The 63,641-nt window shown below is 38.8% G+C and overlaps 1 protein-coding gene across 1 annotated transcript; it reads left to right on the forward strand.

Moving 5' to 3' along the window:
- Window positions 1-19,286: 19,286 nt before the first annotated feature.
- Window positions 19,287-39,502, forward strand: LOC119695859 (zinc finger protein 474-like). Its single transcript, XM_038125046.1, is given in 6 exon segments — window positions 19,287-19,414; window positions 28,494-28,756; window positions 28,759-28,859; window positions 28,861-29,367; window positions 35,985-36,165; window positions 39,351-39,502. Coding segments are annotated over 5 exon segments (990 nt in total). The 5' UTR covers window positions 19,287-19,414; window positions 28,494-28,707.
- The last annotated feature ends 24,139 nt before the right edge of the window (window positions 39,503-63,641 follow it).

The raw sequence follows: 63,641 nt of genomic DNA on the forward strand, positions 1-63,641 counted from the left end.
GATTATTCGTTATGTGACTACATACTTCTGACCAATCCAAATCCATGACAAACTACATGACCCTTAAGGAGATCAAATGCATGAAAATTATTAGAAAGGTATGTCTCACTTTGTCTTTCCTTTAGTAAATCTTCAGGAGTTTAGCCAGCACCAGATAAAAAAGCACCTTCTTAAACAGCTCTGGGGATGGAGAATCCACCACCTCCCTGGGCAACGTATTCCAATGTCTGACCACCTAACAGGGAAAGATTTTTTTCTGGTATCTAATCTGAAACTCCTGTGTCTCAGTTTAAGGCCATTTCTACTTATCCTCTCACTGCAGGCACCATATGGGAGACTGATCCCCACTTCACCACAACCACCTTCCAGGAGGCACAGCAAGTAACTTACCACCTCCTCCCAGATTGGCAGGCTTTACTGATCTCCCCATCACCAATTTCCATCTCAGGAAGCTGGGTATCTTGAGGACAACTGGTTTTGATATTAAAGACTGAGGCAAAGAAAGCATTAAGCACCTTTGCCTTTTCTTCATCCAATGTCATTACAGTACTCTCTGCTATCAACAGATGATGGAGACTCTCCTTAAGCCTCCTTTTGCTGCTAATGTATTTATAGAAACTTTTTTGTCATCTTTAACTACAGCTGCCAAATCAAATTCTTGTTGAGTTTTGGCCCTTCTAGTCTTTTCCTTATATACCTCAGGACATTCTTATAGTTCTCCCAAGCTACCTGACCCCCCCCTTACAGACATGGTAGAGTGTCTTTTTCCCCTAAGTGCTTAGCCTAACTTCTCTGTTTACCCAGGCCAGACTTTTTCCCCTCGTAACTTGTCTTTCCACACACTTGGACAGCCTGCTCCTGAGTATTTAACAGTTTTTTGAAAGCACACCCAGCCTTTCTGGACTTCTTCATCCTTCAGGACTCATTTTTGCTACTCTCCTGATAGCTCCAGGGCCACATATGTGTGTAAGACCCACAAATTTGATTTTTAAAATAGTAGCACCAAATTAATATTCAGGCACAGATTTTCAACATATTTTTAAAATATTTTTAACAGAATTTTCTGCTCTAGATTCATTTCTAAATATTATGATTTATTTAACTAAGATCAGGAAGCCCACTAGAGATTGAAGAGTGCAAATACTTTTCTGTTGAAAAGTGTTTAAAATGCATTTAAGAAACCATAAATGCAAAGCAATTTTAAAGAGAGCTGCTGATTAGCTAAAACCTTACAAGAGAATAGAAGCAGTATCTATTGAGAAGCAATATCTTAAATGTAGTCCAGAAGAAGGCAGACAATATATGGTCAGCTCTCTCTGACTCTTTGGAAGTATACTGCTGGAAAGTGCTGCACTAAATGGTGATAATAGCCTTCATATGAGTCACTGCTAACAAACCTTTCTGTCCAGCATAAAGGTAGGAAGTGCTGTGTTGTTCAAGGTACAGCATGTTACGTGAGTTGAAGGGAGAATTAGGGTTTAAATAACTTGCAACCATTATATGTAGAGAAGTGTTCAAGAAAGAAAGGATGTTAGCCTTGGCATGAAAGCCAAGTGATAATGTGAATGCATAACTACACCCTCATAAAGTCCCCTTTATACTTGCATCATTGATGCAAAAAAAACTATTTATAACTTATTTTCCCATCAGAATAACATGTATTTAATAATAAATTACTTATCATCTATAAGCAGACAAAGAGAATTTTGCAAGGCTGATGTGATAGTAGTATTTATATTTCACTCAGTCTTCACCTAAATTATTCAATTCAAATGAATAAGTTAGAAGAATAGTGTATTTAACTCTCAATTACATCTTGAAATGTCCCCAGCCCAAATTAAATTCAAGAATTTTTATAGAGTTGAAACCAGACAAAATTCTATATAAAGCTTTAAGTACATCTGTAAATGGTACTAAGATTTTTTTCTGAAGCTGCATTCAATCTGATGGTCTGTGATTTCACATTAAGATGATTCTATGCTCCTGGCTCAATGACTCTATGCTCTTGGCTCAAAATACAAATTTGCTCTGAACTATTTGTCAGAACTATGGGGGCATAATGCATTGCATATTTTATGTTTTTCCATCACTTCTTTTTCCTGTGGCTACTCTTCACAATGACACACTCCAAGTGTGCATCTCTGTTAAGCCATTCTGTCAGCCTGTATCAACTTTGTCCCAGCTAAATTGACATGATTCTTCCTTTTTTTTTTTTTTTTGTACTACTGTGGTTCTCACAATTTGACAAGGAAGGGTGCCACAGCTGGTGGCTCTGCCATTCCAGACTTTTAGTCACTATGAACCACTTCCAAAATACAAACATAAGTAGTATTTACTTCAGTTGACTTACTAATTTAACAGGAAGAGAATATTATTCCCAAACATCATTGCAATTTAGAGTCAAAGCAAAGCTGAACTATTATTTGTGAAGCAAAACACACTGTTTCAGCAAGATGTAAGGGATGAGTTGCTAGATCTACAAGGATGAGATGGGGAAATACTCCAGCAAGCAGCATGGAGCAAGAAATGTTGGGACACACAATCTTGCACATGGCTGTCATTCTTAATCTCATTTTAGGACAGGACATGGTGCTGTATGTGTATTTCCTTGAATAAGGGAAAAACAGGTAAACCAGACAAAACCAGAAAAACCAGAAAAAATGAAATGCTGAGTTTTTATTAAAGTAGGTGTCACTTTACATCTAAAGAAAGTTAATAAATCATAGTTTCCCCAGCCTACTCCTAGAGGAGAACTGATAGGTTATGGCTGAGGGACTGCCTGAATGCACCAAGGCCATTTTAAAACCAGAAGCCTGGCACAAGTGGGGTCCCCCAAGGATCAATACTGGGCCCAATGTTCTATTTAATAGCTCTGTAAGTCACTGATAAAATGGCACCAGCAACCTGAAAAAGTTTGCTGATGACTCTAAACTGAGTGGGGACATGGACACTTTGGAAGAAAGAGCCACCCCTCAGGAACCATAGAATCACAGAACATGCTGAGTTGGAAGGGCCCCATCAGGACTATTGAAGTCTAACTCTTGGGCCTGCATAGGACACCCCAAGAGTCACAACATGCGCCTAACAGCATTGTCCATATTCTCCTTGATCTCTGTCAGGCTGGTGACCACTTCCCTGGGGAGCCTGTTCCAGTAACCAGCCGCTCTGTGGGTGAAGAATCTAAACCTCCCCTGACACAACTTCAGGCCATTCCCTCAGGTCCTGCCACTGTCACCACAGAGAAGAGATCAGTGCCTGCCCCTCCTCTTCCCCTCACCAGGAAGCCGCAGAACTGCAGTGAGGTCTCACCTCAGTCTCCTCTTCTCCAGTGTGACCTCAGCCACTCCTCACACAGCTTCCCCTCAGGGCCCTTCACCATCCTCATGTTGGACACTCTCTAACAGTTCAACGTCTTTTTTGCATTGTGGTGCCCAAAACTGCCCTCAGCACTCCAGATCTGTACAGGCTGGAAGAATGGGGTAACAAGAATCTTATGGAGTCCAACAGAGACAAGTGGAAGGTTTGGCATCTGGAGAAACATAATCCATGAATGCAGCGGGGGCTGGGATCTACCTGGCTAAGGAGCTGCTCTGTGGAAAGGGACCTGGATGTTCTTGAGCAACAAGCTCAGTGAACAGTCCTGCTATGACAGAGAAAGCCAGTGGGGTGCCAGGCTGCACCAACAAGGACACCACCAGCAGAGACAGAGGAGTCATTGTCTCACTCTAATCAGCACTTGTCAAGCTACACCTGGGACACTGTTTTGGCCTCTGCCACACAAAACAAAAGACACAGATAGGCTGGAGAGAGTCCAGAGAAGAGACACAAAGAGCAAGGAAGCCTGCCAGATGGGAAAAGACTTAGGGAAGACCTAATCAGTGTGTTCTAGTATTTAAAGTCTGGCTGCAAAGAAAATTGAGACTCCCTTTCCACAACGAATCACATGGAAAACATGAGGGGCAATCGGTACAAGTTGCTCCTGTGGATAGTCTGTTTAGACAGCAGAGGAAAGTCTTTCACAATAAGAGCAATGTGCCATTGGGTTAATCTCCCCAGGAAAGTAATGAATTCCCCAGCACGACTCGGGAATTTGGCTGAACATGGTGCTGGGTTATCTTGTCTACACTGTCCTTTTGCCAGGAAAGCTGGGCCAGATGGTCCTTGAGCTCCCCTTCCAATCTTATATGATTATTCCATACAATAGACAGTAATTCAATTATTAAATAAAACTACTACTTAGCAATTTAATTATTTGTATATATATTATTTCTATGTTATGGTTTCAGCAAGAGTTGAAGGCACAAAAATCCTGAGGAATCATCACTGTATTTTAATAAAGAAATTGTTTTGATTGTAAACATTCTGGCAAAACAGGCAAATAGCAACTCTATTGCTATGAAATTTAAAAGTTGACAGCCTTATAAACTGTCTTGTCCTACTCCAGAAGAATTCACAGTAGCATCCTCTCAATGCTTAGTCAATCTGTCCCTATGCTGATCTACAGGCACTCTGTAAAACTGAATTAGAATAGTTTGCACTTGATTCATTGCATCTCCCCTTTGTGCCAATAAGTACTAAAAATGGGAGAGTCTTTATTTTATATATACATTGAGTGACGCCAAATGGGTCAAATCATGGGTCAGCAGGAAACTATCAGACAAATTTCTTTAGGACAGAACCATTCTTGAAACATATTGGCTACACATATCCTCTTTTTCTCTTTCAAAAATATATTTTTCTCATTTCCTCTTGTTGGTATTTTCTGCTCTTCTCCTGCGTTGAGAAATATTGAGTTCTGAAAAGGCAAGAAAAAAGGAGATTAGGAAAAATAAATATCTCCTAGAGTCAAATACATGAGAACTGGAAACCCCTTCCTCTGAAAACATTAAAGTGCTTCAAAAAGGCATTTAAATGTGAAAGTATTTCCTTGTTTACTTCATCATACTTGAGGATCCAGTGTAGCCACAATGTGTGCACATTGAATATGTGATTTTTAACTTTCAGAAGTTTCCCAGTTGCAGATTTTTCTGTTTTCTTGCCCATATGATACACTGCATTTTACTGGTCATAATTTGGGTAAAGGGTGTTTAGTATTGCAGGGCTGATACAGGAAGGATTACTGACACTAAGAGTTCAGAATTTGTTTTAAAATCTGTGGTGTCTGTAGTCACCTTCAGAATTCCTTTCTTTAAAGTATTTCTTATAGGTGTAATATTAAACAGATGCCAATTTTTCTGTAATGTGTTGTAGCAGCTTGGATCAAATACGCTTTAACCACCACTGTCCTCAACAGATTGCTTTTTTCATCCAAGATCTGACACCACAAATCAATTTCCATTCCTAAAATGCTGTTATTGCTCCATTAATCCTTTTTATTTTAACTCTATGCCCCTCCCAGCTTTGGTAGTCCAGCAGAAAAATGGAGGGATCTTGTATGATACAGATTTACCGGCTAAGTTACAGACAGGTGAAAATTTTTTAAGCCTAGTTCAGTCTGCAACTACGCATGGTGATTTTTGGGTTTTTTTTCCATAGATAACTGCATCTATGGCTGTTTGAAATTCCTCATAATGTCTGGAGCGTACATATTTTTAAGTTCCCCTTCCTCATGTTAAAGTTCTTTCTCTTCATACTCTCACTCCCTATTTTCCTTTTATCATCCCTCTCTTTTTTACATAAGCACACAGGCAGACAACTGGCTGACAATATTTATTCAGATTATTAAATTGCTGTAGGTACAGTACTTCCTTTCTGTTTAATCTTTCCCCCTGGTTCAACCTATGAGTTTTCATAACATTTTCTGGAAGCTGAGAGAGGGAGGCAGAGAAATGACATTTGCTGGGAGAAAAAGAATGCAAACCTTCAACACTAATACCACATTCCAGTCACAAATTTTTGTCACTTTGCCTTACATAATGTCACAGCACAGAGTGATATGACAAAACAAGTATTATGGCAGGCACTCCTTTGTACAGTTAGGAAATACTATATTGGCACTATGTCCAAGCAAGGTTTGGGAGCAGTCCCTGCAAGAGGAGATATGGGGCTGCCCCCATGGGCCACAGCTGCTCAAGCCAGCTCCACAGGATCTGCCACAGGACACAGCTGAGCCCTTCAGCCATGGGCTGGTGTGTCAGGGAACACTTATTTTAAAAGGGCAAAATGAGAAGGAGAGAACAAAAAGAGTGAGAAGCAGCACAGGGAAAAACCAAGGTCAGACAAAGAGAAGGAGATCCTCCACAGCAGATCAGATATTCCCTGAAGACCATGAAAAACCCATGTTGCAACAGGTTTATCCTGAAGAATTGGAGTCCATGAAGAGTACCCACACAGGAGCATGGGAACAGTGTGAGGAGGAAGGAGCATAGACTGCTGTGTATTTACTGCAGCCTCTGCTGTGCAACTTGGCGGGGGGAATAGAGGAGTCAGGAGTGAAGGAGTCAGTGTGGGCCTTGGAATGGAGGGTAGGAGAGCTGTTCCACTGACTTTCTTTGTATCTCACCATCTGAATCTATTTTAATTGAAAATTTAAAAAAAATATTTTGCCCAAGTGTGTTTTCCCTATGACAGCAACTGGTAAGCAATCTTCTATCTTTATCTCAGCCAATAAACTTTCTCAACTTACTTTTTCTCCCATTCTTCTGGAGAGGGGTGGTGAGCATCTGGGTGGGAGTTCAGCTGCTAGCCAGAGCTAACCCACCACAATGCATTACTGTGTTGTGATGGCATGCAAAGGTCACAGTTGTCATTAGACAAGGAATGACCCTTGACTGTAAAGATTATGCAGGAAGACCACCCTGGAGCAAGACCCAGAATTCCTGTGCCACAAGCTTATGAATCAGCTACACAGTCACCAGTTTCTCTGATGCTGTAAAATGTCACTGGGGGAAAATGAAGCCTTGACATAAAGAAAACACTCACGCGTAATTGGTACCTCATATAACAAGTAATTACTAATGTACATTCATGCTTTCAAAAAAGTGGACTCCATGGGCTTTCTGTGGTGAGACACTGTAGTCAGGATACCTCTGGCAGCTGTGAGCACTCATCAGTTTAAAAACCAATACTGGAAAAATCCTTTTCTTAAATTTTCTCTAGTCAATAGCAGAACATTGCAAGAAAATTTGACTCCACTGAGATCATGATAATGGAAGTGAAGGCTGGATTTGAAGAATATTTCAGGGTTATGCAGTAACTCAAAACTCCTCTGTATTGTCAACTAATTTTCAGTTATCTTCATGTCCTTAAAAAAAAAGAAAAAAAAAACCCAGAGATGCTGAAACTTATCCATAAACAGTGGCATTCTTCCCTGCCCATTCTGCCTCTCAGCTTGTCCTCAGGAACAGGCTTTCCTTTCCTTAACATCAAATGGAACTCAACACAGCTTTAACTGAATCTTCGCAAAGCACCAAAGAAAGGAGAATGGCTCATATTGGGTTTGTTTCCTTGGATTTAATGTTTTTAATTAAAAGAAAACAAAACTCAAAAGTTTATGCTTAAAGCTTCATTCTACGCATATTCTGGTGCGTGCCCTCAACAGCTGGGAATGAAAAGAGTTTTGTCTTAGGAGGCACTAGGTAGGCAGCTTGTGTTGCTATTTGTTTGGGAATGGTTTTGCACTCAGGAAATCTGTCCATCAACTTTAGTAACGATCTGTGTTTAATCTGCTGAAAAAGAAAACAAGCTCAGATATCGTATGCTTCTCATCTTTATGACAGGTGTATCAGCATGAGAAGTTTATTTTCTTTTTCCAGTCAGTATTTATTGTTCCAGAGATATCCTTGCTGTGTACTAATGCCCTATTTTCATGTGAGGTTGCAAGTTCATTACACTGGGATGTTTTTCTTAACTTTCACTGTGATAGTAAAAACACCTACATCTCAGCTTAAACGTGCAAATCATTATCTGTCTGAATGGTGGCAAGAAGTTTTGCTCTAATATTTCACAATAAAAAAGATAAAAAATGCACAATGAAATATATGTAAAATCGTTTTGTTTATCCAGCTGGACCAGGCCTTTGTTAGAAATTGTTTGAAGTGGATGGATACTGATGTAATTTTGGAAAATGCATTAAACAGGGGAAAAATGTTTTTCTTTTATTATAAGTCAATACCAGGAGGGAAGGAAATACAGTAAAATTTGCCGCAAGCAGTCTCTCAGGGGAACAACAAAAATTGACTGCTTAATGGACATGGCCTTTTAATACATTCAGAAAAGAATTTATTGAATATTTTAGGGATATGCAAAGGGTGTTTGTAGACAAAGACATCTGATAAAGTTTGTATTTCATGTAGATTAATATGTCATTTTATTAAGGGGAATGTTTAGTCATAAAAGAAGTCTTTCTCTCATCAATTTTTCTCAATTCTCTCTCATCAATTTTTCTCTCATCAATCTTTCTCAATAATCAACAGTTTGATTTAGTAACTGTTCTGTAACAAAAAAATCTCGCATAGAGTAATGTGCTGAAATATATGATTTCCCATCTGATTACTTACAATTTTCTAAATATGTTTGTTATTGAACCTTCAGTACTTGTCTCTTGAGTACTCTTCACAGTGAGACTGCTTGAAGGGACTACAAGGGTAGTACTCAGCTCATATTTTGAACAGACGACTGTTTTCCAAAACAGGAAAATGTTTTGTTAAGCAATGCTGAGGTCAGACACAAAATGACGGTGGCTTCTGACTGACTGGCTTTATGTGGTTGAGGAAATCTGGACCCTATTCTTGATGAGAAGATGAAATGATAACCTACAAAAAACTTTTCCTGGAGGAGTATTGCCAGGAACTATCACGCCACACTCTTTAGGATAAATGACTCAAAGACATGGAGAGTAATCACTCTTTTGATCCTTTTATAATGTGGAATAATGTTTGTATTGGTGACACTCCCTGTAGTCCCTGTAGGACGCTAGGGTCCCCTATGATGCCTGTAAAGATTACACTTCCAGAGAACCTCATCAAAGGGACATCAGATTTCATAGATCTGGTCAGGCAGACTATTGCACAGGAGGTTACTCCTTATTGACAGCCATTCAATATTTTACTAATGGCATCATATTACTGCTATCCACAAGTTTCAAGTGATAAACAGGTCCCTGCATATCCTGGTCATACCAGAGAGAAGACATGCCCTTTCAAGTTCACAGTTTGGGTGTGACTAAAGACAAAAGGTGCAAGTGGAGAACTCTTGTCAGAGAGAGATATTGCTCTTAAAACCCCACCTATCCAAGTGTGTGAGAATCACTGCTTTTACTGAAAAGTTAAATAAGTTCTGATCCCAGGACTCTGCTGAATCTGGCCTGTTGGCTTACTGTATGCTGGCAAAAAGCTGAAGCAAAAACGAGAAAGAAACATTTGCCTTTGGTTTCATTTATGCCCAGTGAATCTGGGACTATTCTTATACCTCCCTACTGGCCAGCAAGGAGTGCTTGTCCACTCAGAAGATGAGCAAGGAGAGTTCAGCACTGACATTGTGCTAGAGTCAAATCCCACAGTTTCAAACTATGGATGGAACTCATCACACTGAGATAACAAAAATGGCACTTGAGCAAGAAGCTATTTTCAAATTCTTGCCTCCAGCAAAAAGCAATGATGATGGGTTTTGTGCAGTTTATTCTACAGGGAGATCATGGGCTCAACATTTAATAAATGCAATGCTTAATTGTGAGGCTTAGACAGCTGCTTTTTATCAGAGGGTACATGAAAGGAGGAAAAAGGCAGACATTTAATGAGAGATGGTTTGGAATGGGGGAAGTAAGAGATAGCAAGTGGCAGGGAGTTACAGTCCTGTGTTGCTTTAGACACGAATGCAGCATGTTTGTTACACTGTTTTTTTATTTCAAACTAGTTTTCATTCCACTTTTCTGTTTCTGACCATGCAGCTATATGATTACATATAGGGAAGCCAGACTGAAAAGTCAGAAATCAATCGTGAAAAGATTTTGAAAGCTGGACGTAATACAAAACTGAAATGAGAAAGGAACTCCTAGGAAACAGCATGAAACCCATAGTGCCATTCATTAGGTGCCTCCAGTGGAGTGCAACAGTTTGTCTTATGGAGGATATAGCCTATGACTTTTAACTTCATAATTTGCCTTTAAGGATCAGATAAAAAAAATGTCAATGACCTTGGCAACATGACCCGAGTGTCTTAGTTTCACTAGGATGAACTGTTCTTGGAAAAAATTCTCCCCTGTCTGAGTCACAACCAGGTTTTTCCTTCTGGAGTAGGAATGTGTGCTGTTCTTCCCCTGCTCCCTTCCCAGCTAGTAACGCAGGCAAATTCCAGCTCACTAGTCTGGCATTTCAATTTCTGTAGGGTCTTCTCATGTTATGCCAGTGTAGAAGCTTTCACATTTTTTGTAACATTCTTTTGAAACAGAACTCCTCCAAAGCACCTTGCTAGAGTCCAGTGACTGAACTTTAAACAGGATGGTGTTTGGTCTTTGTTCACAAAATGTGCAAAAGTAAATTTCATTCTCTGTGGCATATTAGAGAGGCCTGTGAGCAGTGATTGCAAAAGGTACTACATTTAGGCTTAAGAATACAGTGGCAGGGATATTCATGTGAGAAACAAGGTGGTGGACACTATACCAATTAAACATTAATTATATTGTGTAAAAAAGGTATTTTTACCTTCCTTTGAACAAAAGAAGCAAAAATGTATGCATTCTTTAGATCAACTGCATTTAGTGATTTTTTTTTTTTTTTTGTTTCTTTTTTTCTGTCACTCTTTCCACAAGCATATAGACTGCCCATCCAGGAAACAAATCATGCAAGTAGTTCACATGTTTTTAAGAGTGAATTTTAAGAGTTTAAAGCTTTCTGCAGTTAAGGTTTTTAATAGTGAGCACCAATGACAGCGCTTTTCATCATTACTAAAGTGTCCAGAGCACTCAGTGATATGCAGGATGCAGATCTGATACCTCCCTCGTGTCATGGAAGTTATGGTTTGAACATCCTGAAACGAAGAAGAGCTACCTGCTCAGCCAACCAGGAAATATTGAGATGGCTGGGCTCTCAAACCTCCTGGCTGGACGCTGTCTTGTCACAGAAGCTGGTCATGTTCACCTCCAAACTGCAGAGTCCTTCTCTCCCAGTATCTGTCAATGTATTTTGAGAGCAGCAGGTTAAGTCCTTGTGCAAGGACACCGATGTGACAAGTAGGTTCAATCCTTTTCCTGCATCAATTTTTACTGGGGTTTCCGGCCTCTTAGTCTGACCTTCAGTAACACCATTTTCTCTAAAACAAAGAAACCATTCTCTGGCATAAGCCTATTTTGCATTGCACTATTTTGAAAGAGTTTTTAATGGCAGTAGTCCAGCCAAAAAATAATTATGGTGAATTCTCCATTATCTGATGGAAAGAAACAAACACAGCAGAAAAAACATGCAAGATGCAAGTACCAGGAACAGTCATGGAACCAGTTCTCACAAGACTGGCCAGACCTAGGAGTATCCCGTCACTGTACTCCACCTGATACTCCAAACTGGAGGAGGAGCACACTCATTCATGCACAGCATCTGACCTTAACTGATCTCTAAGTGCACCACATTTCAACAGAGCTAACAAGCTTTCTATGAATCCAGAGTGTTCTGCAGCACAGTAGGAGCCAGATGATGCCTGATACAGTATGAATACAAGTGCATAAGATCTGCTGGCCATTGGATGCAGTTTCAGAGGGTTCCACAGTTCTGGTTTGGTGTGTGCTGCGCAGAGACAACAAATCTGGCTCTCTGATGAGATAAAGCCCAGTCCAAGCTTACCCTACACTCTGCATAAACTGCATTTTTCCTAAAGATAATAACCCAAGGAGACTAGATAAGTTCTTGCAGAGCCAGCATTGTCTTGTCTTCTGACACAATTAATCAATGGTACAGATCCATTACTGACCAATAGTCAAGTGGAAAATATATGGAGAAATATGTTATGCTTGTGCCACTTTATTTCTTGATGTTTGCTGTCTTGCCACCTGGAAGGTGGATATCAAAGTCAAATAGCACTGTGTTGTCCATGAAACACAATGCTATTGCTCTCTTATTACCTATAGCAACATCCTTAAGTATCTTGAACGCAAATCTGCAAGAGTCAGCTACTGGCAATATCTGCAAAGACAATGAGGGGAGGGGAAAAAGAAAAAACAATTATGAAAGGATGATGCAAGTAATGTAGCTTTAGTCTATATCCAAAATTGCCAAACTTAAACACTGTTTTTAGCAAAGATCTCACATTTTATTAATAGACTCAAAACTTTTAATCATGGTATTGGACTTATAATTGATGCCAAGTAAATAACAACATAAGTCCCATTCTGACCGCTAAAAAAATACTGAAGTTAAAAATTCAAATGTGTCATAGCATTTTTACAGTTGACACTTTTTACAAAGTGGTTGTTAATATTTTTGCTCTTTGTAACACAGGCAACCTCAAGATGGCCCTCAGTGAGGTCTGAGCAGCTACACTTCAAGTTTCTTCTGTAACACAGTTTAAAAAAAGCAAATTCAGCATTTGCCATTAAAAAAAAAAAAAAAAACACAAAAAACAAAAACAAAACTATGGAGACAGGATTTTCAAAAATTTCAGCTGTATTTCCAATCATTGTAGAGTAAACCTTGCTAAATTATTTGGCCATGCAATGTTCATTAAAAATAACCTCATATGCCCTCTTTAATCTGATTGACAGCATTCAAATCACAGAGCACAGTGAAATTTAAGTGAAATAGCTGAGCAAACAGCTCATATTCTCAGTTTTCAGAAAACAGGATTGAGAATAATCTTGATTTTTTTCCTAATTATTTCCTTAAAAATATGTTTCATGTATATACAATATCTTCCTTTTATTTTCTGAATCAGGTAATAAAATTTCACTCTTCTAAAGGCTCATGAAAGCTCCTGCTAATTCTGGTAACACTAAAAAGTCCTGTTAATATACAGAAGCAGAGCATAGGAGTCTGCTGTAGAACTAAGGATGAAAAGAACTACAAGAAATGTAGTGCCCATAGAGCTTGTGAACAATTCAATAAAAGACATCTATAAATTTCTGTATGGTGTGTCTTGATAATACCACAGGTACCCTTAGCCAAATATAGAAAAAAAAGCAGAGCAAACAAACAAAATACCCAAACTGCCTACAAAATTAAGTGAAATACTGCTCTAAATCCTTTATTTTCTTGTTATTAATATTTCTGTTTTTGTCTCCCTCCTGCAGCTCTTGGCAAACACTGAACTTAAACTATTTGGAAAAGCAGTTTGTTCTTCCCACCTCATCTGTGCCTCTTCTTAACCCCTGAAATCATTAAGCATTGTGGTCCTTGCTGAAATCCTGTTTACCAGTGTAGCTTTGTTACATGGGTATTTTCAAGTATTCAAAGGAACTTTTTGTTCCTACAGGGTGAAGTCTCTTCATGTCATGCTGCAGCCAAGTTAGCCAAGGTGCTGATAGCCCCCTGCAGTGAAAGAACATGAGGAGAGTGAAAATTGGGGGAAACACAGCAGTCTTTTCAATTGTCAACATTTATTTAAATGTAATAATGAAATTTGGCTGTTCCTTGGGCCATGTGGCGTTTGCCCATTCTGCAGGGTGGGGCTGGAATTACTGCTGGTATGAATTTGTTTGGCCTCTTATTTTCATAACCCTTCCGAGCCACACAAGGGGAAAACAAGAGACTACATAAGTACATTTGAGGGCTAAATGTTTGTCTGGCATGCTTGCATCACACAGGACTTGGAAGGGCTGAGGAAATCCTCTGAGCTTAGGGAATGTGAGGTGAGCTGCATAGTTTGATGTGCAGACAGACAGCTGAATAGATACAGAAAGAGAAAATACTCAAGAAGGTACCAAAAGGGTTCAATATGTAGGGATCAATGTCAGAGGAGAAAATGGGTGAAAGATGTTGTCTTCCTTTATAATGATGTTAAATCCAGTAAATAGCAAGAAGATTAATGGGGTGTCCCCTCCTACAGGAAAGGGATACGCCCCTGCATTTCACCCAGCTCTCTGATTATCAAAAGCATTTTGTGGATCTTGCTTGTGAGGGATTTTTAAGGAAGAACTGGAAATCAGTCCTTTCTGCTGACACTATCTCTGGCTTATTTATTTTTAATGCTGTTAATGGAGAGAAAAAGACAGAGGACAGGGAACCACTAGCAGCTTTTCTGCATGGAGATCCATTTTGGTGGGGCTACTGTGATGAAATAAGAAGAAAAAAGGCTGGTAGATTAAAAAATAAAAATCTTTAGCATGTAAAGGCAAGAAGAAATGGTAGGAGTTTAAGTCACAGAGGGCTCAAATCCCTGTTGGGGCCACTTAGGAAGAATTACTTGAATCATAGATTTTAGAGCCAGAAGGGATCAACAGATTGTTAGTTTGACCTACTGTGTAACATGGCCATAGTATTTAATCCAACTAATTCTGGAGCTAGCCTAAAGCCTGTCTTTCCTGAGGTCACGTGGACTTGTTATGGAGATTTGAGGGGTAGAAGAACTCAATGTATCTTAACAGTTTCTCCTCTGGTAGTTTACTCCTCCTTGTTTAAAATAGGTTGATATTATATTTAACTTTGTACAGTTCAGCCTCTTTTTTCTTTCTTTTTGTTGTTGTTGCTTTCTGTTGTTGTTGTTTTCTGCTTTGTTGGAAGCCTTCATTACCTATAATGTTCTTGATGTGAAAGATGCCTATGAAATGAAAAGTGTATGCTAGGTACAAAAGAGATGTGGAAAAAAAAGGCATCCAGGCAGCAGTAATATGAGTTACTGGAATGGGGAACACCTGTTGCAAGAAAATTGTCTCATCCTGAAGTCTACTGTGTGTATGTCCCCTGCAGCTGACACACTGCTGTTCCAATCTGCATCTACGTATTGATGGTCGGGTCACAAGATTGCTGATGGTTAGACACTGTGATAGCAGTGTAAAGGGGGCTGCACTGAGACAAGGTGATTCTGGCTCTTGGGACAGATTTGGCAATGGTGGCTGCCTATGTGGGAAGTAATAAGAAAGGAAAGAGTGTGAAATGGCAGACTATGTGAGGCTGCAATGAGTCAGCCACTCCGAGGGGGCTGGAAGAAATGTATAGTCTGTATAAAGGAGCCCTGGGATGCCCTGAGCTGGAGGCAAGGAGTTCGAGTTTCTGCAAATCCAATTTCTCTGATATTCTTGGCAGTCAGGGGAGGAAACTCACAGCAGAGAGCTCTGGTGTGTGCGGAGTGATGACTCTCGAGCTGCCTTCTGGGAAGGCAGGCCAATAAATGTGGCTACCATGTCCTGCAACTACAGTCCTGAAGAGGGAGCATAAACTAATAGCAGGGTCCAGAGCAATATAATATGCATCCTTTGTGATAGGCTGAGAAATGTAAGACTAATGGCTACAGCACTGCACAACCATTGACAGGAAAAATTCACATATAGATATCTTTAATAACCAATGATTTGGTTATTGAATCAAACCTTCTTGCCAAGAGAGAGAAATTCAATGCACTAATTAAAATTGTTCTTTCTGGAAGATTTTTTTGAGAAGTTCATAATTTTATAATCTTTATGCTGCTACTTATTTTTCCATTACTTCTTCTAAATACTGGGTTTGTTCTTTTTCTGTCCAAATACAAGGGTCCTTCCTCCCTCACACTGCATTTTGGAGTTTCAAAATTCTTTCTCAGAATTTCTCTTCCTCTTGTTAAAGACCCTAATTCAGAGGATCTGACACTTGTCCCACCAGTCTTTGTTACTGACAAGTATTATCAAAGGTATTGTAGGAGTATAATTCTGAGATAAACACAGTTCTGGAGCAAAAAGCACTAGGTATTTTCAGGTGGTCACATGGGGAAATGTCATTAACACTGTGTAATTTGTTCGGAGTAGTCCAGCCTTGGAATGTGTGGCAGTATTTCTCTTCATGAAAAATTATTGTTGCTTCAGCTGCGGCCATATCCATCTTCCTGGGAAAACTTCCAGCTTCAAAGGGAAATCTGGTTGTACACGTTTGAACTGTGCTTTTAGCTGCAACATAATCTTTTCTGTCTTCTGGTTGTCCACTGGAAACGGTAATGAAAACAAGGCACGCGTTCCTTTCAGCCTCCGTGTAACCCTTCTCTTCTTCAGGAAAGAAAAGTTACTGAACACAGAGGGTAATTAATTTACTGACATTCTTTCAGATGCTTTGAAGATATGCTCTGAGGGAGGGTCTGCATGCTAACCTGTCAAGTAAAGCAAAAGGGTGGCACATAACAAGGCAATGGCAAAAACTAAATACATTGGTCTGCTAAGTAATGTCTTCACAACAACTAAATCATATTAAACATAGACTGATTTCATGAGCTGAAAAGTCAAATTCTTAAATCTTCTGTTACCAAAACATGTTGTCATAGGAAAATCTTCAGTGGATCTAATATTACTTTACACACAAGAGAAAAGAAATACTGGTAATGGGAAAGACATATAACAAACATTTCCAAACGTTCAGAAAAGCAATCCTGAAAGTAAAATAATATATAATAAAATGGACTTCCCTCATTTGTTTTCTCTCCATGAGCAAATGAGCTATAATAAACAGTAAAAATAAAGAAGTCCTAGCAATTGATGACCTCTCACCTTTACCCCATCCAAGCTACTTTTAAACGCATTTTTCATACTCTTGGTTTATTTATTGTTCTCTGCTGCTTCCAAGTTGACCTTCAGATAGGATCCCACCCAGAGTTTTGGAGGAAGCAAAATAGGGCAGCAGAAGCAAAGGAGTAATTAGTTGGAATGATGGTTACAAAAATATGTGCAAAGTAATAATATCACGGTTGTTCCTGTCTTGCTCGGATACAAATATTTTTATTGATGTTTGTCTCAGGACCTCTGGGAAACTATCAGACACATTGATATCCTATGATAAGTTTCCCATGGCTTCTCTATGACCCTTCCTATTGTTCCAGGGTGCCCTAATTGCACATGTACATGAAATGTAAATTACATCATATAATAAAACTGTTTCTAGAGAGTATCTTGCTCACCGTGTGATAGGGTCTGGCTTGAACAAGAGTCACAGTGGAAAGCAATTCATTTCTTCTGGTCTTCTTTCTGTGGTAAAAGTAATTCCTGGTTTTTGTTTGCATTCTATCTAGTCAGCAAAAGTTGATAATGGAGTACGGAAAAGAGGCAAACCAGAAGACATTAAATGCAATTTTGTACCATTTAATTTAAAATAACAGAGAGATCTGTACCAGTTAGCTGCAGTAAAGCACATGTATGGCATATATAATATAGCAAATATTTTTCAGGATGGTCCATTTTTGCTTTTTCAAATACCTAAACATTTCCACACACACAAACATACATACATACATACATACATACATAATACACCAATTAGGAATTCAGCGGGAAATTTCTCATCCATTTTTAATATATTGTTGGTACAAATTTATATGAAAAATTACCAAGTTTTATATACATAGTAACTTTTAAAAAATCCATCTATTTTATTTACAGTACTTGTAACAGAAAATGTATTCCATCAACTTGATGACAACTTTGTTAAGGATTTGGGGTGGGCTTTTAAATTGGAATAGTAATATTGTTTAGTTTGTTCCTCATTTCTAATAATCTGAAAACACTTTTATTATTTAAACAAACAAACAAAAGAAAGTAAGATATTAGGGTCTTTTTCCTAACTCTTGTACTGCAATTACTTCTCTTGCTATTTTCAACCCTTTGAGTTGACATCTGAGACAGCTCATGTGGAAACAACAGTCCTACCTGTCTACCATCTAAAATCATACTATGCAGAAAAATATTTTTTATTTTCTGAAGACACATAGGTCAGTGCAGGTGTTTACAACATGGAAATATACTTTTATTATCTATTTATAAACTTTCTGTTAGATCGGTGAGTCAAAGGGTAACTCTAATCTTAGCACTTCCTAGATTTTGAATTTGTTACTGCACTATTATTCTTTCATACTTGTTTATCTGTCACATACAACAATCACAGTTTTGTAACCTCAAATAACTTGAAACTAACAGTCTTGGGTGATAGAATCAGTGATGAAGGTGAAATAATTTTTTCTTGTATTTTTATGGCATCAAAGCATTCTGCAAACACTGCTAAAAAGAGGGTCTGTGTTTTAATTCTGCCAAAAGGTGGGAGTTCTGTACCATACTGACCATAAATTTGGTGCAATACAAATTGTATTTAACTCCTAAGGGAAAGTGCAGGTTAAATGTAATTTGCTTTTAATCCAGGTGCTACTCATTTGATGAACAGCATTTGTCATTCACAGCATAAAGCTGAATCAACTGTTGGGCTTCCTGGCGCTGCAGTGTCAAAAGGCCTTGAGTGCTATCACTTTCCTTCTTTGCACACAGACGTTTTGCAATGCAAATGTTCTAATCAGACAACCTGATTTTACTTCTCCGAAAGCTTTTTGTAAATATAACTTTGGGTCTCAGGCCTGGGAATTCACCTGGTTGAAGGATGTGATGTTGTAAAAGCCTGTTTGACAGGTTCGCTTCATGTCCACCTTACCAGCACACCAGGCACACCAAAAATTTCAAACAGGTGCTAGAATTTGTCTGCAGTAGATCTCTGTTGCTTAGCAGAACACTTGCTCTTGGCATGACCCTATACAAATGATGCCTGTAGAGCATTTGAAGTTTTCACTAAGTGACAACTGAAGTTTGTTATGCAGAAAGGAGCAGCATGAAAGCAGCCCTGCTGGCTTGCTCTTGGCACTGCCACCAGAGAACACTTGCCATGGGAATATTTGAACCAGTGGTGTTTTCTTGTAGCAATTATTTATCATTGTTTCTGTAAGAATTAACTTCCAAGGAAAATATGAAGCTCGCAAAAGTTAAATTTGGAAAAGTGTTGAAAACAGTCTGGCCGAAAAGTATGAAATTTTGAATGAGAAAAGTGCCTACGTGGGAAATGGATTTAGGACTCCTCATGCTTATCCTTCTCTGCTGCACAATGATACCATTTGTCCCTTCTCGCCCAGACAAGAGGGGAAAGGGATTGAGAGAGGGGTCCCTGTGCAAGGATGCAGAGCCTGAGCGGTGTCACTCCCCACGGAACATTGCCCGGTGCTCAGCTGCTCGGGCGCTCCCCTCAGCAGCACCCCCCGCCATGAACAGACACCTTCCGCCCCTCACCCGAGGGGCTCAAGCGCCCGGCGGGCCGGGGGCGGAGCTGTCTGTGCGGTGACTGACATCCGCGGTCGCCAATCGGCGGCCGCGCCGGCGGCAGGGGTTTGCATGCGGTGCGGCGTTGCCGCGGTAACGGCGGCGCGCGCGGTGCGGCGGCAGGGCGGGCGGTGCGGCCTGGCCGCGCGCGCGTGAGCGCCTTCCCGCCTGCCCTGCTTCCATCCCCGCGGGGCAGCAGCACAGACACCCTGCCCTAGGGACCATGAGGGAATTTTGATCCTAGCGGAGGTAATAGATGTTTAGGAGGACATGAAAAATTAGGTGCCATCCACGGTCCCGGGAGCCTTCGATCTGAATAAGCCTGTGAACTCTTTTTTTTTCGGGCAGGGCGGTGGGAGATCGGTTGGGTGAGGAGGAACCATGCTTTTCCTTCTCTCCCGAAGTCCAGGCCACTCTTCTGCCTGGCCAACAGGCACGGGGTCCTCTGAACTCACAACCCAGTTTTGCTGGTTTTCATCTGATTTCCCTGTGAAGATGGTACTGACAGGACGCCTGGCCTGAGCCTCAGTCAGCCAGGATTTAAATAATCCAGTCCCATGTCCTTTCCTCATCCAACTAAAACAGTGCTTTCCCTGAGTACCAGATGGTCAGATTCCTGCAGAGGTCAGGGGCCCAGCTGTAAGTAAGCAGAAAGGTCAATCAACAAAGATTTGTGTGACTTTGTACCCTTAGACCAGCTAGCTGGTAATACATTCACGTGTATTGGTACTTACTGTGAGGATAATGAATTTGTTCTCTGGAATTTTTTTTCTGCAGAGGTTTGCCTGGCCTGGATAAAGTGGTGCGTGAACATTTACCAGGTCAGATCTTCTGACTTTTTGGTTCCCCACTCTTCATTTATATGGTGTGTGTTTTAAGGGGCAGGACACTACAATTGCAGTACTCATGGCCAGCAATGTGGACTTTGAAAGGCAGAAATGTTACTCTGTAAAAGGCAGCCCTACCTGGCACATAATTCCTAATTGCCCTATATAACAAATTATCTCAGTTCTGTTCCTGGAAAATATGTGGTACATAACAATAATGAAAAGGTTTACTAGAAAACCATTTTGTTTTGCTTTGTTTTGTTTTGTTTGGAAAGCACAACAGAAACAGAAAACTTTGCTCTCCAAGTGGTTTATCTTAAAGCTTATTGCAAAAATTATTCCTAAGGTGCTATAACTGAACTGATCACTCAAGTTACAAACTTATACCATTTCCTTCATTACAAATTCATATAGTCTTCTAAAATTTACTTTTCCATCTACTTAACTCTGCAGGACATTGATCTCTAATAGAATGCACTGGCTTATAAACACGTGAAATTATGGCTACACAGTAGAGAGCTCAGTCATATCTCTTTTTAAGCCACATTATCTGGGGATATTTCAGGCTTGTATTCCGTAGGTATTTTTGTTGGCACATGGAATTTAATCCTGTTCACTAAAGAATTATAAGACAAAAAACAGGATAGTATGGATCAATGCTTGAAATACAAAGTGAGAAAAAGATGCTCATTAAACATGACAAGTTACATAATCATCATGACCCAGGGGTACCAGGTAAAACTTGATGACCTTTATCCATCATGTCCTCTCACACCAGTTGTAAATCACTGTTGATTTAATCTGGAGGAGAAAAACCGTGATGTAGAAAATGTAGAAAAATGATGCTTTTAAGACTTTTTATAAGCAAGATGCTTCAGAATGAGTGTTACAGTGCTGTTAAAGCTCTTGATGGACATGATGAATGTTTTGACAGCCCTCCTCACACACTGTCTTCCATAACAGATTTAGTAGGCAGCCCTTTCTTTTTTGTGTCACTACATTATGAGCATTCTGCAAAGAATTAGGATGTGCTGCATTATTCATGTGACAATGAGTGTTTAATAATGTCTTGTTAGGTTTTCCAGAGTTTTTCTTTTCTAGACATTTTCCACTTAAGATAATTTCATATGCTGCTTTAGATTCCCTTAGCTTCTCTTCTGCTATTGTGGCTCTCTGCTCATTTAGTTTTCATATTCTAGTAGCTGGCCTGTCTTGCTGAGTTTAGTATTTTTCATTGTCTATCTGAGTATCCTGTTCATAACAAAAGTACCAAAAACCTTAGTCATGGAATCATTCATCAGCAGAAACACTTTTTTTCCTATTCAGAAAAATCAGTCTATTAAGATTGATTTACACTGTCAAAGAAAAGAACATTTACCACTAGATTAGATTACTTTATCCTGTATAATGTAACCGTATTACTGCAGATTATTGGGAAAAGTGTCTTTCCATCACTGCCTCACTTTACACTTCCAGGGAGAGGCTCTCAACACACGTGCAGTGTCATCCTTCTTTTGATTTCCACTGATTTGTGTCAGTTTGTACAAGCTGACATTCTTGGCTTCTATTCTTTTTGTTTCAGACTCGTAACTGAATATGTGTTTACCCATCCACCATTTTTTTCTCCCTAAGGATGACCCTACTATTTTGAAATAATTGCATAGTCATCATCCAGATCCCTGAGGAAAAAAACTCCTGATTCTGTGCATATGAGTTCCAGAAATGGAAATACCAAACAAAGATAATTGAGCTAGAAAGTAGAGGTAGCTCACTTTGAGCTGTGTAAGCATATTTCAGTGTCCACTTTCTCTCGTACTTCTGTGCTGTGGGCAGGGTTAACATACCCTAACATCTATTCATTGTTTGATGCAGATCTCTTATCTAGGATTTGCAGGGTAAATATCACAGATGTATGTTAGTAACTGGAGATGATTCAGAATGTGATATATAAGTATCTGCATTGTCACCCACACTGGGAATATATCTGCTGATTTTTGAACAAGAATAAGGCAGTAATATTATTTCTTTACAATATGACATGAGTGTATTAAATAATGGTGAGTAAAACAAAGGTAATCTTTACCCTCATGAGTTGTAATGTAAAATACAACTAAGTAAAATACAAAAACCAAGAACACTGTAGAGCCTAAAGGATATCTGAGATGTGAGAGAATGGTGTTACTGAATTATGAATTTTAAAAAAATTTTGAATGTTAAAAGTCTGAAAAGTTACTTTTTCACTAAAAAAAATTCATTTTTTTTCCCATGTATTTTAACTAGTAGCAGTCAGAATTTCTTCACATAGTTTTAGGATCTCATTCAAATCAAAGGAATTATTTCTTAGATCTGTCAGAGGACATAATAACATGAAAGAACTACTGGGTCTCTAGAAGCAGTCTCTAGCTTTCTCTGGTAACAGTCACAAACTTACATAGAACTAATTAAGTAAAGTAGAACTAATTACTGCATAATTGTATATAGGGTCTTCTTAAATGCCAGGTATACACTGGCTGTTGTTGATGCCAGGGACTTTTTGATTGACCCATGAAGTTTCAGATAGAAAGATAATCAAATCCAAAGAAGGACCTGATCATTTCATTGATCAGAGGAAAAGTGTGAAAAGCATTGACTAGGTTGATTGTCTCATTACAAAGAACACCTTTAATAGTTCTGTATAAGAGCTGTGTAGAAACCTCTGGGATATGTATTTTCCTTATCTTATACTGTAATGGGCCTTTGCACACACAAGCAGACACAGGCTCAGAGACACCCATGATTTCTCTGTGTGTAAGTCCTACAGCATACATCTTTGAGGAAACTTCCAGTTTTTTCTAACCAAGACTTTAAACAGTGGGAAAAATGTTCACTAGAAGATTTCCAGACAGTTTTAGCCTGTTTGCAAATATCAGAACACAATGGTTTTTTAACTTGGCCTGTTTGGTTTTGAGTATTCTTGTTCTTCTCCTGTCTGGCTGCCTCCACTTTAAACAAAGGCATAACCACCACCATCTGGGCTGCAGATCGCATGGGAGAAAAGGTGTATGTCCACCTGATCCTCTGCGAGAACAAGCTGCACACTTGGATGTTTCTGAGTGTGCATTGCTCCTGAGACATTTAAGCCAGGCTACTGTGATATTAGGTGCTACAAAGTCTTGAAGCTGACGGAAGTGAGGTATATGCCAATATTTGTATGTTTGGAGCTTGCAGGTGGTTTCTTGAGAGAGGAGGATGTATAAAGACATGGATCATGCTCAGCTGGGAAAAGATGAAGCATATTGACATAGTAAACTTTGGATTTTCTACATCTCAGTGGTATTTATTTCCATAAAATAATAGATTATTCTCTTCACATGACTGAAGGAAATTATTAGTCTCTAGGACTAACCAAAGGAGATTCCTTCAGCCAGAAACTGTGGAGAGAATGTAGTGCTGAACTGGAAAAATGTGAGGTTTTTAATATGTGGTTAATTTGCTAAAAATATTGTTGGAAACATAAAAATGTTTTTTCCTTTTATCTTGCAGTGAAAAACAGATCCAACAGTAAGATATTACAAATTGTCCAATATTTTTGTCCAGCTTATGTTTGAGTACTTTGTCTTAACGGATTTCTAAAATGATTTATAATTGAGCAATATAAAACATTAACACAAGAAAAAATAAAGCTTGAGATGCGGGTTTAATTTCGTTTGCTTTCCCTTAAAGAATAATGGGAAGCCTGATAGAAAACATTTTATTTGGAAAGAGCCTGAAGCAATGCTTTCTGGCACTCAACAGAGGGTGTCAGTTTGGTCCTGCCTGACACCTCTTTTATATGTAAATATAAAGAGAACCCATGAAAGTAGAGTAAAAAGACTTACTTTTATATTGACTGTAAAGTTAGGGATCAGCCTTAGAAAATCCTGTGACTGGACTGATTCAGTATTGGGGTGCTAGAAAATCTAAATTTATATTTCTTATTTTTCAGACTTGCTGTGTTATGCTTGGCAGATCACTTATTTCATCTCTCTGTATCTTATATCCTCTTATACTGAGTTCTGTTCTTTGTCTGTTTACAGAGTCCTGCCCAAACTGAAAAACAGGGATCTCTGGGTGCCCTTGTACAAGAAGCTTTTGCTCATTGCTTCTCATTTAAAGCTATTTGAGACATTTCCAATTTATATAACAGTAAATTTAGGTATTACAAGTAAAATCTTTTCTTTTAGGATGCTTGTGAATTTATTCCAATGTACATAAATCCCCCTTATTAAATGACCCACATAACAACATGGTGTCACAAACAGAAAGCTCATGGCTCCAAGCACTGCGTGGTGGACAGGCAGAATAAGTATACAACATTAAGTGTGGTATTGAAGAAAGGGAAAACTCAGAGTGAAGTGGTGTTTTACATAAACAAGGGTACAAACAACCAGGAGTTCTTGAATCCAAGATAATGGATGAAGCAGTTCCTTTCTGCAAGCTAAAATTAGTCTATTCTTTTTTTTCACACTGACAATCTGTCTGTAGCTGAGCCTCTGCCCGGCTTTTGTGTTTGCCACCATTTTGGACCCATATGTTTTCTTCTTCATTTATGTGTCTGTGAAGCCTTTCATCCTCTCCCTCAAGCAGATCATAACTCTGTTATGGGAGTCCTGATTTTTGTAAGCATTCTACAATTATAGATGACCTCTCCAAAGAGCCTTGTGGATTTAAGCCACTGTCACCTGAAGCAAGTACTCCCTATACATCCTTCTCAAGCCTTTATCAAGCACTTAAAAAAAATAGCAAAGTAGTTGGTTTCCACTGCTTACTTTGCTTGTTTATGGTCTTCCTGGAAATTGTCTCTGCTTTTAGATGGAGTCAAACATGTCTTAAGAGGTTCTTGGGGTATTTTTGACATGTAAGCTTGAAAGCTCTGTGTTTATTTGGTGCAAGGATTTATCTTTCTGTGCTAGCAGTTTAGAACAGTGACACTAAACCAGCCATATAGGTTAAATAGTTTACAGTCTGATAGAGCTACACATGGAAAGGCTGTGGTACCAGTCAGCATCCATAAACTGTACAAAAACAGATTCCCCAAATTCTTACAGCTGTTCCTGTATTTTGTCCGTTGAATAAGCATGGTTATGTCCTGGTAGTAGGAAGCTTCATGCCATGTGTTCTTCCATAAGGTAAACTGTGTTTTTGTTATAGCTGGGAGGTCTCTGTGTGAAATTCTAGCTAAGTCAAAAGCAATAGTGTTGCGGATTCATTGGAAACAGCCAGTTTAATCCCGCAGCTAACACAAGTATGTTTTTTTCAATTCAGTCAAGGAATCCAGGCTTATAAAATGACTTTATAATGGTTTTTGAGGAATTGTTTACATGAGAAAATCAAGAGAGATGAGAAACAGAGAGGGTCACTCTTCAGAAATGGGCTGCATACAGGAAATAGGAAACGTATGTGTCAACTTTGCTTCCAAGTTCCAACACTGACATGAAACAAGACATAATGAAGGCCGTTTCAGGGAAAAAGTTTCCACTTCTATAGGTTGAATCACACAGGGCAGTGAAGAGAAGGCAGCATAAGTGAAGCATTGTTAATAATGCTGTTGTTGCAATTTTTGGTGTGGTTAATAATGCTATGGTTGCTGTTGTTGCAATAATGTTATTGTTGCAATTGATTAGGTGAAGTTTAAAAACTGTTCCCACTTCAGGACAAGGAAATAATAGATGTATTGAGCTGTTTGTGCTCTTGTCATTCTGTTCTATTTTGGTTTGACTGAAGCTCTTATCCTGATTCTAAACTAGCCATAGTATTTAATTTGCTTTTAATTACATTGAATTTCTCTGCTAGTTGACAGTGACCTGTCATTGCAATTCATGAAATTGTTTTTAAGTGTTGTCCTCATTGGAATTGCAGAGGAGAGAAATGTTTTCCCATAGCTATACGCAATGATCAACTGTACCTTCCTGCTTTATTAAAACATATTGCAATGTTTTAAAAAGAAAAACATAAGAAAGTTTTATGTTTTGAATTGTTAAATCCCAGTCCTGATTTAGTTCCACATCTTTACCACTGAGCTTGAGAGAAGATTTGAACTCTCATATGCCTTTTCATTTCACACTGAATTTATAGGAAGTTTCCAAATAATAACAGTGAACTTGGCAGGAATAAATGTAGACCAAATGGTGTAATCCCCACAAGGAAGCATAATTCTCTTATGAAGTATTTACAATAGCAAGCTTGGAAATCCAACAATAGGTTATATTGTTAATAGATTGTTTATAGCATCTTTTATTGACTGATTCATTCCTAATGGCAACAGATTTAGTCACCTAACATTCTTCATATGGCAGGCAAGTCAGTGTTCACTGTTGTTTAAGAATCCTCTCAGGTACGAGAAAGTTTCTTTTTGACATAAATCAATGAATAGGACATAAATAGGACCTTGCAAAGTTCAGAAGTTCCCTGAAATGTTACTGAACTTTCTGATGCTCCCTTCCTGTGACCTGCCAATAACCCTTATCTCCCCTGCCTTCATGACCCTTTAATGTTTCCCTGGCTCTCCATTCCCTTCATCCTCCTAAAGAGCTTGGCTGTTTCCCAACTTGGATTCATCCAACAGGCCACCCTCCTTGGAAACTCTCCCAGTCTTTCAAACGGTCTTGCAGTACAGTAGCCTAAATACTAGTTTGCGCATTTAAATTTCACATACTGCTGGACCTGTTGGTTTGATATCTGAACTAAAAATTCCAGTGCTATAGTTTTGTGTAACCATCAACGTATATTATGTGCATCTGATACGCCTGATAGCTTCAGACATGGGAGAATACTACAGCCACGCACTTTATCCTGTTTTTCAGCTGACTGCAGTTATCTAATGCAGTTTTGGATGAGGTGTTAACTTAGAATGTGCCAAGTATAATAGTCCTCAAAAATTTTATTTTTAACAGCTAGCTACAACATACTTGCTCTCAGGTTTGTTCCAGCACAAATCACAGACTGGCTCCGATGGTCTTCACATTTTCCAGTTTGCCTACAAATACCTACAAGCTTCACAGGAGTTTTCTGTAAAATAAGAAAGTATCTCACATGTCCCAGAAATATGCAGCTTTGTGAGTATTTAAGCAAGCAGTGTCAGTGCAGTGATCTGAACATCTCTGTGTGCTTGGCAAAAGGATGACTACTCACATGAACATGGTGACAACTTATTTTTTCACTGTTGCCCCTAGAATTCCTTGTTATGTTACTTAAGATACCCCCTGGAATATTTGTAAGAGACTAGAATGAGCTCAATTGCTTCTTTGTGACACAGACAAAGTTTAAGTTAGTCATATCAAAAGTAATGACAAAACTATTGCAGTTTGGTATAGTAAAAGTCAGCCCGTGGGTTTAAAGGTGGGACAGATGAGGGTGAAAGGGCTGTTGAGTAGGAGCAAAATCTTGAATGGTAATATGGCAAAAAAGTGATGAAAACATCCAGGTTGGATGGTTGCAGCAGAGGAAGTGAACCAAGACACCAAGACAGCCAGTGTGGATATGTTTGTGTGTTATGAGTCCCCCACAAGTTTGGAAGGATTGAGATAAAGTCTGGAATATTCAGTAAGGGCAAGATTACTTTAGCCAGATATTTCTTCTATTACAGGTAAAGTAGACTGTCCTTGGCAGTTACCTATGTATGTGGCTGTTTGGTTTTTTTTATTTTTCCATGTAATTAAAACAGTAGCCTCTGCCGTACATGTGTACGGTCTGAATTATGTTTTCCAATCCTTGGAGGACCAGCCCAAAATACTGTAAGAAATGAGCATTTAAAGGATAAAGCACAAATTTATTTGTTTACAGGGGTAGACTGGACATTGAAAAACTGAAATGTAGCTGGAGACTAAACAAATGTAGTGCCCTTTCTCTCTCATCCAGCACATACTTCAGCCCTCAAAGCACCTCAGTAAGCCTTATTAAGAAACCTGCTCCATTTCATTAATAACACTCTTGTACTGAGAGAATCAAGACTGGTCAGAAAAGTTTGAGACACCACAAGTGCTGAATTAAGAGGCCTAATAATCTCCTTCAACCTATAGATTGACTGGGAACACTTACCTTTCTTACTGTCCCTTTGTAGATTGGACATTGACATCTCTCAACTGAGGGACTTTTTCTTATGTCTCTGGAGACAGGGAAATGATGTTTAAGTATCAACTTTGAAGGCTTATAAATTGAAGACTGCCACAAATACCAGTTCTGTCAGTAACTGAAAATAAAGCATATTGGTTATACACCAAACCTCTTGCATGTCATCAGTTTCAGTTTGTGCAAACCCATCTTATTTCATGTCCTTCATGATTTTACAATCCTCTGGGACCAGAATTTCAGATTTACATTGTTCAGCTGACCACTGTGGATAAGAATATATTTGATGTTATTTATCTGCTATTTAAAAATAAAATAGATTAGTAAGGTTAATTGTGCCTTGTGATAAACCAGTGGTTGGTAACCTTAACTAGAGAGAACACATTTATTAATTTATACTAATTTCATTTTTTCAGGGTCGTGTAAGAACAAAAGGAAAAAGGAAAACACAGAAAAACCCCCTTCTCTACTGAAGCAGCCATAAGGTTCAGTGTTCCAGCTTTGAAGTCCCTAATATATTTTGGCTCATGAAAATGGATTAAGAAGATGTAGAATCATTCTGAATAACAGACTTTCCTAAGCTCTTTATGTGTAGGAGAGAGAGAAGTTTCCTGAAATGTGATACTCTTCATGGAAACAAATGTCAAGAAAAACAATGTGAACAAAACTTGTAGTACTCTGAAGAAGCCCCTATTATTATCTCTAACACCTTGCCTTTAGAGCAAGTTTCACAGTCCTATATGCCAGATCTCCCCAGAATTTTTCCCAAAGTAGTACATCTAGGAAGCTGGATACCAGAAAAGGTGACCAGGCACTGCAATAATATCACAACAGTCAAATTCTTCAGACATGTCTCAAACACCCTTACCAAGAAGACCTCCCTTCAAGGTATGCTATATCTGTGGCAGAGAATTTGGGTCACAGTCTATTGCTATACATGAACCTAAGTGCCTAGAGAAGTGGCGTATTGAGAACAATCAGCTACCAAAGCACCTTAGAAGGCCAGAGCCGAGGAAACCGGAGGTCCTTACTGGTTCTGGTTCCTATACACTTACAGATGAAAATGAAGCAGCTTATTATAGTGCTCAAGCCCAGCTGGTGCCCTGTAGAAAATGTGGCCGAACCTTTTTTCCTGACCGTCTCCCTGTGCACGAAAGGTGTTGCAAAGGAGGGGGCACTACCGCTAGTAAATCTGGTAAAGCACCAAGATCTGGACCTGGCTCAGCAAGTGGTGATCCATCTAAGGTCCATCAAGGAACGAGCAGGGCTGCACCACCTGTGTCAGACCAGGTAAATTGCTAAGCATGTGCTATATGAAAGGGTGTGCATGTATCTTGGTGCTTGGTACTGCAGGGGAGATTGGCTTGCCATCAAATTTAAAATTACTTTTCTTCAGCAGGACCTTTTAGCTGCATGCAAAATTTTCTCTGCTAAATAGAGGATAAAGAAAAGAGAAATATGGGAAGGGAATAAGGGAAACTACTTATTCCTATTTATTTTGATTTTCCTTTTGAATGGAAGTAGTTGGCTTCTCTGTTGAGAGTTTAAGAGTTACACCCCCAAGAGGGACCATTGCTTGATTTAGTTCCCTGGGAGATTCTATTGAGCAGATTAGGCAAGGTTTGGATGTCATATGTTTTACGAGATGTTAGGTATTTTTCTTTAGTTAACATGAAATGCAATGTTTCATTGTCCTGCAAGCATCCAGCACTTCAAAACACGATTTTCATCTTTTACTGTTATTCTTAACCTTGGCATGCAGCATGAGTTTACTGAGGACTGCATGTTCAAAGGCAGCAGTTCTGGGTATAACAACAACAAAATAAATAAGACTGCAAATTTTTTTCCACTGAATTTGATTCAGGATCCAAGAATAAAGAAGCTGATTCACATTATCCAAAAGTTACACAGAGTTTTGGAAAATTGGATATGTTTTTCTGCATTTGTTTCTGCACAAGCTGTCTTTGGCCAGGAGTTTTGCAAGATCATTGTCTAAATTTAGGCCCAGTGTCCAAATTAAATGGCTTTTTTTTTTTTTTTTTAATGTGAGCTGGAATCCTGATTGCCTACATTACTTTCGAAAATGGGATTTAGGTCGCTCAGTCGCCGAAGGAATGCAATGCTATGCAGAGCATTTCTTGAGATGCTTTAGAAGGCAAAGTGTGTAACACGTTAGTTTACCAGCTGCTGAGTAAAATTAAGATAATAGCATTACCCTAGCTCACATGAGACAAAAGACTTCATGAGACCCTTTTTTATTATGCTATATGAGGCCACTAATTGATATATTTTGGCAAATGTATTTATTATGCTATATGATACTACTGATTGATGTATTTTGGAAAATTGATATATATTTGGCAAATTTGATTTTACCAGCATATTTTATATTATCCACAAGCAGTTCAAAGTGCTGCACAGCTACATTTATAGTTGTAGGAAAAGTGATGCTGTTTATGTGATGCACATAGTGCTCTTTCCCAAAGAGCTGTCACTGCTCTAAAGGTGATTGTTCAATGAAAGGCATGGGTGTGAAGCAGAGAGTTTAATCTATCACACATAATTGTGTAGATTATAAAAGAGAGAGTGAGGAAATTTTCTATAATTATGATCCATATAGAGTGTGGCTTGGCACTGTGACTGACAGTGACTGTAAAAAATGTTACCCTCTTGCACAACCTATCTGCTCCCTTTGTGGATTCACTCACATCTGCTGACTTGTTGAACAACAACATTATTTCCACTTTTTAATTCTGTGAGCTCCGCAGAGCCAAAATGAAAGCTGTTCAAATCTGTTCTTCCTTCTGTGTGAACAACAGGTTTGCTCATTTACTTCCAAGCAGTTACTGTTCATCAGTTGCAGCAGAACGAATGAGGCTGTGCAGCTTGCAGCTTCTAATTGTCTTTGATGGACTTTATTATTAACAATGACTTTCAGGAAGAGATGATGGATTTTACGTCTCTGAGGTCTATTCTTTAGTACAGAATTATGCATTAAAGGCTGAGATGGGATGGGAAGATTGAAAGAAATATCCTGTGATCCAAGGGGTTCTTCAGGACTTGCACACAGCTTATAAGAAGCTGTCAAAGGAAGCCACTTTCCTGTAGATTTAATTTTTTTGTGAGAGAATCTTCATTTCCGGTTGAACATTTTGAAAGGTCCACACATTGAAGGGTGTGGAAAAGCATTAAGCTTATGGAATAACTGCAGATTAATTATGAACAGGGACAAGGTCTGTGTCTCCACTAAAGTCTTCCTCTTTTTCCAGCATATGGTTTTCATTTTGCTCACCTTACCAGCTACTCAGCTGCTTATTAATACTGTTAAAAAATAGTGCTTTATTAGTGGTGGATTGAAATGGCTACTGTTCTGGTCCTGGTTGGAAAGCATTTGGGGCAGTCCCTGTCTCATCTATTTACTCACTGTGACAGTGAATTATTTAAATACTTGCTTAAAGTCCTGATTCAGCAGAACGTCAGAGGAAAGCAATAACTGAAAAAAAAACACCCAGCCCGTATGTATTTAAGAGAATTAGAGCCACATAAATAAATTTATGCAATGAAAGATGCCCTAAATGAAAAACTTGGATTTTCCTCACTTTCAAAATTAAGTTCTGACTGATTTAGTGGTATACCATGTAAAGTGCATTTTAACTTTACAACTACAAGCACTTCTCCCTGTATGCCTCTGCCTGGATGCCCTGGAGTTCTCTCCCCTTCAGCAAGTGTGGCATCAACTGGGCCAGTATAATTACTGACAAACTCTTTCTCAGTTCTGCATTAAATGTCTTTAGAGGTGGAAACTGAACAGCCTCTGTAAGCTATCTCTTCCAGTACCTGTCCTCACTCTTAGAATCAATGAACAGATCTGAGTTAATCATGTCTGGCTGTGTAGAGTAATACCCTATGCTTAGAGACTCTCAAGGGTCACATCAGCTCAGGAATTCTGCTTTGGATTCTGCTGTGATAACCCAAACAATGGAAGTGGTGTCTGCAGCTACTGAAACTCAGACTTGCACTAAAACAGAGTCTGTGTTCTATTGTTTCATAGACAAAAATATGTGATATGTGTAAGTGAGCACCAATAACTTGCTGTGCGTATATGAGTTATGGGGTTTTTGACAATAGATAATGCTGATCTTAAAAGCCTATTAGATGGTGCTGCCATCTGCTGTTTTCTTCTTATCTGGTTAGCTACCTAAAAAGATTTCACTGATCTTCCTTTGCTGAATTGTAATGCATTTTAACACAGTGTAAGTCTTGAAAATCTGTGTAGCAAGAGCTTTGATGTTGTATTTTGCTCTAGCATAAAGCCATGTAGCATCTTGGTAAAGGAAAGACTTCTTCAGGTGCAGTATAATTCTAATGAAGGTGGAAAGTCAATGATGAGCTTTTTTTTGCCTCATTGCAGTGGTTTTGAATACTTTCCTAGGAGAATACTCACAAATAAATTTGCAAATATAGAAAGTTAGATGAGAATGGACAGCAAATGGATGGTTTGAATGAAACTTACAGAGTATTATCATTGGGAATGACTGAGTGTCCTTCCTTTGCTTGTACGTGGATGCACTATTCATTGTACTGATGTACTCAATTTAAAAAGAAAGCACATCAGAGCAAAATGGGATATTGCATGCTTTCAGTGGAGTAATATTTTTAATGTATGCATAATCTTGCAGAATTACCTTGCTGTTCAAGGCATATGATCCTAACATGAGTGCTGTTGTAGGCTGTGAAGAGCAGCTTTGGATAGTCAAGAGAACCATACTATACCTTGTCTGCCATCCTTATGCAAAATGCTTTTTACTTGGCTGAGAGGAATGTGTGGAAAGGGTTGCTTTCATAAATAGAATGCTGCTGCTAAGTGCTTGCACCATTCTTTTCCTGAGCCTCTAATCCATGGGCAATTCAAGTCTATGACAAGAGCTCCATCCTAGACTAGAGCAGGATGCCCCCCCTCTTCCCATCAAAATAAATGGATAATTAAACAAATAAGAAGGGAAGAGGTGTGTGCAGTCCTGGATGATAAATATTTATGTAGGGAAGTTTGGGGTTCAGTCTTATTGTGTGTACTTAAGAAGAAATAAAAAGCTTTGTGAAGTATGGAAGGATTTGACCTCATGTAACACCATAACAGCAGCCTGGGGCTAACCTTAAGTAATGTCAGGTCTATTGAAAATACATAGTTGCATAGCCATCTGAACTAAATAACTTCATTCATAGTCACGCAGACATACTTAGCAGTCTTGCAGTAAAAAAAAAATACTGAGACACCAGAGGAAAGCCTAACTACACTGTTAGGTATTTGTAGGTATTTTTATAATAACACATACCCTCAGGAACAGACCTTCCCTACAACCCTTTTTGAAAGTTAAAAACAAAGCAGTGAACAGACAGCCTAGCCACTGGCCTGTGAGTAGTTTGGGTTGGAAAATTGTGGTGTTTCCAGAAATAGTTTAGTTTCAAACTGCAGGCCTCCAGATGTTACATTTGGGATAGACACACTGAAAACAAAAAGAAATGAAGGGTAAATATCATCAGCTGTAGAAGTTCCAAGTAAAGCTTATCATATCTTGGATTCCACAGTTAAAAAAAGAAAAATCAGTTACTACCAATTGTTAGGCTAATCTCTTTCAGGTTTTAAACATGTGTGCAGAGAAAAAATTTTGTGTATAATTATATGTATGGTGATAGGTCAATCTCTGTATTTTTCTGGAATAAAAATAATTCTATCCTAAGAGTCATCTGATTTCTTTTAATTAATTCTGCTTTCACCTGTTGTTTCTTACCATTTTTAATTGTGGAAATTGCAAAAGACAGACATTTCTACTTGAAAAGATTTCTGCATTTGCACTAGGATTTTTTTTCTTATTCTGTTACCATATGAAGAGTCCCTACAATCTGAATATAAGTCAAATTGCTCTTTCCTAGTTTTTGGCCGATAAGTAACCATTTAAATGAATGGCAAGAACCCAGCTAATGAGAACTTGTGGGGAAAGTGTGTTCCCAGTGATTTTACACCTAGCATTTTTTAAGAAACCATTCCTAAAATGGTATAACCATACTCACAGCAGGCATGCAGACTTAAAAGAGTTCTCTGAGCTCAAGAGTTTAGATTGTAGTATCCTTATCTAAAACTCTCCAGAGCCTACAAATAAACGCATAGTGTCTTCAGAAGACTATGTATTTGGACCCAGAGTCTTACTTTAAAATCAGAAAAGTTCTAGCTCACAACTTGAAGTAAAGAAGTAAGTGAAATTTGATAATGAAAAGTTATAAGATGTTTTTAAAATAGCTGTTGCTGTATTCATCTAAAAATAGGAGAAGGCTGTATTTTCATATATATTAGAAAATATGCTTATATAAAATACTGTGTTATCAAAGATTGCAAGGAAATTCCATTTGTAAGTCAAGAGGATGAAAATGTCCTTGGAGAGCCCGTCTTTGGATGTTATGTTTCAAGACACTGTGAGAACTTTCCAGATGAAATCCAACTTTTCCCAGAAAAAATACACTTTATAGAGTAGTATTTCTTTCATGTAAGTGAGATTACATGTGTGATACAGGAAGGAAATCTCATGCAAATTGTTCACTAATGACATTTTCAGACTGTAACATAAATACAAGAAGAGCTGCCCAGAATTTTGTGAACACATTGATGGGCTGACAGAAAGAGTCATAAATACGGGAACAGGTTATGCTTTGTCTTACACAGCAGCAGAGGAAAAAATGAAACCCCCACCACTCATGTTTGAGTGAGAAAGGTTTCCTGTATTTGGTCTGGCATGGCTGTCCGTCTAACTTGAGGAGGGCAGGGAATGGCTCATCTCTTACTGGTACTCTGCAGTCAGAAGTGTAGGAAGTGCTGGCAGTTGTGAGACCCATCTGTGTGCCTCAAAGTTCTTCTCTACAGCATGTTTTTGTCCTACTTCCTGAGCATGGCTGGTACTGACACCACGCCTAGCCCAAGACGCGCCTAAGGACACAGCTGAGTCCATAATCTGCAATACCACAGTAATTATACATTTTTCAGCCTTAGATTATGTATTTGTGAGGTTTGGGGTTGAGGAATCTTTTTCTTCTGTTGTTGAGCTGTTTTCCTCTGAGAACAAAAGCAGATCTTCAGTGTGGAAACAATGACTTGCTTAGAGTCCAGTTCTGCCCTTGCTGCAGTCACTGGCAAAGTTCACTCTAAGGCATTTGGGATAAACAAACAGCAGTTCCTATTTTGCCCCTCATCCTGAAATATCCTGGCTTGGTTTTAATCTTTGAAGGCCAAGAATTCCGCCAGATAACTGATCTGTGTTGAAAGTGAGGTAAAGAACCACAGTCATCTCTTGGGAGAGCTGCCCTCACTGTCCAGCTTAAGAGAGATACTAAGGCTGGACACAGCACTTTGAGTTGTGTTCTGGTAGAAGATGGAGTCTTTCTGTTATTGTACTAGACATCAAGAGTTCAGCTGAGGAAACTTTTGTTGCTGCTTTCCATTTTATGTCTGCTTGGTAAGTAAAAAATGGCTTCAAACCATTTACGGTAGATGCTGCATTGCAACCTGATGAAGCAGAGGTGTTGTTTCTGCATGTAAAGACTTAGCCTTCTCATGAACTTGAAGGTATGAAAATAAAAGAGATGAAACTTAACACAGCTAAGTATAGATTAGTCACACACATCAGTCAGCCCAGCATCTGTAGAAGAAACCTGCCTGTTCCAGGTGCCCACTTAATGAGGCAGTATCTCTTACAAGCCTCAGGACTGATTCCAAACAAAACCAGAGTGAAAAAAACTGTTACACAAATTTCACAGATAGCACCTTCCTTATCTAGATGATTGCTTTCATACAAAGTCATTCTGATTCAAAATCAATATTGAATACAATATTTCTTTTTCTTCACGGTTGTTATTTGCAGGCAAAAGTGATAAGACGGCCACCAACAGTGATTTGCTACATATGTGGCCGTGAGTATGGAACAAAATCTATTAGTATACATGAGCCCCAATGCCTGAAAAAATGGCACCAGGAGAATGACAACCTCCCCAAGCACTTGAAAAGGCCAGAACCCAAAAAACCAGAAGTCAGAACTGTGCAAGGTAAGCGACAGACCAAATTAAGAGAGATGAGCAAAAAAATATGAGGAATTTAAAAAAATATTTTAAAGCAATAGGTAAACAGTTTGCACGTACTTTGTTCTCCAGTTTACTGACAAGATCTTGTTTTAAGCTTAATAATAAAGTCTTGAAAGTAAAAGTAGTCATTATCCATGGAACATGGCTCCTGGGACATTCCCCTCTATGTGCCAATGTGTCCTGAATCAAAACACAAATAGATTAGCAACCTGCTTCACAGCTACACTACTACTTTTTGACTTATTTTAACACAGGCATGTCTTAAAACAAGCAAAAACATCCAAGAATAATGTGTAGACATGACACAGAATCATTAAAATAAAATACCTTCCAGGCAACATCGGTGTAGATACTTCAGCTAGATTCTTCTACAGTCAACAGCCCATATTGATCCCTTTTTATTTACAAGTCTGAGAAGCTTTCATTGTGAGACACTGTAATATAAACACAGTGGAGAAAAATATATATGTAGTACAAAGTAAACAACTAATTTTTGCCAATTTTATGTGTTTGTGCTGTGGGTTCTGTTTTCTACAATTCCACTTCTTCAAATGAACACAAATGATCCCCACCATCCCCAGAGATGGGCTGTCATATGTATCTGAGGGTCTCTATATTCACTCCAGGATCTAAAGTAATTCTTATCCATGCTTTGCCTGGAAGCTGTTCCCAGGACATCCCATTCCCACATAAAGTAATTTCACCTTTCTTGCTGGATGCTTTCCCCGGCCCTGCCAGCTGGTCTGAGCTACTTTGGGCCAAGTTTGGACCACTTCCTCACAGGCATTTAATTCACACACACTTTTTTTTGTATTCCCCACAATTTCCCTCAGCTTCCCATAATGTCTGGAAAAGTAGACAAAGTCTCCTACAACTCACTTGTGAAAGAGTCATACACTAGATCAGTTTACAGCCGTACAAAGAAATATGTCCTCAGAAGACATGCAGAAGAGAGCAGGATCACTGAGAACACTAACCAGATGTTCAAAATAATAATCAAAGTTGAAGTAATATAAAATCCGAACTTGGTTAACAGATGCCAAGTGGCATAGTTGAATCTGCAGTAAAATATGTGTTCAAAAGACATCTTCATTGTATTTGCCTTTTTAGATGTTAAGCACTTTTTAATTATTACACATTGTGTGGTAAAACAAATGGAGAAAATGAGAATTCCATGTGAAAGAGGGGGATGCAAAAAGGCAAATCAGGTTATTTTGAAATACACTATTCTTATTTTGAAGGAGTGAAAGCAGAAAGACAACCACTCTTTGAGAAAACAATCTAGCAGAAGGCTCCCAGATATGAATCAGAAAGTTGTCTCATTTACTCAATGAGTCATATTACAGGCGCCTCCAATCTCCTGTAAGGTGTTGTGTGCCCATGGTTCCTCTGGGGATACTGACCTGCTTCCAGCATCTGTCCCTAAATGCCTGCTGATGCAAGCCTGATCAGTTCTGTAGCTTGAGCTAAAATTGTTGTTCCCCCTGCTGCTGCCTCATATTCCTGGCCTTGAGAAAATAATCTCAGTGTTGTTCTTTTTCCATAAGACTTACTCTTGATCATGTGGTAAATGCTATAACTGACCTTTAGACCACATGCATGTACTGCATGTCTCACAGTTTCTCAGCTCAGGGGGGAGGGATTACCCCTGTTGTTGAATGAAACAGACAATGTTCAAAAAAAGCTCAGAAATATTAACTACTTACATAAAACTTTTTATAACTTACATAAATCTTTTTCTAAAAACTCAAGTGTCATGGGAAGACAACCACTGCCCTCATTACACAGTGTTTTGTTTGTGGAATGCCTAACACATGCCTGCAAGGAGAAAGTCATCTCTCTTTCTCCCTCTCCTTTTTTTTTTTTTTTTTTTTTTTTAATATTCCATAAACTTTCCAAAGTACAGAAAATACACATTCATTTCCTGCAAGCAAAGGGGATATTTGTCTCAGCCAAGAAAAGAAACACTACTTGGTTGCTCTTCTAACAAAAAGAACATTAGGAACAGGCATATTAAGAGATCTAAGGCTTATTGTGGTTATGTGAACCATTGGATATGAATCATATTAAAATTGTATGGGCCTTTAATGAAGAGCTCTATCATGTGCCAATGACAGAAACCATGGAATATTTTTAAATGCAAAAATCCTTTTCTTTCAAAAATTGTCTGCTGCTAACAGTTCAAAGAAAAAAAACAGATTTTAAATTTTTTTTCTATATTGTCATACCAAATAAGAAGGGTGAAGCAAATATGACTTCAATTTGAGCCATGTGGATTTTTTTCTGCATGCACTTCAAATGAAAATCCTTAAGATCTAAATCCAGGTATTAAGCAACCTGCCTGGCCTTTTTGCAAATCAGTTTGAAACAACACTGTGTGAAAATCCATTTCCAAAGGGAAGTCCATTGCAAGATGAAAGTAAACAAGTTTTTTTTTACCCAAATTAAATCTTGAAAACACATCTAAGTTTTCAGAATGCTCCTGAGTTTTCAGAGCAGTCATTCTTCCCGCAGTGGAAAATAACTGAGGGTAAGGCTGGATTAGTGTTTAGATGACAATAGATGCATCACTGCAATGACTTCACAGGAAGTTGTGGCTTTAAAGTACTGTAGTTTTTGTCTGTAAGGTTTTAGGCTTATCTAGGATTTCCTCCACTCTAGAGTATAACTAACATAGATTCTAACATGAAGGAAATTGGGCCCCTTTTCCAGAGCTGTACAAAGAGCATATTCTCAAGAATGATATGCTCCCACCCATAGCCATGGTCAGATAACACATGCTTGTTAAACAGAGCTTGAACCAAAGCCAAAAAGTGAATTTGGTGATAATAATAGGTATGCAAAGATGTTAATAATTAACTGAGAATGCAGATCATAACACACAGCATGATGTTTTCTCTGTACTCTCATACAATACAAAATTATTCAGTTTGAAGTTAATTTAATTCAACCCTTGGGACAAAAACCAGTCTTTTTTATATACTTTTTACTCTTTTGCTTCTTTCTTTTCTTTTTCATTTGCAAAAGCAATATGGTTTGGTTAAACTGAAAGGCTCAGTCAACAGGTATTTCCTGAAAATATTTTCCATAAAGAGTTGAATATGGGTCTCCAGAATGAAAGCTGATACTCTCTTTTTCTAATTTTCCAGCCAAAGGTTTCTATGATCTTGATGCTTTAAATGAGGCTGCCTGGACCAGCGCCCAAGCCCAGCTAGTTCCATGTGATATTTGTGGGCGTACTTTTCTTCCAGACAGACTGATCGTCCACCAGAGGTCCTGTAAACCGAAACCTGCAAAGTGAAGTGGATGTAACACACATGTATACAAATGCATGTCTGCTCACACATACACGAACAGACACACATTTATCCTAAGCTAAATCAAGTGTGTGTGTGTCTGTGTGAGTGTGTGTGTATGTGCACGAATACACACACATGCACCCATGCCTTTCAGACAAACCACAAGAGAAATAAAATTCATCTGGAGAGACACAGTCACCAAAACTTTATTGTGTAATGATATCATGTGCTCCAAAAGTCTCCAGGGCAAAAATCAGCAGTTGCTACTAAAGTGTAAAGTCAAATACAGAAAATTGCTTCATTGAAAACAAAATTTTGCTTCTCCTCTTTCAAAATCTCTCTGGTTGGTGTAAAGACCTTTAACCAAACTTGACTAACCAGAGAAACCAAGTAGGTCCTTTAAGTTTGTTCATTTTTGTTTGGGTTTTCCAGTTTTATGGGGTTTTTTGTTTGGAGCACTCCAGTGTTCACATCCATGTGTAACTGCATCTCGTGAAGCTCTTGACTGCTACAAGTGAAACCTTCCCATGTAAAGGGATCCAGTCCTGTGGTAGAAGCAGATACAGGCTGTTTTTAAAAAAACACCCAGAAGTGCCCTCTTTTTGTTTAAGAATGATGCTGATTTACCATGTGATTTATCCTCAGCTCAGTAAACTCATCATGTCAAAAAATTTGTAAGTCAGGGGAGCACATCTTCGAACTTTGTAAAAGAAAACCTTTTTAATGTCAAGACAAAATGAGCATTATGTGCCAGATGGCTGGCACGGAATACCACCCTGCCCTCTGTACCAAATGTGGCCATAACAGAGCGCCAGTGCTGGCTAGAAGACTGGGTATTATACAAGAAAGCCATGGGGAAGGTGTTTGAAGGTGCTATTTTGAAAAATGCTGTTACCTTATGTAGAGAAATGAGTGCCAAAACACATCAGTATAGGAATAGGCTAAACACATGAAGGAAGCAATACTCCCTTTTACAAGGTACAGCAGAGAGCAATTATTATTTTACTTACCCTGGAGCATTTTATTAAGTGGTGAGGTTATTCAAAAGGTATGACAAAATCCAGTACAAGTTGTGAACTAGCAATCTAGGCTTCCTGATACCATGAAAGAAACTGTACCTCATGTATGGGCTTAAGGCCTAGAGTTGTCTGTTATGTATTATGTGATTGATGTGACTTTTCTCAGAGCATTCACACTTACTATTGTACTTAAAAATCAGAGGAAGCGAGTGCTTTCAAATACACTAAAATGAAATATGGGTACCAACAACTTTTCCAAGCGATCAAGCTGTGTCATTTGTGGAGCAAGTGAAACAAGAAGCAATATCTTTGTTCTGTTATTAGAGAAACAGAGCTCCTGGCTCCAGCTCTGGCGGGCTGTTAATTCAGACTGGAGAAGTACCAGCATTCTTTGACGAAAATAATTTCCAAAGCAATCAATGGTACCTCAGCAGTCCTTTCATCTTTGGAATGAGGATTGTATAGTCTGAAGATAGATATCTTCAGGAGTCAAAGGTTCAGTTTCTGTTCTACAGAACAAAGCTGTGTAAACCCTGCAGATCTGTTCTTAGTGTCTCCAGCATAAGAGGTGCTGTCGGAGCTGGACCAGTGCCACCTTTTGGCTGGGAGAAGGCATGTGGCCTGAGGACAGAAGAACAGGGGCACTAGTTTGTGATTGCTAGACTGGCTCCTAGGAGCTGTTGGCTGGCAATATACACTGCGAGCCCCTGAGGCTGTTCTAAGTTACACCAAGTGCTGGCCCACTGACAAGTGGTTTGGTAATTGGAGGATTATGGCTATCATACAATCTCACTTTTGTGTCCCCTCTTCCTCTTCTTGGAATACTCTCTTTTCTTAGACACGATAAGCATTTCTTGGTTACATCTGCCTCATTGGGTCATCAAGATTCACTACATCCACTTCAAGAGCAAAAACATATTTTAAAGAAATTAAGCCTTTGCAGAATCACTGCAATGTCTGGCATTAAAAATTCACCTCTGCCTCTTGGTGGAATTCATATATTGGAGCCCCTGTGTCATTCTGAAAGTTGGACTTAGTGTCTTGATGATTTTAAATCTGTCAGAGATTTCACCCAGAACACGTTTTTTGTGTTTCATTGTCAGCTCTACACTTGTATATTTTTTCATTTCTGGAATTTTTTCCCAAAATGCAGTAAAATCTGTCTGATGAGCTGAATGTTTATGAACAATAAAAAAGTACCAATATTAAGTGTACATTGTGTCTTATCCATAAATACTATTGTAGGGGAACTCCTGAAGCCATAAGCCTAGTGTACATTTTCCACATTGTATTTTAAAAAGAGAAATGAAGACCTGTCAAATTAAGAGCTGTCTTCACTAGCTGGCGATTGCTGCTGAGTTCTGAATTCAGTGTGGGATTTGAGAAATGGTGAACCTTACCACTCATGGAGTAAAGTCAGCATTGTGCTGTGAGACCAGAGCATGCAGAAGCTCAGCTGGAGCCAACAGCCCTCCAAAAGATCTCAAGGGTTGTAGCATTCCCTTCCCTCCACAACTTCATGGGAACGGTGATTTACAAAATATGTAGAAATATAAAAATCACTGACATAGGAGTGCATATTGTTCTGTTTCAGACTGTCACTCACATCCCAAGGTTACTCTGTCACAAGCTTTTCTGCTGAGCTCACCAGTGCTGGTGTGTTTGCCAACAATGATAGTGACGTCAAAGCAGGCTTTGTTTACTGGGAGAAGGACCGAGAGTGCCTTCATGGCTTGCTCTCAACAGAGTTAAAATGAGATCTTATGAGCATTACAATTATTGCTTGGCATGTATAATTTTGACTTTTTTTGCAGGAGAGGAAAAGGAAATGAGAAATTGAGCTACTTTGCTTCCTTTGTTTCCGTACTTTAGTGATTTGTCATTTAATCTTATCTCATCCACTGTTGGCTCAATGTTATTTCCAGCTGAATCCCATGTTTCCTACTGCCACAGCACATTTAAAGAGCTGAAAAATGTATTCTGGTCCTTCAAAACCAGTGACATTTCATCTAGTTTCCCACAATTGTGCTGATAGCAGCTAAAAATATTCCTGGACAAAATATACAGAAAGTCAGGACATGGACTGACAAGCAAAGTTTAATCACATTAAACAAATGAGCATGCACTTTCCGATCATAAATAAAAGCCATGACTTACATTTTAGTTCAGCCATTTGAACCTACCAATTTCAAATTAAAAAAAGAGTCATTTTATAAAAGCAAATCAGAAGATCATGGTCAAGCTAGAAGCCTTTAACTGCAGACTTGAAAAATTGGGCATTAATGAAAGAATCCATAACTGTAGTTAAGTATTATATGTAAAGTGTTATAATTTCTTGAGTTGGGAATGTCACAGTCACCATACAAACTTCAAAAGGTCCTTCATCTTTAAGGGCAGTAGTTAAAAATATCTGATAGGCTTGAACAAGACAGTTTCATGGACCTTATTTCTTAAAGACTACTAGGAGTGAATAGAACGCAACTTGAGGAACAAAAACATTTGTAAATGTAATGTCAGTTTCTTATTAAAGATAGTGAGTACTTACATGGATCTGTGAATTCTCTTTGCAGGCCATAGACCTAGAAAGCATATAGCACCATGTAGAAATGATGTTTTCAGTACTGACTACTGACAATTTGAATGCTTAGGCTTTATTCCAGGATTTGCGAACACGATTTTTGATCCTGTGCTCACTGAAACAAATGCTACATTTATTGTACTGTACGTATGTATATACCGTACTGTATGAGTACAGGATAATCAGATGCTGACACATGTATATGTCTTAATCCAATTAGATAGTGTGTTTTTTTATGATGGCACACAAGCTTTCAAAGCTTATGTTTGCTTAACAATAGAATTTCGTAGTTGAGAATTTCGGGTTTATTACCCAGTTCACGGAGCTGGTCCATGAAGAAGGAACTCTAGGTGGTCTTTTGTCTGAATTAGTATTTTCTTTGAGGGTCCTGATTAGTTTTGCTTCACTGTCAGTGGGAATAAGGCTTCTGAATTCTGTATTTCTGAAGTGTGTCAACCACAGTGGGTACCAATGAGTTTGCTGTATCTGGAGACATGCCACCCCCAGCAACATGGTAGGACTGTGCAAAAGCAGGATTCAACAGGGGTGTGAAGTCCACCGAAAAAACAAAACCTGCAAGCCTGGAAAACCCTCCAAGAAGTTGCCTGAGGGACTGTCTAAATTCTTGTGAGCTGTTACTGTTTATTCCTTGGTCAATAACATAACTGACATACACAGTATTGTTGACTGTGGAGCATGCAAGAATGAGGTACTCCTCCTAAATATATATTTCTTAAAAAAATTTCTGTAATTTTCAGTTGAAGAAAAAAATGTATATTCTTCATGGAGTTGAGAAGAAAGAGTTGACAACAGAGCAGGAAATTGTATCTGACAAGAGAAACTTCAGGAGACCAGACTCTTTAACTTCTCAAAAAACCCATTAAGTGCCTCCCTGATAGGCTGTACAAGACAGAATAAAGAGACTTCTTTCCAGAAGAAAACAAGTGAACAATTTCCAAGCAGGAATTTGTTGCTAGTCAAACTCAGAAGTAAGAAACCCAGAACTTTCAAGCAGTTTACTGAGATTTTTAGTAGATTGTCTGTGGCAGGATTTTTACATACAAAATTTAAAAAGAAAAAGTTATGCATAGGTATAATATGAACAAATTTAGGCCAGCCTGCAGAACACTGGACTCCAAGATTTTCCCAGATGATCCTGGAATATAATAATTGACATATATTTTTCAGGACAGAAAACAGTTTGTAGAAGTCTAAGAAAACTATTACAAGTAAGTAGTTGTGGAGACCCAAGGACCACTTAGTAAATTCATCCCTCAGCCTTGGAAAGGTTGCAGTAAGTAATACATCCCAAGGTTTGGGTGAGAGAAGCCTCTTTCCCACAGGCCTTTAAAGTGTTCATATGTTAATTCTCTCCTAGTTGTGTTGTCCCATTGGCCCGTTGGCTCTGACCACCCCTGTTCAGCCCCCATTTCTGTTCATGTAGATCCTCCAGAATGTTCTCCCTTCCCTGAATCCCCATTGGTCCTGTTTTACTGCACTGCTCTGCCCTGTCAATCCCCAGTGGCTTTCCCAGTCCCTAACCCCGCCTTTGCACCATTTTGCCCTACTCCCATTGGGCCCTAACTCTCTGGACTGCCCCTCTTTCCCCATATATAATCTGGGACCCTGAAGCCATCCTGGTTCTTGTCCCTGCAGTATACTGGAAGCTGCATCCTGTTTTTCAATAAACCAGCAGTTGGATTTTCAAACAAGAACCTGTCCCAACACCATCCTTCATCAGCCTTCTAGTGGTTTTGTGCTCCAGGCACAAAACACGTGGTCTGCCTGGGGACCTGTTTGTAGCATGTTGCTATGACTAGTGGTATCTCTGGGGTAGGTATTCAAGAATTCTGTTTCTTCATAAAAAGAAGAAACAGAAAGATGCATATATTTTAAAAATAGTGTTATCTCTCTAAGAACGTGGGCCTACCCCCGTGAAACATGTAAATGACAAAGCTTCTTAAGGTAAAAGTTTTTGAATTGGGTTAGAATTTGGAAGCTGAATCAGACTGCCAGGTCAGATTGTGATAAGGAGGTATTTAGAGCAGCACTGAGAGATCTCTGGACAAAAAATTTTTGAGATACAGTCTCAAATGGAAGATAAGCTGCCGGTCTTGTCAGAAGGAGGAGATTGATTTCAAAACAATTAGGTGCTTTGCCTTCCTTGCTTTCTCTGGCACCTTAAAGGGGAAAAAAGACTTATCTAAGTTAGCTCATCGGACTTGTAAATCTAAATAGTTAGGAAACTGGCTGTTTCGGGTTAGTTTCACAATTTATTGTGGCAATACATCCAATTCAAAACAAGTCATACTTGCTGCTGTCTATTTATAACAGGTTTAAAGGCTGGAAAGATGTAAAATAAGGGCTCTGCCAGCTTGTGATAAAAGCTTGTGATACAAGATACAGCTTGTGATAAAAGATTTCCAAGACCTCTTTCTCCAGTCTGGTCCCTCTTTGTAACAAACGCTGGTTTGTTAACCGCCATAGCTTTCCTTGTAGTTGTTTTCCTTCCTGTGTTCTCTGCTGTACCATTTAGACTTATTTGATGCATTCAGACAGAGATAGCTTCTTTGAATACCCCTTGAAGAATAGTTAAACTTCTCAGTGTATTGCCATGAGGCTGCAAAATGTGTGCAGTGTGGAAGAAGCCAGAGTCAGAAACAGGGATTTCATTATACACGCTGTGTTACACGGCCATAATCCGGATAATTCAAATAATACAGCAGAGCTACATAGAGGGTTTTTAATCCCTTAATATGAGATATTTACATTTCATCACGCAGAAGATAAGATGTAGAAGGAGTATGCGTCTTGAAAAACACAGTTGTGGCTACGAGAGTAAAGAGGCTTAGTCTGTTCAGCTTCTCAGAGGCAAGACAGAGAGATTGTTTGATCTATCATGCGTGCCATATTTCAGCTCTGAATTTTCATAAACCAAATACAAGGGTAGAAGTGAGCACTCATAGAATTTCACTTTTGCATACTTAACAATGACATGCCCAGGATCCCAAGAATGTTTTACAAACTTCATCTTATGTAGGTAACATAGCAGACTAGATACCAGATTCCTCATTGATGTGGCACTAAAAATATGTGGTACAACTTCCAGAATATCAGCTTTAGCAAAATTTAGACTTCTGAAAAGATAAGGGAGCACACCTGTGTCATCTTGTCTTGGCTCTTTTGAAAAAATCTGTGGAAAATATCAGCAGGTTCTCTAGTGTTTCCCATTCAGTTTGGTCTGTGAAGCTGACCTGAATGCCCGAGGGAATAGAGAGCTGTCAGAAATGTGACTATGGTAAGAAGTGGTCTGGACAGGCAGTTTATTTTCAGTGGAAGTAAGAGGCCTTTCTCCTTCTCCTGAGCATCTGTGGTCAGGCACATGTGCCTCCATATCTCAAGAGATTCAGCTGTGTTTAACTAGAGAACTATACTAGTATTTGGAAGCTGGAATGAGCTGTTGGCTTGTACAAAAGCTTATGTCATGTTAGGTAGGATCTGAAGAAGGTGTGTGGGCTTGATGATGAATACAGGACACGTATAATGTCAGGCAGCATAGTATTTCTGAGACTGAAGAACAAAGAGAGCTTCTATCCAGTAGAGTTCCAGTAGGTGCTATGAATGTCTTGAGGATTTTTTGTTAGAACTAAGCAAAAATTTCTGGAGTCTTATCACATCTGTAGTTTGCTTTTTTTTCCTGAATGTGATCCTCTCAAGTATTAGTAGTCTGCTATTCTAAGGGAAAATTTGTCTATGGAGAAGGGGAGTTGGTTAACTTAAGTCCCAAGGTCCTTATTGAGTGACTACAGACTAACTTCCTAGTGCTTCCTAGGGGGCACCCTAAATGTCAGTGTGTTCTAGCCAAGCCTAGGAGTTTCACAGCACTCCAGAAAAAATCAGGGAGGACAACTCTGACCCTTGCAGTTCCAGCAATCCAGCCTGAAATAAATGGAAAGATAAACTCAATTATTTGAAGTCAAAGTTTAATAAAACACAGCCCTTTTTCTGTTTTTTTTTTTTCTCTTTCTTGAGAGTGTCCTTAATCCAGTTTATAGCCTCCATCTGTCTCTATTATCCACAGTTTGAGTCTGCATGTTTTTCATGCCCAAAACCTATTTACAACACTCTCTTTGTAGATGGTTGTTTAACTTGTGACTTAATTGGCTCACTTACGTGGTAGACTTTTGTATTTTCTTTTCAAATTTATTTTCATAATGTATTTTCATTCATTTAAATAAAACTCTGTACAGTAAAATTACACGGATATAGGTAGTTAGTTTCAAACAGCCATATGAATTAGCTATTCTTTTGTCATCCAAAAGCTGCAGTATCATCCTAGTAAAATGAACCAGCCCTTGCAGAACCATGTAGAGATATATTTTATGGATAAAATCAACATGAAGGTATGTCAAAGAATCACTCCTATCATAAGTGAAAATGGTTATGAAAACCCAGCTTAGCTGGTATTGGGAGTGTCAGTCTCCAATGCAAGCAAGATGTTTGTCGTGAATAAAGAGCAGGAAAAGGATACCAGCTGTTGAGAGCAGAGTTACTGTACATACCCAGTGCTTTTCCACATTGTGGTAATACAGATGTTTCTGATCTGTTCTGCTTGGGTCAGTGAAGAGGTTTTTGCCTTTTTGGGAGGACAAGCTGCAACTGAAGCTGTCCAACCACGCTGCCATGCTACAATCTACAGCACTGCACTTAAACATCCAGCTAAGTTCAACTCACCAGGTTCTGACCTTGAAAGCATTCTAACCTTGATGATCCAAATAGACATTATATTTGCAGACAGATTTTGCAGCATGCGTGATGTCCTTTGCTCTGAGCTGCACATGCCTGAACTGCCTTAAAAAAACCCCAGCTATTTCAGCTCATGTTGTATTTCTCAGAGTGCATCACCTAAAGTCTAAGAGAAATAGAAGGTTAGAATCCTTTGATGGATGCCAAACATACATGTGAAGCACATTTTTCAATTACATATTTTCCAAGAAAAACTTGATTAAACAGCCATAAATCCTCTGACCCAGAAGTGGAAAGAATAAAGCAAATACACAGGTGAAAACCAAGCATTTTTATGGTTGGGTCTTTCGCTAGTTTTAGGAAGTTGTTTGTCCCTGTTCAATTGCATTGTGGTCAAGGGACCAGAATCTGTTTAGGAGTAAAAGTAAAGGGCCAAACCACAACTTTAACTTTGATTTTGAGTTTTTAGAAGTATTTTCCCAGCTCATTTTTTTTATTTCATCTGAAGAATTTTTAGATTCAAAAATCCCCCAAATATTTTGTATTCTTAGATTCAGTTTCACTTGTTTCCTAAGATCTGTTTTTGTGGAAGAAAGAACATAATTTTCACAGAACATATGACACTTAAATTGCAAAGTCTCACATGCAGGAATTTTCTACTAGTTCCTATTCTCATGATTTTTCTAAATCTAAAGAGAGAGAAAGGGTTTAGGAAGCACTATGCTTGCTGCAAGCTTGTCACCAATTTGGGCCATCACTCACATCTACACCAATAATGCTGCATCATCTTGTAGATGAACTGCATTGCATAAAACAGGGCTAAATGATGGCTGCACTGACACAGCTGACTACAGCTGGAAACTGATACAGTCTCACAGTAGCCGACATGGCACTCTACAGTATTTGTACAACAACAGAAGTGACTAAAACAGCATAGAAGAGATAAAAATTATTCTATTTAAAAGGGTTCAAATACTTATTGTTACCCTGTCTTTGTAGAAGATACCACACTGTAGCAAAACAGGCCCCCTATTCAGTATGTCAAATATATTTTTGTCCTGTCTTCTAAACAGATACTTTTGCATGCAGTGAAGTGGACCAAACGTGGACCTTAAAAATGGATTTACTTGTATTTTAACAAAAACCAGTTTTTATAGTTAGTTTTCTGAAGAGGGGTTTGAGGATTAGTGAGAAGTAGTCTGTTGGAACCGAAAGCAGATTAACACTGATAAGGTTTTTTTTTTTAATTTTCTTTTCTATGACTCTCTTTGTTCATTCAACTTTAAATTATTGGCAACCCCTTATCTGCAAGAGGCACTTGAGAAACAGTGTGCTTGCTGAACTGTCTTGTGTGCTTGTGAAGCAAAGAAGCCCAGCAGGTGGCAATATAAGCACTTCTCCTAATTTGATATCGTTGAACTCTTGTAATCCAATAGCATTATGATTTACTCTTTCATAGTCTGACTTGCATGGAAAATAAGCCTCAACACTGAAGGTGATTCTATTAACTAAAATAATGCGAATTCCATGTGTGAGAGTCTGGCATTCTTTCCATCTCTGCATTCTTCTTTTGTCTTTGGAATTTTCCAAGTGCTATTGCATTCATCTCAGATTGAACAGTGTCTTGTAGCTGTGACCAGATTACATCTAGAAACACACCTCAGACATTTTCTTTATTTCTGTATGTTGAAATAATGAGCTCTGACCAGAAATTTCTCCTAAAGTGCTGTTCTAAGCAAGTTTTACATGTGAGTCAACATAAAGTAAATATTCTCATATGGTTAAGGTTTCAAAAGGTTTGCTGTATCTGCAATTAATCAGCTTCCCTCAAAACTATGACCTCCTTCTGCAGTATGACTTCAAAATCATGTCTCCTGGTGGCTAACACTGATTTCCAGCTCTTTTTGTACATAAATGTACTGTTTAAAGAGGAGTGAAATTACTTGAAATTGGACTAGAATGTTTTACTTCTAAGAAAGACTCAAACAAAGAGTTTATGTGAAAAGGCATGTGAAGGGCACAAAGGATATATTGAAACATGTTTATAGCCATATTGAAAGATGTTTATAGCCATAAACTACTCTCATGAAGTGTCCTGATTATCTGTATAGGCATATTGAGAAAGTGAGTTTTAGTGGACCTCAAGTTCTCTTCCACTCTTCTGGGTACTGAAGTAACTGGAGAGTTCCCCAGGGTGAAACTAAGAACCAAGAGTGCTGGAGAGCCACTAGGAACTCCACACAGACTGCTAAGGCATCTGACAGCCTCTAAGAAGAGCAGTACTTTGCACTAGCACTGCACCTTCTCTTCAGGGCTCCCCAAGTACTTTAAAACCAGCCATTAGTTCAGGCTTAGAGCCATTGCCAGGCAAGGCTCATTACCACCACTCTACAGCTGATGAAACTGATTGCTGGAGTGCAACGTTACAGCTCAGTCCTGTTTTCCTCTGCCCACTCTAACCTCCAAGAAATGGTTAACTCTAACCTGACTCAATGGTTTGCTAGGAGCTAACCTTGAAGTTTGCTGGAAGCCTGATCTTCTGAACTACAGCAGACAATGTAGAAGCTAAAATTATTTAATATTGCAAATCAGTTCTAGAGTAAGTCAGATGCAGATAGACCAATATGACTGTGTAAAATCTTTGGCCTTTTCTGTAATGCTGATGAGAAACAGGTCTTTGCAAATGCATTCTCTGATAGGGATTTTGAGAACAGAACTGGTTGCTTCTGCTCATAGTAGTACTTTTGCTTGAGAAATCTGTTGAGCAACCTGCTCAATTCCAGGTCTTTTATTCCTCAATAATATTTATCTAATACCTGCTACTCACACTCGTGTCACATGTCTGGAGTGAAAGATGCACGCACTACAGACCAGCAATGTATGAAGGAGAAGACAGTTCACTCCCAGCATTCCTCCTGACTCCCAGAGGCCCCTGATCAAGAAGAAATCCTTCAATAATTTCTCAAAGCACCATGTGCCAGGATCCATATGCTGTATGAGAACAATTCACAGGATGCTATAAACACACTCATCTGACATGCTGCACAGTATTTTCTTAACATTTAGGAACTTAGCTTTCTGGTGTACTATTTGTACTTTTGGCTCTAATTGTGGTTTTGGTTTTGTTTCCTATTTTGCTCTTTTGTTTTCAAAAAGGAATAAAATTAATAAATTTTTAAAAGGAAAAAAGAAGGACATAAACCCCACAAAATGTGCTTTCTCAGGCCCAGTCACAGTCCTAGTCACACCAGGCTGTACCTCGAGAGGACTCATGATTTTCAAGTTAAGATTTGTTCCCAGAGGCAACACTGGGAACCTTAGCAGTTTGCTTCTGCTGGCTGTGACAAGAGCTGAAGCACTGTCAGTTAGGGAAATGAGGACCATTTCCTTTCTAAGTCAGACTGTCTGACAGACTCTCATGAGAAGAGACCACAGTCTGACAAGCAAGTCTCTGCGCTGTGTCACAGAGCACTGTGGTCTGTGACTCCCTGGCCTTGGGGCCCAGCCTTCAGACACAGACCCATGTGGAAAAAAAGCACCAGGACTGTGGCACACCATCACCATCTGGGTTTGATGAAAACAACTCAGAAACAAGGCCACCTGTAAGGCGCTGGGCACTGGCACCACCCTTTCCCCAGCTGTTCAACATTACATGGAGCCCTGTTCCTGGGAAGATGCATCTTGGTTGATGTGCTTCAGCCTGGGGAAAGACACCTGGGAGGTGATTGGGAGAAGGAGCACATTTGGGAGTTGCTGGGTGGAACATGGGAACTGTCAGCAGCTTCCAGCTCTTCCCCACATCACTCCTCCCTGCTGTGTACCACCCGCAGGCTTTACAGAGGAGCTCATTGGCTTAGTGGTAGCTCCCCATTCCCAAAATTGCCCCACTGTGTTGCTGCTTGGCTGCCCCCCTCACTGAGCAATGCACATGGTGACAGAAGTGATTTCCGTTGCGTGCAGGTCTCCCTGACAGCCCTGCAAGGTGTCCACAGCCTGCTGCAGACCTGGTACACGTGGGAGATTCACAGTGACAGTCACAAAGGATTGGATGAAGTTTTCTAAGAGATCTAGATTCCTAAGTTTTGAAATATATTGAAGGATTATAATGGTCCTTAGGTTACTTTTCCTGAGAAGGGGAAGTACACATCATGCTCATCAGTGCAGTGTCAAGAAGGCTCAAGTCTCTGCCCATTTGTTTAAAAACCTGGGTGTCAAAAATAAAAGACATACTAGTCATGAAGGGGAAAAGGTGAGCCTTTTGGATTCTAGCATTTTATTTTCTTCAAGCCCTTCTGCTTCATCTCTTTTTTCCCCTCCCTCCTATTTTCATTTATTGTCTATATATCTGACCGTGTCCATATTATCCTGCTTTAAGTTTCAGCAGATACACTTTAAGTGTTGCCAAATCTTGGTGGGTAGAATTTCATTGTGTATGTCTGCATAGGCCACAGACTCAGAATTTCTGTGGATCAGAAACTTGGTAGAATATCATATTTTGGAGAGAAAAAAAAAGGAAAGAAACTGAAGCCTGAACTTTGGTATTGTTTATATCAAAGAATGCAGTGAAATTGTTTTTGATTTCTGTGCATGTAATTGAGGTCAGACTTTGGCTGAAGCCATGTATTTTGTCAAAGGCAGAAGACCACGGTCACCTTTGGGATATTGATTAATTACAACCACCAGGCTGTCTTTCCGGTGCAGGTGGTGCATTGTTATATCATGTGGTTTTTTCCTCCCTGAGTATCTAACTTACTAGATCTGCAGACTTCCCAGTCTTTATGTAGTGTTTTGTTACAAGGAAGAAATTAATGGTCAAAATCAGCAATGAGCCAAAGAAGTCAAATCCAGACTGGATCATTGTAAGAGCTGTGGCTGGGCTGGAAGGTGTGGTTTTAAGGTTTCATATAATTACTATGGAAAAGTAATGGATTGGGGGAAGGTGTTAGGCATCTGCCAATGCCTGCAGGTGCTCAGCACCCACTTAGGTAGGGCCCAGTGTGAGTACACACCAGTGTAAAAAGAAATTGGACTATTCCCCACACATGCTTGTAGGATTACAGAGAACAGCAGGAATAGCATTTACAGAATCCTCCTGAGCTTGAATTCACCTCATACTTTTTCAGTACATAAACTACTGTAAATATCTCATGTGACATACTGCAGCTTGATGCAAGCCAGTACAAAATTGCATTTAAAGAAGTACCTCCTCTTTTAGCAACTGGCTAGAATCAAAGATGACCCAATTTCCACTGTTTCTTACATGCACCAGATATTTGCTTCCACAAGGTCTCAGTTGCTCCTAGAAACACAGCACATTTTCTGCAGCAGTGACAAAGAGAAAAGGTTTGCATTGTACCGAACAGTACAGATTTTTATCCTGGTAATACAATTCACCTAAATACCTGCAGGAAACCCCAAGCTGAGTATTATTTTAAAGGGTGGTGAAAAGTTACATTTAAAAGACAGCCTTCCTAATTTCCACCCCATTTCCGTACTGAAGAGAGGAGAGGAAGATGGGGTTCCTGTGGTGTATTAGAACAAGGTAGGGCCAGTGAAAGTCCCCACAGATGCTGCTTCCAAGAACATAGACTCAGATTTCTTAAATTGCGGAGCATTTACAAAGAGAATCCCTGAACCTGGCTGTGAAGAAGAACATGGTAGATCCTGGATGGTTATCTACATTGAAGAAGTAACTGCTAGATGGTATGTTAGCAGTGATTCCCAACAATCCTTCTGTATTCCCTTCCTCTGTAGTATCTCAGAATGCCAGGAGGAGCAGCTGCAGCTCTTGGAGGTGGAGTTGTTAACCAACTCCACTTCTGAGATCCATCCCAGTTTTCAACAGCAACAATGGCCAGCCTCTGTCTCCATGCCAAAGTCTCCTTTAGGGGGATGATGTTTCCCTTGCTCACCTGGCGTCTGAAGAACAAACACCATCCTTGATCTGCTGCTCATCCTTGATCTGCTGATCAACCTCAGTTTCAGCTGGGTTTCTTTCCTCACCAGGCTCTATCAGGAACAATCCCCAACAGTGACTCTCCATGCGTCCTTGTGATGGCCCAGCATGGGAATAGAGCCTTTAGGTCAGGCTGAGAGGTGGGCAGAAAAGAAAGGGCTATAAAATCTGAAAGTGATTTCAGAAAATGAATCCTTTTTCTCCAGAAGAATTAACTATACGTGACTTAATCAGTACAAAATACATTTGAGAACAAAACCTATCATCTAATGTGGAGAGGAATACTTCTAACTCAACTCATCAGAAGAATTCCTGAAGAAAATCACAGCTACCAATATAATGGGCAATGTCAGGGTTTTACAAGTGATAACCAGTTAAATATTTTACAAAGGATCAACTGAGAGACCAGATATTAAGAATCCAAATTATGGGTTAGCTTTTGCCAAACTTGTCTTATCTTTGTTTATATCACAAGCTCTGAATTCCAATCTCTGTACATATAAATTGTTCTAGGAGCAATAATAAAAAAGTGCAAGTACTGTGCATCACTAATGTAATAAATTCCTGACAGGTATATGGAAAAATTAACATGAAATACTTTGAAATTCATGCAAGTATGCCTGTTCTCTATCGCAGGCCTGAAAAATATTTAAAATTTTTAGTTGTCCAAATTCTTTTAAAATATTTATTTTTATTAGGAAATAAATATTTAAAGAGAAAACCACCCAACTTCCAGACTTTATTGTTATATCTCTGCAAACAAGCCAATATACAGTAGTAGTGTGCCTCTGTGTGTTTGTGGAAAAAAATTAGGCAAAGAACAGGAAGAACCAGAAGTGATCTAAGGGGATGAAATATGTATGGAAGGCTTTTTTTATCTCAGCATGTCCAAGGCTGTTTGTTGTACAGCTAATTTATTGTATTTTCACAAAGTGTGAAATTTGTTCACAATTCTGGGTGCAACGCAAACGTGTCATTGTTTAAAAGTTGATGTGGAGTAGCAGGAAACATCACAGGGAGAGATTTTATCAAAAAACTGGTTGGGTGAACCTGGCAAGTTGAAAGGTATCAGTAGCCAAAAGATTATCATTCCCTGGTGGTTTCATTTTTACAATACCAGTTCCATTTTATTTTTGCTCTGTTGGAACATGAGCTGTATGCGGTTGCTTATGGGAGATACTCTGCTTTAAAAACAAGGACAAAATCTTGTGACAAGCAGCAAAACACTATTTGCTGATGTCTGGAGCACTCCAGAGGGTCTGATCTCAGCTCTTTCATCAGTGCGCCATGCACAGCCATGGAGTGCTTCAGTTTCCAAGTGGGATACTGCTACTTAGCTTTCCCAGTGATGTTGTTTCTCTGTCTCAGGCATGCACTTCACTGAGGGGATTGCAGAAGTTCAGTTTACAGTGCTGGTGTTTTTAGTCACAAAGCATAACAAACTAAAGACTTAACTGCTTTCTTGTGCCACTGAAATGACCTTTTCCTTTCTTTAGGGCCTTGAATTTTATCTTTGTGTCTGCTGTGCCTTTGTGTAAATTTGGGTAATGTCTTTGTAGCAAGAAGCCCCTCAAGCTAAAATCCTGAGCCTGGAAGCCAAAACCAAAAAATTGCCATTGATTTTGATGGAGGCAAAAGATTCTGGGACATTTACCTGACACAGTTCTTTAAGTGAGTTAAGTAAATTACTTGATTTTCCTCTGAATGGTAGAATTGTCTGTCTTTTTATCAGGGAAGTAGCCATTATTTTCTTCTGTGGCATGGAGTTGCAAAACAGTCTTGGCTCATTACACACACACAAAAAGTTATGATGTGTTAGCAATAAATGCTTAAGTGAAGCAACTCTAGATTTTCAAAACAAAAGCCATAATCTGGGTGGCTTTGAAAATTCTGCTTTTTCCTGTAGATCCAAATTTCTTACCATATCTTTTCAACCTTTTAAAAAATTGCTGTAGTTATCTGACCTCTAAAAGACAGTTTATTTAGATTGATGGATGGCTTGCTGTATTTTTTTTAATCTAAGCATATAATAATAAAAAGTGAATAATTCATTCATTTGAGCCATGATTTCAAATTTTAACAGCATAAATTCGCCTATACTTTTCAAATAAAATCAAATTAAATCAAATTTCATGCTCTCTTCTTTATTAGAAAATTATAAGTAAGTTCCACTAATTATTCTCTGGCCTTTTATGCAAGAGGTTTTTTAGTACCTTAGATCATTCTTTATTTCTTCTCTTCATTCCCTAATGTATTTAATGTACATTAGTTTTCTCTCCTTCATGGCAGAGGAATAAAACAACTGGTGATGCTGCACAGTTATAATCCTTAAAGTGCTTTGTAGGAAAATACAAAAAGAAGAGTCACTGATGTGTGAAACAAATGTAAAATACCGGTCTGTATAAAAATTGTTTCGTGGCACAATAAGATGCTTCAAAAAGAACATCCTTAAAAGGCAAAACAAGAAAAGAGGTGGTGAAAGATTATCTCATCATTCTCCTAATGCACCAGTGCCCTGCATAACTCATGCCAGCCTTTAAAATGGAGCTCTGATTTTATGCTTTTTATTGGATTTTTTTAATATTCCTAATTTGCCAGTGCATATAGGAACTGCATTCATTAAAGGTTCGGAAATGATGTTTTTTCTTGTTTTCTTTTTATGCTTATCCAGTGTTTACACTGTCTTGGAATGTTTCTCCAAAGAATACTTGTTTCCAGAGGATAATGGCACTAGGCCCTTCTCTCGGTGAAGTAGGCAAAGTAAACAACATCATTTTTCAAGGAAGCAGCATCAACAAAAATAAAAATACAAAAACATAATGTGGAAAGTATCTGATTTCACTGTTAAGTCCTCCTGACTAAATGTTCCTTCCAATTTGAATTTGTGCCCACTGAGACCTCAGTTCTGCAGTCCTCTGCATGTGTTCCCACACCAACCCAGCAGCAAACATCACCACAGCAGAAGTTACAACATCCTTCTTCTCTATATGTGGTATTGTTCACCAACACTGAAGTGTCACATTTTAAACACTTAATTTACAGTGTATGAATAAAATGTTTTGTAATTGCGACTAATGTCTCCATGTTGAAAACTTTCAGTAAGAATGTTATGGAAAATAATTCACAGAAATAAATTAAGGGATTTTTCACCTACACTTTGAAAGCAGTTCCAATACTGCTAGATGAGAATTTACATTATTGCTGTGACCTTCATTAAGCTACAAAACACAGGCAGCTACCTTTACCCCAGCTTTTTTTTTGTGTGAACAGAATCTGGCTTACTGCATAAGACAGTAAAACCTGACCTGCAGTATCAAAGTACTGACACAAAATACCTCTAGAACTGCTATAGCTTATTAAAAAATTCTACTAGTTCAAAATAATAGTCAAGACTTGATCATCACACCCTGTATGAGCCTAAAATAAATACAGCTAAAAAGTGGACAAATACATATTGAGTTTTCTTGCAGTAAAGCAAGCTAAAAAACACACCTTCATACCTGGCATTTAATATTTCAGAGTCTGTTTCATGCTTAAAACTAAATCAGGGCATGCCAAAACTCACACTTGTCGGAAACAATGTACTTTCATTTTGGAATACTTTTCAAAAATAATAAAACAGGAAAAAATATGACAGGCTGGGCAGGCTGACAGCAGCCCATAACTGAATGGCAATTCAGTTATGAGAAAATACACCAAGACTGGCCAGATTCAGTCATATTGCTTGCCTTTGGGGATGTTAACAGCTCCCTTTAGTGTATTCCAGCCACCATGCAACCAAATATCTGGGAATGCTGGAAATGGTCTTGTGAACTGTTTTGTTTTAAAGTCTTCCACTTTGTATAATGAACAAAATAGTTCTTAGAAGGCACAAGTTTTCCTCCCAAGAGAATGTCAAAGGCATTCATTGATGCAGAGAGCATCTGCATCCTCCTCCGCAAAAAAAAAACCCCAAACATTTCATGCAACATGAATAATCTCTCTTAGAAGTAGAGGAGCTTTCTTGTTTGTCTAATCCTTTCTGAAGTGACCCGAAATTCAAATCTATTTGCAGTCTGAATAGTGTCAAGCTGAACTTGTCAATTATTTTGGGATGAGCACTATCATATTTGATGGAAAAGTACTGCTCACTTAATGCCACACCATTTAGACTGTGACACTGCAACCACTGATGAAATCTTCAAAATTTGGCCTACTAGTCATTAATATCAACAGGATGCTGGATGTTCATCAGCAGGACAGCAAACATTGGAAATGAGAGTGGACAAAAGGGTAGAAAAATACTTTGCTTTTTTTTTTCCTTCTGATTTTGCATTTACTCAGACATAGTTAGAAGTGTGTGCTTTTTCTTTTTAATTTTATTATTAAATACAGACTAACCAGATAAAGTGGATGTTTAAAATATTAAGGTCAGACTTGTCTTTAATTTCCTGAGGTCTGTGCTTCAGTAGGTCTAACATAAGAGCCAGAACATCAGCTCAGTGCTTCTTTCTCTCAACACAAAGGAAAATATTTAGGGTGTTGATTAAGGCCTGCCTGCCAGCCATGCCCATTTGGGAGACTGAATCACACCATGATTAGTGGGACAGCTGAAAGCCCTGGTGACAGACATAGAGCACAGCACAGAGCTTCTGGGCAAGGCAGGAGCCAGAGCATCGAAAAAAGCTGCACTGTGGATCCTGAGCCTGATTAAGCTGGTGGGCCCAACGAGCAGCTTCCACCCTTCCCTCCCTGCCAGTAACAACTGCATCTAACAGAGCCAGAGAAGCCAGAACAAGTCCTTCTTGTGGTCTCCTGTACCTCGCTTTAGGAGGTAAGGGATCTCAGGGCAAAGGAATGTCTCAGTATACCAGCAGGAATTTTTTGCTGTTGTTGCATGCTTCCCATATCATCTGATACAAAGGATAATTGATGTAGTTTTTCCTTAATTTTGAACACTGCACATACAGTAGAAAAAGGCAACTCTTGTCCTTGTACACCTTCCAAAATCCAAAAGGATCAATTATATCAACAGGAAGCAAAACTCGTGCCATTGACACTTGCCTGCAGCTTCTTTCAACCTGATACATTTGGATCTGACACATCTGTGGAACCATTAGCAGTGACTGCCTTTTATGAGACATTGCCTCTGATATTTTTATCATACTCCCCAGACATTATATCATGAGAGCACTGTCAGTGTGGCGCTCTGATACAGTATGACACAAAGTTTTTCCATAATGTAGCTGAAACTGTCACAAGAAATAGCTGAGCATGGGTGGTATGTGAGGGCATGCAGCTTGTGTGCTGGGGGAGTTGTTTAAAGTAGTGGGGGAGTTGTTTAAAGTAGTGAAAAGCATAATTTTGTAGTAAGAACCAAGGGACTTAGTCTGCATTTCTTTTATTGTTGCCAATGGCTGCTTCTTTTATCCAAAGAGATTAAAATATGCTCTTAAGTGCCTGCAAAGCCCTGGAATGTGTGGTTTACAGCAGTATTAAGAACTGACCTATAATTACAAATAGACATGGCACTAGTAATTTATTTGGTAAGCTTCTGAAATGCTGACTGTTTCATTCCTTCTTATAGATTGAATTTAGGTTGTACAAAAGCAGGCAAAGCAGGAGGTCATGTTTTTCCCCCACGTCCCCGTTCTCCAGGAACTCAAACAAAGCATGTTATTTCTGGATGTAGTCTGGGTCTGAATGTTTTCTTTCCTTCAGAATCCATGGCACCAAAGCATCCATGGCTTTGTTAACCCAAGCTGAAGCTGGTCAGTTCCTTCTTATATGATACTCTTAGTGACAGGGGTTGTCCACTTTATAGTGATGGTCTCTGCAGATAAAGCAAGAGGTCAACAAGGAGACTTAACAGTGATTGGGAATAGCTTATAGACACTACCTTGCTGTATAAAACCTGTTGTAGAAAGCTATGCCACCTTTGCAAGCATCAAAGTCCAGGCACTCATTGCTTTCTTTGTGCCAAGTGAAAAGACTTCGGCAGAGACTAGTCAGCAGAAAATGGAGGCCTTTGTCTTTACAGTTCCCTTGATATACTTGTTCTGTCACTCATGTCAGACTGAAATGTACCCAATCACCTATCACCAGAGGACTAGCCCTCAAAATGTGGCTTAAAGAGTGAAACTGTGAATTCTGTCTTACATAGATGAACTAGTGAATGATTTTGTGGCTATTGTTCTAAGTCAGCTCTTCAGTTTTTTAAAAGAAGGAAGATTTTTGGTAGTGTACTGGGCATTAGGAAGTGAAATACACTGTTATTTTCATCTTGTGTGTTGACCTACTTACTTCAGCAATGGCATATTCCAAACTGGAATATCTAAAATTAAGTATTACAGCAATAGAAGAAAATTAAGCTAACAGTGCAGCCCTGTGTCAAGAAAAAATAATTCGAGAATTTCAGGTTTTAGAGGTAAATAAGAATTCTTTATGTCAGTCCTAAATAGTGAAATTATTTCAGGATCAGCATTGTGGAAAGAGTCAGTAATAGCTGGATCAGTTGCTTGCTCTTACACTTTTCTGCCACTTCCTTCTTCATGCTCCTCATAATTCATGAAATTACATTAGCTGAAACTCTGACTCCTTCAAAGTAATTTTGCTTTTAACATAAAAAAAATCATCTTTAATGAATAATATGACAGAAGACACGGTAGTCAAACTGTGTGATAGGTTTTAAATATTGTTTACTGTAAAGTAAGTGTTGTGATGCTGTATGCTAAAGAATCTTCTAATGGTAAATGTCCCCAAAGCTTGCTGGAAGTGTGTCTTCCTTCACAGGTGCAAGCCCCACTGTCTATGCCCCAACAGGCAGATGGTGATGTGCCTGTTCCCATCTGGAAGTGACCTCAGTAGTGACAGTCAAGTGCTGTAATTCAGTAGGGTCTGCTGAGAGTTTTGCCGAAGGGCAGATGTGCTGCATCAGCCCCGCTGCAATGCCAAGGCATTGTAGCTTCAGCCAGCCAATAGCAGCCTTTCACACAGGCATGCTCTCAAACTCAGAAACTGAACTCTAATTTTGCTGTTCTTTTGATATATTTAAGAAATTCCAACTAATTCCATCACAGATTTTTCCCCTTTATGGAAAATGGGAAATTAACAACAATGAAAAACAGCTCAATTTCATGGTCATTTGTTATAAATAAATAATGGAGAGTATCCAGCAGCAGCAGAAGACAAACTTCATCATCTTTTCTTCATGGATATAAAGGAGGTAGTGTGACAATCTTTACAGGAAAAAAATCACGTTAAGTTTTCAGTTGTAAATGGGGAAGTAACACAAGAGGTTTAACTTACAAAGAAAATTTGTTGTCAAAGACTCCTAGAAGGCAAAATATTTTGGTTCTGATATATGGAAGAGCTTTACTCATTCTAGTTGCACGCATTAAGCAAAGCCAGGTGGTAGGAAAAAAGAATAAATCTCTATGCCTCAGTTAAAACTTATTCCCCTTGCCAAAGGGTAGCACAGAAACAGCAATGTGGATATTTTTATCTCCATACTGTCCAGCCTTGGTTCGAGTTCTTCTATAATGCATTTCTAATTTGGTATCTTTTCCTTCATTTTGCTCCCATTTTGCCTGTGGTCTGCTTGCTTTGGCTGGTTACCCCTTCAGTCTTCTCTACCATCCTGTGCACAGAGTCCTTCTTCTCTAGTCTAAAATAATCTACTTGTTACTGCTTTCTCCATGGCTTTCTCACTTTGAATCAAATTTCACCAAGAATATAGTGAAAGATATGAGTGACTTTTTGGATAATGTTGCTGGATATTTATAATTTCAAAAAGGTGAATGCAAAGGACAGGTGAACTTTCCATGATATTTTCATGGTGTTTTTGTTTTCCTGAGGTGGACCTGTGATTATTACAGCTGACCAGAAAGTATGAAAATACTGTGCTTGCAATCCCTTAATACACTGAGGCCTATCAATGTTTCAGGAGGGAAGCTGGGAAAGCAAGTAGGTATCTTCCTTTTGCCATTTGTAGTCACCCCCAGTAACAACATGTGCAATGAACCCAACCATTAGGGTCTTCAAATTTTCAGCTCATCGTAGAGTACAGGTGCTTGCATTTGCTCTTCTAATGTAAAAGCAAAAATCATTGCAGTAAAGAGAAGATTGGTCTGATGTATTGTCCTTTATTTGCCACAAAAATTCCTTTGTAAAGCAAAGGAAGGTACTTGCATGTTCAAACATGATCTGATAGATCTAAATCCTGCCCTACTTTTTAGACTGTTAATCTCCTTGACTGAAAATCTTACGTGATAAACTTTTCATGAATTAGACTTTGAGGATTATAACTGAGAAAAACACTGACTTATAAAGGTGTTATTTCATGCGTAAGGAGAAAGGTTTATCCAGCTTAATCCTGTCTTTGCACAGCTTATACTATTACCATGGCATGGGTCCCTAATACTTCTGTAGCTAAAAATCAGTCAGCATTTCTCCAAAACCCATCTCATTGAACAGCACCCACCTATTCCTTTATACACTCTTAAATTTCATAGGGATATATGTTTTAAATAATTTGCCTTGACTAAACAAGGCCCATAGGTATTTATACCTCTAGTTGTGTGGGATTGTATGCTGCTTTATGGAGATTGAAAATATGCCCTAACGTCACAAACATGAAAAAAATAAAACCAAAACCAAGCCAACCACAAAGCCACAACAAAAAACCAAAAAAGCAGTTGTGATGAACGTATTCCTTGGTTTTTAATAATGACACATGGGTGGAATAAATAAGTGTGTATTCCCATCAGCCATCTGCAGTTTTTTGTATTTCCACATTATTTCCTCCATAAATATGAAAAAGATAAACAAGCCTAGGCTTATTCCACTCTGAAATAAAGCATTGTTTTTAAGACTATCTGGATAGCAGAACTGAGAGACCTGATACTACCAGAGTAACCTGAAATCTAACCCCATTAGTGCAAACCTGAATGTATCTTATTTTACACAGTGACAAAAGCTTAATTTCAGAAGTATAAAACTTTATCAAATAATTTATTTTTTTTATTTTAGCAGGTTTTTCACACTCTGAATCCCTCAAAAAGAGCAGAACTTCATGGGTCTGTTTCACAGGACATGCAAAAAGCAAGCACAGATTAAGGGCCAAATGAGTTGACTTTTGCAATATGGAAACATGACATCTTTCAAAATCCTGACCCCTGAGAAGCCAGTGGAATTTTGTTTTTTTTTTCTTTTCACTAGAGCCAGAATTACATTCTGTGTGGGATCTTTCAACACCTCAACAAATTACTTTGAATCCTGTACATCTTCTTAAAATATATTATATGAGAGAGAGAAACATGCTAAAAAGGATTATTTTAACTTAGTGAAGCCACTTCTCTTAATCATGGATTTACTGACAGTGTGCCATTTACTTGGAAGAGCAATGTCAAAACAACAAAACAAAACAAGAATTAGCAACATAAAATTACTAGTAGGTATTTCTTGAGACACTGAATTGCTACTATCCATTGTAGAAGTTGGAGGTGTTACTGTATGTTTCACCCATCAAAAAAAATCATTATTCCATCATCTTAAAGAACAAAAAATATTCCAACAGGGCAAAGTAAAATTCTCCAACTGGCAGATGGCAGATGAAGAGAACTCAAAGAGGATATCTCTTATGTCTGTATAACATTTTTCCTTAAATATAGTGAGGTCTCTGTAGCCAACCATAACTTTGACTATAAACCTTCATCCACTTAGCTAGTGGGAAAGTTTTCAGTGTATCATGACATTCACAATGTATGTAATACCTTCTGTATTTCTGACTCCTTATGTTGGAAATCTAGTTTGACTAGGAAAAAAAAATCTGGTTTCTAACTCTGGTATACAGTGCTTTCTAC

Source organism: Motacilla alba, chromosome Z (assembly GCF_015832195.1).
Source record: "Motacilla alba alba isolate MOTALB_02 chromosome Z, Motacilla_alba_V1.0_pri, whole genome shotgun sequence".
Taxonomy (NCBI): domain Eukaryota; kingdom Metazoa; phylum Chordata; class Aves; order Passeriformes; family Motacillidae; genus Motacilla; species Motacilla alba.